The sequence below is a fragment of the Phocoena sinus genome, chromosome 15, assembly GCF_008692025.1.
Source record: "Phocoena sinus isolate mPhoSin1 chromosome 15, mPhoSin1.pri, whole genome shotgun sequence".
Taxonomy (NCBI): domain Eukaryota; kingdom Metazoa; phylum Chordata; class Mammalia; order Artiodactyla; family Phocoenidae; genus Phocoena; species Phocoena sinus.
This window is the reverse complement of record NC_045777.1, coordinates 84,628,643-84,688,353: the sequence shown is the minus strand read 5'-3', so window position 1 is coordinate 84,688,353 and position 59,711 is coordinate 84,628,643. Positions and strand designations below refer to the sequence as shown.

Genomic DNA, 59,711 nt, shown 5'->3' with positions numbered 1-59,711 from the left:
CGAGCTGCATCCCTGGCCAGCCTCCGAGAGGAACACCACTGGGAAGCAGGGGGCAGTGGTGTGCAGGGCCTGGCTTGTACGCATTTCTTCCCGATGCATCTTCAGGAATGTACTCCGGTAGGGTGAAACGGGCCATTGTGGAGGAAGGGGGGTTGGTATTTACACCATGGAAATTGGCTGCAGGCCAGGGTGTGGGGTTTTTTTGTTTGTTTTTAATTATTGTTAAAAATTTTGAACGTGGCTTTCCTCCCTGGAGGAAAGACTTGGGGATAGTGGGTTTCCTTGGAAGCAGGAGATCTGCTCAAGGGACGTGACGGTTGGGGGTTAGAGAGTCCTGGCTTCAAAGCTTCGCTCTGCCGGTTCGAAGCTGGGTGCCCTTGGGAAAGTCGCCAAACCTCCCTGTGCTTTGGTTTCCTGCTTTGTAAAACCAGCCAGTAATCCTCGCTTCACGGGGTGGGAGTGAGGGTGCATGTCCGTCAGTGGAGAGAGCATCTCTAAAGCCACTGGCACAGAGACCAGTCCCCGGGAGGAGCGCCCTGCAGGTAAGCCCCCGCCTCCCTCAGCTTCCTGCTCCTCCTGTGAGTACACCTGAGCAGGTGTGCACATGTGGAAGTGGCTGCTGGGGTTTCCACGGGCACCTTCCGGACCCCACAGACCCCGCGATGCTATTCCCAGAGCCTACATCTCAGCATCTGGTTACACAATACACAGCAGCAAATTTGACAGGTGCCTTTCTGACCAGGTCACTAGACCCATCTCCCAGCCTCTGAGCTCCACCTGCCCCTCGGAGCACCCGTGGTGCCTGAAGCCAGTGTGGGTCTGTGGGCTGCCTGAGCAGCCCCTCCCCGTGTTCCCCATGGAGGCCCGGGCCCCAATGCCGGGGCTCAGGCAGAGCTGCAGGAAAACATTAAGAGCACTTTGGCTTTGGCAGACAGGTATGGAAAAGAGCTGGGTGAGCTGAAGCCCAGGACTGCCGCCTTCTAAGTCATCCCTGCCAGGGCTTTCCTAGGATCCTTTCCCAGCCTGAGCCCGAGGCTGATGGAAAGGAGGATGCTCAGCCCTGTTCCCAGCATACGTTCAATTTCCAATCAAGACAGAAAGGCAGCTCTGGTCTATGATATTGATTTCAATCCCTCCCTGGCCTGAGGGGCTGGTGGCCCTAGGGACAGCCCTGAGCAAGTCCTGCTCTGGGCCTTTCAGGGAAACCCTGCCGGCTGGGGACCAGGCCTCCACCAGCAAGCGTGCCTGCTCTGGTTTGTCCCGACCATGGCCAACGGATTAACTAAGCAGGTGGTCAACTGCAGGCCTGGCCGCCAGCACGGGGTGCCATGGGACGTGTGCTGTTGAAAGGTGAGCCTCTGCCCTACCCGCTTCACCTCCAGCCTCCGCATCAGCTCCCACCCCTCACTGCGCCCCGGCAGTGCTCAGGTCAGGAGCACTTGCCAAAGTGCCCGGAATGTCAAACAGGCCAGTCCGCTGCCAACTGCTCCCCTGGCTCCTTGGGGCAAAACAGCCACCATGCTGGGTCGTCCTGGCACATGACAGCTTCAAGGAAGAGGGAGCTGGCGGGCATCTGAATTTCCAGTGTCGTGACCTCTCCACTCCACATGCCCAGGGCACAGCCTAGAATGCTCCTGGGACAGGGCCTTACCTAAGAAGAGACCGGCCTAAGGAACGTCTTTTCCTTTCCTGCAATGTTCGTGATGTATTTGGAGGAGGTCCAGGGTCTAGGCTTGGATTAAATGGAATCCTGGGAAATTCACCCTCAGAATGATGCTGGGGAAGAGAGACAGTTCATGGGAAGCAGGTCCTGAATTGGAATGGGGGTGGGGGACGTGGTCAAGCCTGCACAGAATACCCAGAATACCCTCCAGTGTCCTCACCAGCCTGTCCACAGTCAGAAATTCCACCATTAGTGATTCATTCCTTTGGGCAGCACAGGCTCTGTCCCCTCATTATCATTATCAGGGGTTGCTTTCCAACCAAGGGAGCTAATTAGGACACCAGGCCTGATGTTTTACAGTCATTAACTTGCTGGATCTTCAAGCAACCCTGCAAGGTGTAGCCTTATCACACCCATCTTACAGCAGAGGACACTGAGGCCCAGAGAGGTTAAGGAATTGGCCCAAGCCCTCAGCAAGGGGGCGATGCCGCAATTGGTCCCAAGTCTAGCAAGACGCAGTCCCTCCCTCCAGGAGCTCCTGGGTTGGGTGGCAGGTGCAAGTACCAGGGTGACAAAGGACAGGGCTCCGAGTGTGGGCAGGTGAGCCCAGGGGCTTTGGGGAAGCAGAGGAGGGAGCCCCTAAGTCAGAGGAAGGTCGGAAGTTCTTCAGTGCTGATGCCCGAGTAGGGCTTTGAAGGAGGTGTAGGAGTGAGTTGGGTGAATGATGGGTGAACAGAGTCCCCATCAGAGGAACCGGCACCCCAAAAGGTGTGGGAGATAACAGGGCAGGCTGTCTAGGGGAAAATGTAAGACCCAACACCCAGGAGGAGGAACAATGAGACGCAGGTATCAGAGGAGTTCAGCGGGGGCTGGGGGGCCAGCAAAGAGAGCCCGGGTCAGTGTCCCAAGCACCCAGCATTGGCCCTGTCACAGGGCTTTGGTCCCCATCAACCCCTTGATGACGGGACTGTCATCTCGGCCTGCCATGGTGCCATGCTTTGGGAGCTTTCCTAAACAGCATCCCAGAACCCTCGTGACCCCTCCCCACCTCAGGCTCAGGCAGAGGTCAGGTCACAGTGTCCCTGCCCCAACCAGGGGCAAGCCTTGCCCTCCAGCCTGCCCTTCTCCTGCAAAGCTTCCCCTCCCCCACCAACTCCAACCCTGACCCCAACTGATAGGAAGTACTTGGTGGGCTCCACAGGGCAGGTGTGCAGAACAGAGGCAGCTTCCAGGGTCTGGGAGTGTCAGTGTAGACACACACACACACACACACACACACACACACACACACACACAGAGGCAAGAGGACAGAACATCCCCAAGGCATCTCCCAGCTCAGAACCTGCCTGCCTGAGGAATGTGTTGGACGATTTAATACAGGCTTGGATATGGGATTCCAGACGCTGGAGTCCTGAAATACCCTGGAATGTACGAGAACTAAGCATAAGGCATCTTGTCTTTGCCCACTTGACTCTGGTTGGGAGTCGTAGAATGAAGCCTGTAGAATGAGACAGATCTTGACCCAGAGAGTCTGAGATTCCAGGTCAGACCCTGGATCTAGGCCTGGATCCCTCCCAGTAAATGTCCCTGTACCGGGTACAGATCACTGGCCCAGCCCTGGGAGGGGGCCGAGGATAGGCTTCCAAGCCTTTTCTTTGGGCTACCGGGGGATTCAGAGGCTGGGGTAACCCAGTCACTCTGCCCAGATCCCAATCAAATCAGCCGAGGCCTTCTCTCTAGGGCTCATCAGAGGAGACTCCAAGGGCCGCTGATTAGCACCCGGTAAGAATCTGAACCACAAACCCTAAACCGGAAGCAAGTACACAAGTTCTTGGGGTCTGCCTGCCCCTCCCCATTCCCACCCCACCCCCAGTGAATGGCTCTCATAATTTCTCTGGATTTTTCGGCATGAGAAGAATGGCCAAGTGACAGCTTTCCCATCCCCAACCACCCATTCCTCTGCACTGAGAACCAGCTACGGTGCGGTAGAACGACAGGGGCTGCTCTGGGTACACTCGGTCTCCCCCCACGGGCCCAAACCGCCCCCTCTAGGGGATAAGCCTGCTCCCTGACATGGAGACACTGAACTGGTCTGGCCATGACCCCAGGGCAGAGCACACGGGGCAAGCAAGGCAAAGAGGTGCCATCATGAGTGCCAAGTCGATTGGTAGTGGCTTCCCAGAGCAGTCTTGGGAAGGATCCTGATACCACGCCACGCTGCAGTTGATTGGTGATGTCTGCCACAGTCGTGGATATTCACCATCCCTGATCTACAAGCCGGGTGACTTTCCCTGAGCAGGGGACAATTCCCCAGCCAGGACTTTGGTAGCAGAGAAGGAGGCCCTGGCCACCCAGGTATAACTAACCCACTAGACTCCCTGATAGATTTCTCAGGACCTTATAGGAAGCTCATATTGGCCCATCATTCCTCAATTGGCCAGGACCACGTCTGCCCCCTTTTCTGACGATGTTGTATTAGGAAACATTTGTCTAGAACAGAAACACATTACAGGGTTAATTTCTCCTCCGTAAAAATGACTAAATGCTTTCTTTCTCACCTAGGACCCAAGGGGTGGTCTGGCTGTCACCAGAAGTAACCTTGGACCCATCAAAAAGCTCTACCCATAGGAGGGAAGACGGGGGGCCTGGGCGCTGGGCGCTGGGCTCAAGTTCACAGAAGCACTCCCTGTGATGCTCTGCTCCAAAAGCCTAAATGTCCTGTGCAGGCTGAGCCACCTCATTTGGACACCTTGGCCTGCAGGGTGCTGGGCAGATACAGGTACCTCCAGATGGCATAGTAGTGGGTACCAGCACCAAATGCCACAAAGAGATGCCAGATGGCGTGGGCAAAGGGGATCCTCCCGTCACTCTTGAAGAACACCGTGCCCAAGCAGTAGAAGACCCCTCCGGTCACCAGCTCCCAGATGCCCTCGGTGTTGGGCTGTCGGCAAGGACAAGGGTGAGCACAGGTCAGATGAGCAGCCAGCAAGACCAGGATCACCCAGCCATTCCCCCACCACCCAAGGCGAGAAGACGTGTGGACGGTGAGGCAGCCCAGAGCCCCAGGCGGGGCATGTCAACACAGTGACGTCATCAGTTCTCCCCAGATTCATTCTCCAGTGTAACACATTTCTATCAAAATCTCAAAGAATGTTTTTTTTGTTTGTTTGTTTTTTGTTTTTTTTTTTTTTGCCGTACGCGGGCCTCTCACTGCTGTGGCCTCTCCTGTTGCAGAGCACAGGTTCTGTGGCCATGGCTCACGGGCCCAGCCACTCTGCGGCATGTGGGATCTTCCCAGACCAGGGCACAAACCCGTGTCCCCTGCATCGGCAGGCAGACTCTCAACCACTGCGCCACCAGGGAAGCCCTCAAAGAATGTTTTCTAGCTTTGTTATCTTCTTCTAAAAAGCAATCTATCTGGGTGTATCCCCAAAGAAGTGAAAGCAGAGACTCAAACAGGTACTTGTACATCCAAGTTCACAGCGGCATTATTCACAGTAGCCAAAAGGTGGAAGTAACCCAAGTGTCCATCAAGAGAAGAATGGATAAACAAAGTGTTATTCACGTTACGTTATACGATGGAATGTTATTCAGCCTTAAAAAGGAAGGAAACTCTGACACATGATACAACACGGATGGACCTCAAGGATGTTATGCAAAGTGCAGTCAGCCGGTCACAAAAGGACAGATACTGTAGGATTCCATTTACGGGAGGTCCCCGGAGGAGTCAAAATCATAGTCAAAAAGTAGAAGGGTGGCTCCTGGGGGCTGAGGGTGGGGGAGGGGAGTTAGCGTGTAACGGGGACAGAGTTTCAGTTTGGGACGATGAGAAAGTTCTGTGGATGGATCGTGGTGATGGATGCACAGCAAGGTGAAGGTACTTCATGCCCCTGAATTGTACACTTAAAAATGGTTAAAATCATAAATCCTATGCATATTTTATCACACTTTTTTAAAGTAATACATACTCATGGCGAAAAATTTGAGAGAAAAATGAAGTGCAGCAAGAAAAAGGCAGCAGTCCCAGCCCTCTGAGGTGTGCACTATTAACACCTGGGTTTTTGTTGGTTATGGGGGCTCAAAGAACAGGAGGGACGGAGGGAACGGGGAGTAAGAAGAGCCCACTGCCCCCTCTCCCTGAGCCCACTTCCCGCAGGTATCACTGCTTACCACCAGTAACGGTGTCTGCCGGTATCCTTCCAGAATTGTCTAGACACACACGATATACCTACGGTCTGCACTTCATATACATGTACGTGTGCAGAAGAACTAATCATTTTAGAAAAGGGAGCTCGCACCATCCCTGCCGTCCTGAGACATCAGTTCCACGACAGAGTCTTGTGGAGATCAGACTACATCCCCACGTGGAGATCCACGCCAGTCTTTGGAACAGCTGCGTAGTATTTCATTGGACATATGTATAGTCACGCACCCAGTTCTCAAGAGGTGATACCTGAGTATTAAGGACATATTACAGTAACACTTCCCAGCGCTTACTATGTGCCAGGCCTTGTACACAGTGCAGGGGGCCTTCCGTGAGGTAACTAATGCCATCTTCACAGCAATCTCACGAGGCAGGGTGACTATGTGACAGGCATGGACACACGCCCACGACAACATGCCACGTGAGAAAAGCATGGTGTAGAACAGTGTGATCCCATTTTTGTAAAAGAAAAACAAACAAGTCAATACGTCCGCGTATCCACATAGACTTGCCTATAGATAAAAAATGGAGGGAATTCTCTGGCGGTCCAGTGGTTAGGACTCAGCGCTTTCACTGCCAGGGTTCAGTCTCCGGTCAGGGAACTAACATCCCGCAAGCCAAGTGGTGCAGCCAAAAAAAAAAAAAAATGTAACAGATACACAACAAACCATTAATGGTGGTTGCAGCTGGGGCATCACGTTGGGGAGGGGGTGAGAGGGGGATTTCAGCTCTTTTATACATTTTCAGACAGGACTTATTTTTTGCAGTGAGTATGTATTTAAATATACACTTACAATATATGTATATATGTATTTAAATTATGTAATACATAATTTGATGGATATTATATAATTAATAGATACAACTTAAACATACATATTTAAACAAGTAAACTTGGTGGGGGGAAGGTAATCTGTAAAAATAAATACAAATCCCAGGGAAAATGTTGAGTAGGAAAACGAATGGGGAGAGATTTCACTGCCAAGTATTAAGTTGCAACAAAAGCTAAAATAAGTAACATGGTTTGGTACTAGTATAAGAATAGGCCAACTTGTGAAACAGACCCACGTATACGTATATGAAGCTAACATATGATGAAAGGAACATTTTTAAATGGTAGATAAATAACTGCGTAATCATTTGGGGAGGAATCACCATATACATAAGAAACGGCGGTGGGAATACAGAGTTTAAAAAAGTTAAACCGTAAAAGAAACAGGAGAAAATATAGGTAAAAACTTATATAAACTTGGGAAAGGGAAGACCTTCCTAACCATAACACTTAAGGTAAAGCCATAAAATTAAAAAAAAAAAAAGAAAAAAAAAACGTGCTAGATTTGACTACATACATTTTCTTTAAGAGCTATGTATGGATACTAACACACTCAGAAAATTTTCACTTCAAAATATTTTCAACTTTAAAATAAACTGCTACTCATAGATAAGAGATTAATTTAGACAAAGATCAATGCCTCAAATATATATAATATAATGTCATTTAAATTTATAGGAGAAGTTATTTATTGGTCATTTCAAACAGGTAACAGTCAATTTTAATTTGGGGGGAAAAAAAGAAATATCTATTTAAACACAAATTCCTCCAGCAAGATCTATAGGACATACGTCCTTTCTTCTTTTGAAATAATTTTATTAGCTATAATTGACACACCATAAAATTCACCCTTTTAAAGTTCACAATCTAGTGGCTTCTCGACTACATACATTTTTAACACCTGCCAACAATAATCATTTAAAAGTAAGGAACTGTTACCTGGCCTAGGGAGGTACCAGCAGGCTGAGTTGACTGTGCCCATTTGACAGAAGGGACAACTGAGGCTCAGAGAGGAAAGGGGATCCACCCACGGCCACACAAGCTGCTGCTCTTCCATGGCTGGGGCCCTGAGGCCTCTCCCTGCAAGGCTCTCCTGCTCACAGGGCGAGGTGGTGCAGCCCAAAGATCCCGATACTCGGGGTTGGAGGTTATGGGGCCACATCCCAGCTCAGCCCCTTGAGGGCTGCATGTCCTTGGATCAGTCACCTGCTCTCTCAGAACCTGAGCATCCTTGTTCATAAAACGGAGGTGGTCACATCCATCTCCAAGGACGCCTGGGGCGGGGAAGTAAGGTCCTGTGAGCAAGCTTCCTGCACGTCACAAGGGCTCAGGACGCACAGTAAAGAGGTCAACCTTCACGTGTCAAGAAGCAGTTTAGGGTGTGGAAGCATCAGAGGGGGTGTCAGAAGTCTGAGACTTGGCTCTGCCTCCATGGCCACCTATGTTATTATTATAGATTTAGTTTAGCGATCGGGTACTTACTCTGCTCCGGGCACCATTCTAATCACTGTCCATGGGTTTTTCTTACTTGATCCCTAAATAGGCGGAAACTGGAGCCCCTAGGGACTAACGAACTCATTGGAGGTGAAGCAGAGAGAGGAGGTGCCGTAGAACCGGGGAGCCGAGCCCTGGGGTGACCTGCACGTTCTCCTGCCTCAGCCCACAAGTCACGCTGACCCCGGGCCTCAGTTCCCTCGTCTGCCAGATGAGAAGGTTCAACCTGACAATCTCCAGAGTCACTGTGAGTCCCCTCCAGCCAGACAGGAGGCCCCACGCCGGGTGGGGGCAACTTACCATGGAAAGGATGACCAGGGCGGGGAAGAAGCCCATGACGACGTAGCAGAGCAGCTCCACGAGCTTGTACCTGCCAGGAAGACAAGCCATCTTGGCCTCAGGACAGCCTCCCCACAAGGGATAGCTCCCCGCTCAGGTTAGGAGGGGACACCCTGGCCGGAAGCATGAGAGAAAGGGACTCCGCCCTCTGCCCAGCACTCCTGGGCCCAGATTTCATCCAGCTACACCCAGCAGGTGCTGGCAGAGTTGGGTGGCCATGGGAGGGTCTCTTTCCCTCTCGAGACTTGGTTTCCACATCCATGAAATGACATTTGAGGATTGCAAATGCTGGGTGTAGCATGCCTATGGGTGCTTCCCATGCTCAGCCCAGGGCAGACATTACTATTCGATCCCCGCACCTTTCCGCACAAGGCCCAAGCAGCCACTCTCCATCCGAGTGGCTGCACCAGCTGACACCTGTTTGCTGTCCCTGGAGATCCCGGGAGTCTGTTATTCCCTTTGGCTTCTCTAGCTCTGCTTCTTTCCCACACTTAATCACTCCCAGCTTGTCACTCAGCAGGATGGAAGGAAGTGGGCAGCCCTGAGAGCCTCTCCCCCTTATCCGCTAACACAGCTTCAGGAAGGCAGGTAATACCTGACATCATTCAGTGGGTCTAGGAACCTACAATGCCTTTTTTTTTTTTTTTTAACTCTTCAGATTGACCCTATGGGCTGTGGACCTGGTGGCCATCAATGGACCTGAACACAGGGATGCCAGGCACAGCTGAGCCCTCATGCTTCTGGGGTTATCCTGGGGTCTTGTCTCACTGGGGGCAGGGAGGAGGCCCTGATGGAGGCACCCCCCCACCTGAGGCCGCTCCCCCAAGCCCTGGCTTACCGCTCATGGAAGAAGAAGACATAGATGGTGCCCACAGAGGCCATGATCCAGACCAGCCATCGCATGTGCGAGGCCCAGGGGCCCAGCTCGCGAAGGTTCAGCCTGGGAGGGAGAGCCAAGGGCACAGCCTGAGGCGGGCACTGGGATCTAGCCCTCCACAGCCAGCCCGTCACAGGAACACCGACCCCAGAGAACCCCTGTCCCCATGGCTCCATGTGTGGGATGTGGCCTCTCATGGGAGGACACGTGGAGAGACAGAAAGGGAAACTGAAACAATAGGCAATTATTCGAGCAAAATTAGCACAACTGATAATGTCCAAGCACTGAAAGAAAAGGGCATCTCAAGCCAGTGGGCATATAAACAAGTAAAGCCTGTTTGGAGAATGTATCGGACTCTGAAGGGCACGTAGCCCGTGGCCCAGGCACTCCAAGTTCAGGGGCTGGCCAGAGGAACGCTGTTTTGCGAGCAGAGGCACAGAAAAGGACATTCATCCCAGCATCAGTCCCTGTAGGAAACGCCTGAAAACCACTCAAACTGGCCACCAAAAGGGGACAGGAATATAAGGTGAGTATCCCTCCAGGCTGGTTACTAATGTATTGACTCTCAGCTCTACATTCACCCTTTTTGCTGGCTGGGTTTTTAACTGAGCTGGGCCTCATGAATTTCTTCCTTTGCAACTGGCACAGCATCAAGTCTGTCAGTAGAGGGTGATGGAGAGACTTTGCAGAAGGAATTCCTTCTTTCCTTCTGGATTCCTGTGACTCTCTCCCCAGGCTCCCAGAAAGTGGGCTTTTCTCTCCACTGCTTGGCACAGGTGGTGTCTCCAGGGCCAGGCATCTGTGGGTCCCAGCGTCCTCCAGCCTTTGGCCTCTGTGTGTTTTCTCCAGCTGTTGGCTTAGGCACACAGCCGGGGGCCCCGGACAGTGCAGGCCTGTGCCCCGCCCCACACACATGCATTCCTGTCCAGCACGCCGACTGTCTTCAGCCTGTGCAGCCGTCTGCACAACTAAACTGCATGGAAACGCTCCAGATTCCTGCAGAGAGGGCCTCTGGTTCCAGAATGGTGATTTTTCTTTTGCCCACCTCAATATTTATAACTCTACTGTGTTTGTTTTCCGAAGCACTGGGGAAGGACGATTCTGTGTCACACTTGATCCTGCCAGTTTTTTCCATCCTTCGTGACATGGTCCTGCTGGCCTCGTGAATCACGTGAATGACGTCTGTGTCTTCTGATTCTCTCTCTCTCAACCCCACATCCAAGCAACCGCCAAGTTCTGCCGACTCTTCCTCCTACAAAGCCCGCAAGCCAGGGCACATCTCCCCACCTCGGCACCTGTACCCCTCCTTCACGGCACAGTGTGGTTCACTCCTTGTGTCAGTATCCTTGGGACAGTCAACGTCTGCATCCTCCGTGAGACTGTAAATCCCATAAGGAGAGAGAGTCTGTGTCTTTGCTCACAGCCGTATCTTCAGACACCAGCACGGGATGGGCACAGAGCCGGTGCCCAAGTGGTCACAGCCAAGGATAAAGAGTAGAAATCCAGGCACTGAATCAGCCAAGCGGGGGACAGTCAGAGGGCTATTCTAGAAATCTACATCAAGGATAGTTACGGCAGCTGAGCACAAAACCTAGCTTTACTCTAATTGGCAACATCCAATAAGAAACCTGAGATCACCTGGCTCCCAACAACTACAGGTGGTGCCTGGGGGTGACATGGGGCCATCAGGAGGCGGCCTTGTGGACTGAGTGCCCAGCCACGGCTTCTGGCTTCTCCCCCCTGCTCTCAGCTTCTCCCATGGCTCCCACCTACCCACTCCAGCAGCAGCCCCTCACCCAGGACCAACACTGCTTCTCGGAGCCTCCATACGCCTGCCCACCTGGCATCCGACAACCAGAAGCATCCTGGTCGGCAGGACAGAAGCACGTCCCCTCCTCCCGCAAAGCCCAGCTGGGCACGGGGCTGCCTCTGATGATGTCTCCAGGCTGACGGCAGCAGGGCTGATTTCCTAACACTCCCGAGAGTCGCTGATTTCCTGGGGAAAGCTGATGCCAGAAACCCTGGCATCTGCCACTCTACATCCCCTCTCCCCCACCTTCAGTCACTCAGTCCACTCAGTTTCCTGTAAATGTCTTTTCCATCCATCCATCCACCCACCCATCCATCTATCCGTCTTCTTGACTCCAAGGCCGCTACCAGGGCCCCAGCCATCACAATCTCTCTCCCAGTTCCTTGCACCAGCCTCCTCACACCTCCCTGCTCCCAAGGCATCACCTTTAAGTCCAAAAAATAAAACTACATCAATATCCTGTTTCAAACCCCCAACCGCTCCTCAGTGTAGACCAGCAGCTCCCGTCTGTACCCTGTTCACCACCACACCCGCACTACAATGACCAGAGGACCGTGGAGCAATAATCGCCCTCAAACGCCGGTCACAGGAGGTGGAGACCTGTGATTTATTCGCCCAGAGCACTGTCCAGCAAGCAGACTGGACGGTGACTCCTGCAATCACGACTCCACGACTCTCACCACGTAATGTTGCCCGAAAGAAGCAAGATCCGAAGGAACGATGATCCCATTAACATGAGGTAAGAAATCAGGCAAAACTACCCTATGATGGTAGATGTCAGGACTGTGGTTACCCCTGGGGGGCAGCGGACTGGAGAGGGGCTGGAGATGTTTTGTTTCTCCACCTGGGTGCTGGCTGCAGCGTGTGGGAACTCACTGTGCATATCCCCCGGGCACGTTTCAAAAGCAGTTGTCGGGCTTCCCTGGTGGCGCAGTGGTTGAGAGCCCGCCTGCCGATGCAGGGGACACGGGTTCGTGCCCTGGTCCGGGAAGATCCCACATGCCGTGGAGTGGCTGGGCCCGTGAGCCATGGCCACTGAGCCTGCGCGTCCGGAGCCTGTGCTCCGCAACGGGAGAGGTCACAACAGTGAGAGGCCCGCGTACCACCAAAAAAAAAAAAAAAGCAGTCGTTTTTGTGCACACCGACAAAACCCGTTTATTAGTTGAGATGATAAAAAAGAACGCCCCGTTTACGACAGCCAAAAATGGGAATTCCCCAGGCAAAAATGGAACAAACCTCTGTGGCTCCCCCTCCTCAGAGGCCAACATGCAGATTCTCAGAGCAGCACACCTCCTTCAGGAAGCCCTCCTGAGGCCGCCTCTGCAGGGCGGTGCCTCCTCTGAGCTCCACGGCTGCATGCGCACAAGCCCGTGTCACTGTGTTGTCACTGTCCTGTCACAGAGCCCCTCTGCCAGCCAGAACCTTAGCGTCCTGACCCCCAGCACTGCCCGGTCACCCAGACACATTCAACAAGTGTGACTGGAACGGCCCTTCTCCCCTCACAGGGGCTCTGCAGGCTTCCCGGCTTTTCGCGTGTGACCTGTTTCTTTATTCCAGAACTTTCGAAAACCCTGAGGCACTTGCTGGGGGAGTTTATTTTTTTGTTTTTCTTTTTTAATTAATTAATTTATTTTTGGCTGCGTTGGGTCTTTGCTGCTGTGCGCGGGCTTTCTCTAGTTGCAGCAAGCAGGGGCTATTCCTCGTTGCAGTGCACGGGCTTCTCATTGCGGTGGCTTCTCTTTGTTGCGGAGCACGGGCTCTAGGTGAGGGGGCTTCAGTAGTTGTGGCACATAGGATCAGTAGTTGTGGCTCGCAGGCTCTAGAGCGCAGGTTCAGTAGTTGTGGCTCACATACTTAGTGGCTCTGCAGCATGTGGGATCTTCCCGGACCAGGGCTGGAGCCCGTGTCCCCTGCATTGGCAGGCGGATTCTTAACCACTGCGCCACCAGGGAAGTCCCTTGCTGGGGGAGTTTAAACTGGTACAATCTGTGCAGGGTGACTTGGCAACAGTTAGCCAAATGAGTAAGGCCCACTCCTGCCCCCCAGCCGTCCAATCCTCAAATTTACCCCGCAAAGATCAGGCTTGGCCATATGAACCTGCTGTTTCTGTAGATCAGAAAAGGTTGCCTCGACAATTTCACCTGATTCGAGCCCACAGAACCAAGCACCTATGCTGAGTGGTACAACAGCAAGGACTTTCACTGCAGCCCTGTTTGTTATAGCAAAGGAAGCGGGAGTGCCTACGTCATAAATATTCATCAATAGGGGTGGCCAGGGAACATTATACTGCTGTAAAAAAAAAAAAAAAAAAAAGAAAGAAAGAAAGAAAAAGGAGTGGGGAGATCTTCAAGGTACAAATACAGAAAGATGTCCCCAAGTCCACAACTAAGAGAATGAAAGCAAACTGCAGTTTGTACAGTATCCTTCCTTTTGTATTAAAGTAGGAAAGTATAAGTATAAATATAAGCATATAAAATATAGGCATGTGTGTATTTGCATATATACATATGCATATACGCAAATGTGTGTCTGTACATGTACTCATACATACACGTTTGCTCTTTCCTACACAAAAGCAGTCCGGAAGGATACACAGGAAACTGGTACTAAGTAGTTGCTTCTAGGAAGGAGAATGGGTGGTGGGTGTCTTTTTACCTACACGCTTTTGTGCCAACACATCACCCAGCCAAACACGAAGAAATTCAAACAAAGGAAAGAGAGGACGCCAGCCCTCCCAGGGACCCGCAGAGACACTCACCAGGGCGCGTAGGAGGCCGCGATGAAGAAATAGATGACCATGCGGTCGGACATGTGCAGACAATGCTCCACCGTCCTGTGGCAGAGAAGGCGGGTTACGGGCCCTGCCCTGGACCAACGGGCTTTGGGGGAGCCTGGGCTCGGGGCTGACGCACCTCCGTCCACCATGACCCCTTGGGCCTCGGTGTCCCCATCTGTGAGTGACCAGAGCAGTGGTTTTCCAACCAGGCTCCCTGTCACCCTAGGAGTTGAATGGAGACACCTCGGGGGTACCACCGAGGACCCTCCTCCCCCTGACAGCCTCCTCCCATATTTTAATCAGAGAAAGTCTGCATTCTGTTTTATATACTGGGCTTTTTGAAAGATTTCAAATGATAAAGAATTCAGCAGCTTAAAAAAAAAAGTGTGAGACACAGACTCACAGATACAGAGGACAAACTAGTGGTTACCAGTGTGGAGAGGGAAAGGGGGAGGGGCAACACGGGGGAGGGGATGAAGAGGCACAAACCATTACATATAAAATAGGCTACAAGGGGGATTCCCTGGCGGTCCAGTGGTTAGGACTCAGCACTTTCATTGTGGTGGCCTGGGTTCGATCCCTGGTCGGGGAACTAAGATTCCACAAGCCGGGAAGCATGGCCAAAACACTAAATGAATAAATAATAAAATAAAATAAGCTACAAGGATGTATCGTACAATCCAGGGAATATAGCCAGTATTTTGTAGTAACTATAAATGGAATATAACCCTTAAAAAAATTGTGGATCACCACGTTGTATACCTGTAACTTATATAATACTGTACATCAACTATACTTCAATTAAACAATGAAAGAAATTCAAGGACCTACTGTATAGCACAGGGAACTATACTCAATACTTTGTAATAACCTATATTGGAAAAGAATCTGGAAAAGAATATATATATACAAACACATATACATATATATGTATGTATAACTGAATCATTTTGCTGTGTACCTGTTAACTAACACAACATTGTAAATTAACTATACTTCAATTAAAAAATAAAATAAAAATAAAAATGAACTTAAAAATGCATACTCAGGGCTTCCCTGGTGGCACAGTGGTTGAGAGTCCGCCTGCTGATGCAGGGGACACGGGTTCGTGCCCCGGTCCGGGAGGATCCCACGTGCCGCGGAGCGGCTGGGCCCGTGAGCCATGGCCGCTGAGCCTGTGCGTCCGGAGCCTGTGCTCCGCAACGGGAGAGGCCACAGCAGTGAAAGGCCCGCGTACCGCAAAAAACAAAACACTCAACAGAAGTCTAGCAAGCAGAAGAAAATATGGAAAATTAAATGTTTATTAATTCTATTCTATTCTCCTTTCATTAAAGAAAAATAAGTGCAAAACCAACAAACCTAGGTGCCCCCTGAAGACCCTCTGGGTTCTGGCATTCTGGTTCAGGTCCAGGCTCTGAAGCCATAAGACCTGGGTTCGAATCCCAACCCTACCACAGAGGGACTAGGGCCTTGAGCAAGTTACTTACCCTCCCTGGTCTCAGCTCCCTCAGCTGTAAAACAGGGAGGACACTGGCCACCTATCGGGGTCGCTGTGAGGACGAAGAGGGTCAGGACTCAGCACAGCGCATAACAGGAAGTGCTCATAAACGTTCCTGTTTCCCTTATGACCTCCCCTTGAAGAGCAAATTACAGTCATCAATCCCTCTGACCAGCGTGGTAGCCAGCCTCCAAAATGGTACCTGAGGAGCCCCACTTTCTGGTCCTCACACCTATGTGCGGCCCCTCCCACAACAAATATGGCAAACATATGGAACCAACGGGAGGTTGCAGAAATGATGCTGTGTGGTTTCTAAGGCTAGATCATAAAAGATATCACAGCCTCTGCCTTGTTCTCTTGAATCACTAACTTTGGGAGGGGACGAGCCATGTGGCCGAGGGGAGGTCCACGTGGGAAGGACTGAGCACCCCCAAGCATCCAGCACCGACACGTCAGGCCTGGGAGGGAGACACCTTGGAAGTGACTTCTCCAGCCCAGGTCCAGCCTTCAGGTGACGGCAGCCCCGGGCAGCATCACGACGACATCAGCAACCTTGAACCAGAAACACACATCTAAGCTCCCAAATTCCTGCCTCTCTGAAGCTTTGAGAAAGAATCAGGGTTTACTGTTATTTGAAGCCTCCACTATGATTCGGGGTAATTTGTTACGCAGCAGTGGATAACTAGTACAAACTGTGATTCTTTCTAGTGACTGCAGCCTTCATTAAATTTGGCCGTGTTTCTATCTGATGCTGGGCTAACTGCAAGTCTTCCTAGAAATAAAAAGAATAACAGCAGCTGATACATACAGAGCACATTCTATAATCAGAGCACCGTTCCAAGCTCTTTACGAGCATTAACTCTTTAATCCCACCTAGGAGGTAGGGACCATACTTTTCATCCACCACGTCACAGATGAGGACACTAAAGGGCAGCACCGTCACACCACTGGTAAGTGGGCCCCAAACCCAATGACCGCTGTCTTTAGAAGAAAAAGGAGAGGGAGAGTTGGACACAGAGGCACACGGGGAGGAAGGCCTGTGAAGACAGAGGCAGAGATTGGAGTGATGCTGCCACAAGCCAAGGAACCATGGGAACCACCAGAAGCTGGAAGAGGCAGGGAAGGGTCCTCTCGTAGAGACATGGCCCTCCTGATACACTGATCTCGGGTTTCTGGCCTCCTAACTATGAGAGGCTAAGTTCCTGTTGTTTCAAGCCCCCCAGTGTGTTGTAATTCATTACAGCAACCAGGAGCCACAGAGAGGAAAGAATGGGGACAGGAGGGGCTGGGATACAGCAGAGTCACAGGGCTTCTGGGGGCAAGAGGGGGCATTGGACATGGGGACCAGTGGTCACTGCAGCTGCTACAATGGACCAGAGCGTCCCCTCACTTTATGGGGGCCCTGGAAACCCAGAATCAACACTGGCTTGGACACAACTATGTGACCTTGCGCAAGTCACGTCCCAGGTTCAGTGTCATCATCCACAAGACAGGGATTCTACAAGCTGCAACGTGGATGAGCCCCGGGACATCACGGTCAGTGAAAGAAGCCAGTCACAAAAGGCAGAAGCGTCTCAAGGGTCCATCAACAGATGAAGCGATAAACAATGTGTGGTGCATCCATACAGTGGAATATGAGTCAGCCTTGAAAAGGAAGGTGATTCTGACACCTGCTACAACACGGATGAACCCTGAGGACACTGGGCTCATGAAAGGATAAATATTATACGATTCCACTTACATGGGGTACACAGAGCAGTCAAATTCATAGAGGCAGAAAGTAGAAGGGTGGGTGCCAGGGGCGGGGGAAGGCGGAATGGGGAGTTAGCGTTTAGTGGGGACGGAGCTTCAATTTTCGAAGATGGAAAAGTTCTGGAGATGATGCTGGTGATGGCTGCACAGCAATGTGGGTGCAGTTAACACCACTGAACTGTACACTTAAAATGGTTAGGATGGTAAATTTTATGTCCTGCGTATTTATCACAATTTTTAAAAAATTAAAAACAAATCAAAATTAAAATCCAGGATTCTAATGCCTACATCGCAGAATTATTGGAAAGATGCAGAGGGACATCTGCAGAATGCCTGGAACCTAGGGGACGCCCAGAAGGGGGCAATTATCATGACGATTATGAGGGTCCCTCACAATGACCCTGGGAGCGAGGGGCTTGTTCTTCCGGACTCACAGAAGTGAGCAAACGAGGCAAATGAGGGTGAGGTGGTCCGCCCACGTGGGAGTCAACCCCACTGGCCCGAGGCAAAGACGGCACAAGGCCTCCCATCCAGGGCCCCTCCTGGCTCAGCCAAGCGTGGCCCGAGGCATCCTGCCTCACCCCTCAGCCCACCGTGGGTCCCAGCCCTGGTCACCCCTCCAGGAACTCGCCCCCTCCCATGGGCTAGGCGGCAGGCACCTGAGGTGGCTCTTCTTCCAGGAGATCGTGTGGAACACGGTGGACACCACGAAGAGCCCACAGAGGCCGAGGCCGTAGATCCAGGCAGAGATGGTCTCCCAGTCATCGTCCGACAGGAAGTAGAGGTTGGAGCTGCCGAGGATGCTGGGAATGATCCAGAGCTGGAAGCAGGATGGAGAGAGGTGCTGCAGGGCCAGCCTTTGGAGTGGGGTCCAGGCAAATCCAGAGCCCCTGAGCAATCCGAGCCTTTTCTCCAGACCTGCACTGTCCAACGGGACTTCCCATGATGGTGGGAAGGTTCCAGACCTTCACTGTCCAACAGAAATTCTATGATGGAGGGAAGCCTCCATCATAGACTCTGGACTGCCCAACAGAACTTCCTACAATGGTGGAAACATTCTAGATTTGCACTGTCCAGTATGGGAGCCACTAGGCACACGCAACTACTGAGCACTTGAAATGTGACTTGTACCACTGAGGACTTGAAGTTTTCATTTTAATGGGTTTCAATTTCAATTCCAACAGCTACATGAGACCAGAGGCTACCATACTGGACAGCATAACTCTACAGAATATCGTGGTAAAACAGGAAGCCAAGATCTCCTCTCTTCAAGAAGCATCTCTGGCCACTGCCCCCCACCCCCTGGGTCCACGGATACCCCAGCCTCCTGGTCAGGGCACACCGCTTCATGCACCTGTGGTTCTCTGTGAAGAAGGCATCCCTCCCTATCACGTCTACTCTTCGAATCCTGGTTTATCCATCGTTCCCTCTGAGAAGTCTCAGAACTCGCCGAAGCACTGGGGGTACAGGGTCCCTGCAAGGGTTTGCCCAATTTCGTGTGTTAGGAGCACTTTTTCTGGAGAGAGATTCTACAGCAGCCCCAGCCAACAGAACTATAACGTGGGTGGCGCAGGTAATTTTAGATTTTGTAGTCACCACATTTTGAAAAGGAAATTATTTATAGGTGAAATTAATTTTAATATTTTGCTTGGTCCAATACATCCAAAATTTCATTTCAATGTGTAATTAATATGAAAAGTATTAAGAAGATACCTTACATTCTTTTCTTGCCAGGCTAAGTCTTTAAAAGCTGGTGTGTATTTTATACTCACAGCACATGTCAATTCAGACAAGCTGCATTTCAGTTGTATGAGGCCAGTGGCTACCAAGCTGGACAGAGTAGGTCTAGAGCTTCATTAAATCCTCAAAGGGGCCCATGCACCAAAGGGTTAAGGACCACTGCCCAGAGAAGGATTTCTTACACAAGGCTGGGGTGGGGGGAGACGGCAAGTATTCCAGTCAGAGGGAAGAGCGTGTGCAAAGGCACGGGGTCATGCCTTCTATTTCGGAAACAGCAGGGCGCTGGAGCCTGGGGACAAGATCGTGGCAGTGGAAGGTGGGCCAACATAACACAAAGGCTAAGACCTATCTGGGAGCTTGCTACCGAGCCTGGATGCTGTACAAGGTACTAGGGAGCCACTGAAGGTTCTTAAAGTAAAAGAGAGGCACGCTCAGCGCCTCCAATTTCCCCAAATGACCTTCCCTGGAGATCCCACACGCTCTTCCAAGGGCCACGGAAGACTTGAGAACAGGGACATTGCCATGGAACGGAAACACAATCTCTCCAAGGGCAAAGAGGCTGCGTCCCCAGCCCCCCTCTTCGGCTCTCAGCCCCCCAAGACTCACAGCATGGGTGGCGCAGTTGGCGGCATGTTCACACTCCGTGGGCTGGTACCTCCTGTGGGCAGGGACTCGGTGGTTCATGAACCTGGAGAGAGACACACAATTCCTGGAAGCTTGTTTGGGAAGCCGGGAGCGGCCCGGGTCACAGAATTCCCAGGAGGCCTTAGGACCTCGGCCCCTGCTGGTGGGAAGAGGGTCCCCCTCCCCTCCCGTCCCATCCCCTTTCCCTCCTCCTCTCCCCTCCCCCTCACGCTCCCCTCCCTCCCTCCCTCTCTCTTTCCATTACACTTTTTTTGCACTGCCAACATTTTGTGCTTAATCCCCAAAGTGGTGTTTGCTGAATATCGGGTTGCAGGGAATTCCCTGGCGGCCCAGCGGTTAAGACTCGGTGCTTTCACTGCAGTGGTCTGGGTTCGATCCCTGGTCGGGGAACTAAGATCCCGCGAGCTGCGTGCCGCCACAGCCAAAATAAATAAATACATATTGGGTTGCAGCATCCTCTTTTTCTTACTTGTAATTTTCTTTAAGCATAACAGACACACAATAGAGCTCCCCAAGGTACGGCTGGATGGACTTCGACGTACACACATGCCCACGTGACCACCAGAGCCTCTTTTGCACACCCTAGAAAGCGCCTTTGTTACTGAACCCAGGTCCGACCGCTCGCCGCTCGAAAGTCAGTTCTCGAGAGAAAAGCATTGGTAGGAAAGGAAAGCTTGCTTTATTATGGAGGCCGGCAATCGGCGGGGACGGCGGACGCCTGTCCAAAGGCCGACTCCACCCCCCGCCGACAATCAGGGGGCAAGAGCTTTTACAGACAGAGGGAGGGGGCTGCATGCAGGAACAGTGCAGTCAGCTCTGACAGTCGTCTTGAAACTGGTCCTCAGTGGTCTGACCAGCGTCATCTCGATTGTACTAGGTACAGTTAATCTTCGGTTCCAGGGTCGGTTTGTTTCCATTCCTTTGGGCCAATTCTTGGAATTGCGGGAGCTTATGTCATGGCTACAGCCTGGTCATCACGTAGTTAACGTCTTCCACCTGGTGGGGTTTCAGTACCTATAAGACAGCTCACAGGATATGGCTCAGAATATTATCTCTAGCCCTTGAGGAGGAACTAAAGGTCCTTGACTTTGCTTAATGACTGAACTATTATTATTTGGTCTCCTTTGACTGTCTTCCTCTGTTACTGCATTTTCTCACTTCTCTGATTAAACTTATTCTTTGGCCAAATTTTTTCCACAGACAAAAGGCAGGCGGAGGACATGGGGCGGGGGGGCGGCAAGGACCATAGCGTCCTGCTCCATTTCACCTTTATACCCCTTCCCAGGGGTACTGCCCCCCAAGGACACCCCCCTCTGACACTGCCACCATAGACTAGTTTTGCCTATTCTTGAACTTCCCATCAGTGGGATCACACAGCCCACACCCTCTGGGTCCAGCTCCTTGGGCTCAGCGTGGCTTTCGCCAGCCTCAGTAATTGGCTGTTTTCGTTGCAGTAGAGTATGCCACCCGGTGAGTGAACCACAAGTTATTTATCCCATCTACTGGAGGCAGACGTTCCAGCTTGGAGATGTTATGGTAACTCTGCTACGAGCGTTCACTGTAGTGAACATATGCATTCATTCCCGCTGGGCGTAGATCCACACGTGGAATGGACAGGTGACTCTATCTTGACAATGAACGTTCCTTTTTTTCTTAACTTTTTTTTTTCTTTTTTGGTTGCACCATGCAGCCTGAGGGATCTTTGTTCCCGGACCAGGGATCGAACCCATGCCCCTTGCAGTGGAAGCATGGAGTCCTAACCACTGGACCACCAGGGAAGTCCCAACAATAAGCATTCCTGATGCTCTGGTGTCTTGGAATCTTCCAAGCCCCCTCCACTGCCTCCGCCCCATTCTCTCACCTGATCCTCACGGGAGCTCCTGGTACCCGCAGGCTACCATGGAGCCACAGAGCCACCACCATGCCGGGTTTACGGAGGGGAAGCTCCAGGGCAGAGTTAGGAAGTGACATCACCCAGGTGGGATGGCACATGGCCACACCTGGCTGACCAAACTCTCTGCAGGGGTCTTCAGGTCAGGCTGGCGGTGGGGGAGATGAGATCTGCAAACACCTGGCTCTCGGGCAGCAGGCAGGACCACGCTGGCTCAGAGTCAGGTAAGTGGACGGTTCACCTTGGACTTTGCCAAGAATCGTCCACCAGGTGGGGTTAAACTCCACTGAAACACAAAAAAACTTCCCCCACACCCCAGGAACCCGATTATTACTATAAAGACCCACACAAATGAGAAATGGGTGTATGGTTCAGAACAAAGGGCACAATGCAGCACAGTGCACAGAGCATTTATTAAGTGCCCACTGTATGCTGTGTCCGTGCTAGGGGCCGTCCACGTAGCATTTCTTGAGTACCTTCTGTTGCTGGATCTATGCCAATAAAGCAAATACAGTAACAACAAACATAGGGTTATGGGTTGAATTGTGTCCTCCCAAAATTCCTATGCTGAAGTCCTAACCCCGAAGACCTGAGAATGTGGGACTTATTTGAAAAGAGTCGTTGCAGATGTAATTAGTTAAGATGAGGTCATACTGGAGGCGGGGGGGTGAGCCCCTAATCCAATATGACAGGTGTCCTTATAAGAAGAGGAGAGACACAGAATGAAAACAAAAGGCAGAGACTGGAGTGATGCAGCTTCACGCCACGGATGCTGGCAGCCACCAGGAGCTGGGAGGGAGGCCTGGAGCAGACTCTCCCTCAAGTCTCCAGAAGGAACCAACCCCGCAGACATCTTGACTTCGGACTTCCGGCCTCCAGAATGGAGAGAGACCAGATTTCCGTTATTTTAAGCCGCTAAGTGTGTGTTCGTTTGTTACCACAACCCCGGAGACACTGACACAGGTACACACAGTGTTAGCTTTGATAGATTCTGCCCAAAAGCCCCCCAAAGAGGCGGTGCTAATTTACGCTCCCTCCACTAGGGCTGGGGGGGTGGGGGTCTGAGGCCAACCGTGAAGGGGGTGCAATGGACGCCTTTCTTCCCAGCGGGAAACCAAGTCTCCTCCACCTGTTACTGGGCTGCCCTCTCCCCTGCTCCTTTAACAAACAGCAACAAGCCACCCGTGGTGCCAGCCCCTCGGATCTGAGGGTGATGTCATGGTTGCCGTGGTGACCTGGATGGGCAGTTATTTATTTATTTCTGGGTTCCACAAAACTTTCCTTGTCTCTCACCCAGCACTGCAGCTATTGAATGAGAGAGAGAGAGAGAGAGAGAGAGAGAGAGGCAGGGGTCGGGGGCCAGGGCCCCAGGGCCAGGGGCAAACGCCCAAGAAACAGAGTTCCCACAGCCCTCAAGAAAGGAGAACTTTTTCTTTCACTCCTTGCAGCCTAATTTCTTTCTTCCTAAACCTCTAGGCAGGCGTTTGAAGAGGACAATTAATTCACTGTTCATGTTTTAAATTTTCCTTTTAATTTATATTCAGTAAAATTTCCCCTTTTGCTACACATTTTTATGAGTTTTGACAAATGGAGAGAGTTGTATAATTGCCACCACAATCAAGATAAATAAAAGGTTCATCACTGCCCCCCCCATTTGCCCTCCTGCCCCCTGGTACCCTAACCCTCCCCGCAGCCCAGTAACCACTGCTCTGTTCTCTGTCCCCATAGCTTTGCCCTTTTCCAGAACATCATATAAACGGGATCACATAGAAGCTCTACAGACCTTTTTTTTAATGTCTAAAGAGAACGGATTGCATAAAATCAAGTGTATTCTTAGGTGAAAAGAAACTGTGCTTTGAATGCCGAACAGGGACTTAGTTATTAGCTCTTGTTTTCTGTGAGAAGAAAATGATAATGAACCCGCCTAACATTACTATTCTTGGCTGTCATCTCAACCCTTCCAGGCTTCCCCCCCCCCCCCGCCCCCAGCACAGCCTTTTGAGTTTGGCTTTTCTCGCTCAGCTTAAGGCAGGTGAGATTCATCCATGCTGTTGCCTGGGTCAATGGTTCCTTCCTTTTTATCGTTGAGAACTATTCCATCGTAAGAATGTGTAACGACTTGTTTATCCATTGCCCAGCAGAGGGACAAGGGAGTCATTTTGAACAGCTGAAATTCAGAGATAACGTTTAGACTGTCTGGAACAGCGCTGGCAGTCAGCTAGGCAGCCTTCAAGATTGTGGGAAATTTCAAAGAGTCGACATTTCTAGCAAGCTGCCACTGGTTCAACGAAAAGAGGGAAGTGGGCCTTTGGCCCGCTTTCTGGAGAACAGAATCCCCATTCTGTGGCCAACCCTTGCCACTTAGATAACCACGTGGCCACTGCATTTGATGGGGGTGGGGAGGGCAACTCCACGTGGAGGGCTCCCAAACTGAGCTGGCAGGGAGACAAGGACAGGAGGTTGCCTTCCACCCTGAACTGGAGAGGGCAGGGCTTCGGAGCCAGGCACAGCTGGGTGGAAAGTCCCTGTATGATCACTTAGCTGCTATGTGACATAGGGGAAATGTCTTAACGTCTCTGGGCTGCAATTTCCTTGTGTGTTAAAGGAGATAATAGTACCTAGCCTGCAGGTACCATGAAATGATGCGGTTCAAGAGCCCATATGGGGATGTCTGACATACAGCAGTGCTGGGAGAATAAATGTTCTTTCCCCCTCTCCCTGGGGAGCTCCCCTACGGAGCCCAAGCACCGTTTCCTTACTGGACCCATCCTGGTACTTCACAAAGAGCGCCCCATTAAAGCCCACAACATCCTCGCAAAGTAGTTACTATTATTCCAATCTGAAGAGAAGAGGTCAGACCAGCGTTTCTCAGTCTTGGCCACACATTAAGAATCATCCGGGAAATGGATGGGTGGATACACGAAACGCAGTCCAGCCACACAACAGAATACTATTCAGCCATCATACCTGCTACAATGAGGGTAAACCTCAAACACACGACGCTCAGTGGAAGAAGCCAGACACAGAAGGTTCCACATTGCGTGGCCCCATTTATATGAAATATCCAGCTAGGCAAATCCATAGAGACAGACGGCAGGTCAGTGGTTACCAAGGGCTGGGGGTAGGGGGAGAAACTGTTTAATGGGTACGGGGGTTCCTTTTGGGGTGATGGAGATGTTGGTTGTACAGCACTGTGAATGCACTGCATGCCACTGAATTGTCCACTTTTAAACGGTTCATTTTATGTCGTGTCAATTTTACCTCGATGTTTTTAAAAGCTAAGAAAACGAATCACCTGGGAAGCTTTTAAATATGCCAATGCCCAGGCTGTACCCCAGACCAGAGAGGCTGCAATCTCTGGGGCTGGAACCCAGGCATGGATATTTCTAAAGCTTCCAGGGTGGGACTTCCCTGGTGGTCCAGTGGCTAAGGCTCCAAGCTCCCAATGCAGGGGGCCCAGGTTCCATCCCTGGTCAGGGAACTAGATCCCGCATGCGGCAGCTGAGAGTCTGCATGCCACAACAGAGATCCCATGTGCCGAAACTAAGACCCGGAGCGGCCAAATAAATAAATATATATTTAAAAATAAATAAAATTCCCAGGCTGAGAAGCGCTGAGGTAGGTTCATTAAAAACCCAAGATGCTAAACTGGCCTGTGACTAAAAGTTACACAGACCTGGACAGAAACTAGTAACAGGAATTAAACTGAATGTTTAACAGGTGAGAGGTAAATGCAGAAAAAGAGGCCTGAAAGATAAAGGAGAGATGGGTGGATTTGGGGGTGCTGGTCACAGAGGACTTCCCTCATATTTTAATTTCCAGGATGAGGTAGAAGATAATTTGACCTGTATTGCTTGACTTTTTATGAGATTATATTCAAATTTCCCTTGCATAACTGAAAATAAGTCTTTAAAACTGTATCATGAAGAAAAATGGGAAAAAAAGAAAACTGAAAGAAAAAAGAAGAAAAACTGTATAATGACATGGGAAATGTTTGCCGTATAATACGAAGTGAGAAAGAGAGAATCTGTAATTCGTTATGATTATAATAAGGTCAAACCATGTTGTGGATGGAAGAAAACACACATAAATGAAATACAGATTTGTGGTGAGGCAGTAGGATTTTTTTTTTTTTTAGTAGAATTCATTTTTGATGACATTCTTCTTAAAAATTCTTTTAAGGGAGTTGACGGGAGATAAAGGTGGACTGCCTATCAGATCACAGTACCGTATCAAGGGCTGAATTTCTGGGAGAAGTAAGCATACTGCGGTTACACGGGAGAGCGTCTTTGCTTTAGGAAATACCCACTGCCGTGTTTAAGGATGAAGTGTCCAGATGTCCGCAACTTATCCTCAAAAGGTTCAAAAAGAAGAGAAAGCAGCAAAGCCAACACTGCAAAATGTTAACATCTGGTGACTCAGTGAATGACTGGCACCTAGATGTTCACTGAACTTTTCTCGCAACCTTTCTATGCTAGTTTGAAATTTTTCAAAATAAAATGTTGGGGGTGGAATTCTTTTCCCGTCATTATGCTAATGCTTTTACAATATAAAGGTTTAATCGCACATGACTGTCGCCAGAAAAGGCAAGAAGGAAGGGGTGCGGGGCGTCCCAGAGACGTGATGGTCAGAGGCACTGAAGACCGCAGAGGAAACTTCTGGAAGCCGGAAGGGCATCAGGAAAAGCTTGGTGGCTGGAAGGAGGAGGCGTGTTTCGAGCCTGGGAGGGAACCCACGAGGCTGGAGTGTGAGCTGCGGAAGGGGCAGGGGGTCACAAAGCAACACCAGTTCCTATATCCCAAGGTTCCAGCTTTCCAGAAGGGGCAGGAGGACAGTCATCTCCCAGCACCCATTCTCCCCTCCTTCCCTGGGAACGCTGACCTTTAACTTGGCACACGGATGCCCAGAATAAAGGAAGTCGCCGGAGGAAAACACCTGGAGGTAGGCTGTCTTCCTACCATCACCCAAGTACAGTAGGACTGTCGAGCTTTCTGGCAGCAGGGGAACTTCAAACTTATGCCCATAACTCCCTGAAGACATCATTGATGTACCTCGGTTTTACAGATCCCACAATTTGAACTTTCTTAACGGATCATGAAAAGCAGAAAATAATATGACTTTATTTTCTACTTTTCATGATAAATTAAGCTTTTTCATCGGCTCTCCCATTGGCCACAGGACAACAGCCATACTTTCCAATATGCTTCCAATTTATTGATGACGCCACTAGATGGATGGGTAGGTGGGGTAGGTAAGAAGAGAGAAGGCAGGCAAATAGCTTTCTAGACAAATAAGTGGATAGTTGGATAGATGTCTGGATGTCTGGATGGATGGATAGAAGGAAGCAAGGAAGGATGGATGGATGGATGGATCGGGGTGGGGGATGTTGGGGTGGATGGAAGGATGGGTGGAGGATGGAAGATTGGTGAGATGAGTGGAGGTGTCAGTCATTTAGGGTGCTATAACAAAATACCATAGATTGGGTGGCTTAAATAAGATACATTTATTTCTAAGAGTTCTGGAGGCTCAGAAGTCCAAGATCAAGGTACCAGCAGATTCAGTGTCTGGTGCAGACGGCAGCCTTGTTGCTGTGTCCTCACAAAGTGGAAAGATAGCTCTGATGTCTATTCCTCTTCCTGTAAGGGCACTAATCCCATCATGAGGGTCCCACCCTCATGACCTGATCTAACCCTAATTACTTCCCAAAGGTCCCACTTCCAAATACCACCACATTGGGGGTTGGGACTTCAACATACGGATTTTAGGGAAACACAAACATTCTGTCCATAGCATGCCACCACTGGTCCCTCAAACTTATGTACTTCTTGAATGTAAAATGCATTCATTCCATCCCAACAAGCCCCAAAGTCTCAGCTCAACCCAGTATTACCTCTGAAGTCCAAAATTCAAAGTCCCATCTAAACATCATCTAAATCAGACATGCGTGAGACTCAAGGTACAATTTATTCTGAGGCAAAATTCCTCTCCAGCTGTGAGCCTGGGAAACCAAATAAATTATGTGCTTCCAAAATACAATGGTGGGACAGGCACAGGACAGACATACAGACATTCCCATTCCAAAAAAAAAAAAAGAAAATATACCAAAAAGACGGAAGGGGTGATGGGTCCCAATGAAGTCCAAAACGTAGCAAGGCAAGTTCCTTGAGATCTTAAGGCTCAAGAATAGTCCTCTTTGATTCGATGCCCTGCCCTCCAGGCCCCCCTGGGGTGACAGCATAACCTCCACAGCTCGGCAGGTCACCCCACCTCTGAGACACTGGGCAGGGCCCCACCCTTTGAACCAGGAGCAGCCAGCCCCGCCCTGAGATCTAGAAACTGCGTTCATCATCATCCTTCCCTTTTCCAGGGAAACAGCACATGTGTGCAGCCCTCCTCCATCCCTTTGGTTCCGGCTTCAGAGGGAGGCTGACTCGGCCCATGGTCCGCATCAGCGCTAATCTCCTTATGAATGGTCTGTGGGCCACACCCGTGATGTTCCCTTCTGAACACGTGCTCATTTTTACACTATAGATAGGCTGAGAATTCTCCAAATTTTTACATTCCAGTTCCTTTTTGCTTAATAATTCCTTCTTCAATTCATTTCTCTCCTCCCGCATCTCACTATAAGCAGCTGGGAGGACCAAGCCGCTGCATCAACACCGGGCTTAGGCAACCTTCTCAGCACATCATCCAATCCCACCACGTGCAAGTCTTACCTTCCCCGGAACACGAACACAACTCGGGCAAGTTCTCAGCTGCTCTATACCAGGGATATTCTCTCCATTGTCCAGTAACATGCTCCTCACTTCCACGTGAGATCACACCACACTGGCCTTTACGGTCCATATTTCTGCTAACATTCTGTTACCGATTGTTACGAATTCTCCAAGAAGATGAAAGCTTTCTCTACCACTCTCCTCTTTTGCCGAGTCCACACCAGAATCACCTTTAAAAGTCCCTTCTTGGCTTTTTCTGGCACGAACTTCAAGACCCTCCCAGTCTACACTCCTTCAATCCCAGCTCCACTCCTTACCAGCCTCGTGTCCAGGGACAAGTTACTCAAGCTTTTCGGGCCTCAGTTTTCTTATCTGAGCAATGGGGATGTTATCAGCCTCCACCCAGGGGGATTCTAAAAGGATGGAATGGGTTAATCTGTGCACAGCGCTCAGCACATGTTGATACATGACCGAAATTGATGATTCTGTTACTATAAATCCTCCATCTTATTATTGAACCCATTTGACAGCTGAAAAAACTGAGGCCCTGCCTAACACATGACAGCTAGGAAAGGATGGAGCCAGGATTTCAGCCCGGGATTGTCCAAGCTTGAGACCTGGGCTCCAGGGAGGTAATAACACCTGCCTCGCAGAGGAGAAGACGTGACGTGCCAAGTGCCCCACGCACAGTAGGCACTTGTACATGTTGATCATTCTCTGCCTCCTCCATCACCGCTGGAAAAGATGCTATGACGTGTCTAAGTAAGGAAAGAAGAAGCTTTGCTTTAAAAATCAGGCCTCATCACTTCACACCCATTACGGTGGCTATTATTTAAAAAGAAACAAACAGGGTTTCCCTGGTGGCGCAGTGATTGAGAGTCCACCTGCCGATGCAGGGGACGCGGGTTCGTGCCCCGGTCCGGGAAGATCCCACATGCCGCGGAGCGGCTGGGCCCGTGAGCCGTGGCCGCTGAGCCTGCGCATCCGGAGCCTGTGCTCCGCAGCGGGAGAGGCCACAGCGGTGAGAGGCCCGCGTCCTGCAAAAAAAAGAACTGAGAGCAGAGGTTTGAAGAGATACTTGCACACCCATTTTCAGAGCAGCAGCCAAAAGGTGGAAGTCACCCAAGTGTCCGTTGACAGCTGAGCAGATAAGCACAATGTGGTGCGTCCACACAATGGAATATGACTCAGCCTTAAAAAGAGATGCAGTTCTGACACATACTGTGACATGGATGAACCCTGAGGACATGATACTGAGTGAAATAAGCCAGCCACAGAAAGACGAACACTGTAGGATTCCACTTGTACGAGGTCCTTGGAGGAGTCAGATTCATAGAGACAGGAAGTAGCAGGGCAGCTGCCAGGGGCTGGGGGAGGGGGAGGGCGTGTTAGTGTTTGATGGGGAAAAAGAAAAAGTTCCGGAGATGATAGTGGTGATGGTCACAGAACAATGTGAATGTGCTTGATCCCACTGATTTGTACACTTCAAAACGGCTCAAAGAGTAAGCTTTATGTTATGTAGAGTTTACAAAAAAAAAAGAAAAGAAAAATTCAGGCCACAGGCAAAGCTATGTGCATACGAAGACCCTCTGTTAACATGTCAGCAAAAAGTGACACGAGCTGAGTCTCAGGTTGTGCCGTCGTTACGCCCGCCCCAGAATCCTGCACTGCCCAGGACAACGGCGACATCAGCACCTAGCAGGGTGGAGAAAGGGGCCAGAGCAAACGTTACTGCACATAATCACCGGGGACGGACTTCCCTGGTGGCGCGGTGGTTAACAAGCCGCCTGCCAATGCGGGGGACACGGGTTCGAGCCCTGGTTGGGGAAGATCTCACATGCCGCGGAGAAACTAAGCCCGTGCGCCACAGCTATGGAGCCTGAGCTCTAGAGCCCACGAGCCACAACTACTGAAGCCAGTGCACCTAGAGCCCGTGCTCCACGACAAGAGGAGCCACCGCGATGAGAAGCCCGTGCACTGCAACGAAGAGTAGCCCCCACGCACTGCAACTAGAGAAAACCCGCATGCAGCAGCGAAGACCCAACGCAGCCAAAAATGAATAAATAAATAAATTTATAAAATTAAAAAAAAAAAAAGAATCACCGGGGAGATCTGAAAAATCCCAATGCCCAGGCCACATCCCTGACAATTAAAACAGAATCACGGTGTGGGGAGTGGTGTCCAGGAATTGGTATTTTTTAAATTTCCCACGCGATTCCAGCGAACAGGCAAGCCTGAGGGGGAAGAGCCCAGCAGGGAGGGGATGATGGGCCCCCCCAGATGGTGCCAGGTGCTACACAACGGGAACGTTCCTGGACCCCAGGACTGCAAGATGAACACCGGGCTCAGCAAGGGCAGCAAATGGGCTTCAACTCACATGGGAATTCTGGTCCACTGATAAGAGGCTGCCTGGAGTGCTGTGCTAAAAGGATTCTGCGAACGAATCTAGATGATGAATTAGCAATGTCTGCCACGGGTACCAGGCAGGCGAGAGGCAGCCACCCCTGGTGTAAGAGTTACCCAGGTGCTTTCACTCCCTCCTCCTCTGGGAGCCTCACAAGGACGCTGTAAACTGAGCAGAGCCGAGATGATGCTTGTCGTTTTATACAGGGATTCAGAGAAGTGAAGCCACAAGTTGGAAGTGGTGCAGCTAAGATGGCAACCCAGACCTTCTGACTCCTTGTCGAGACCGTCCACTCACCTCCCCTTTCAGCCCTGTCCATGGTTCTGATGGGAAAGGCTCTGCCATCAGTCTTTCACGTTACAGTGTAAAGTATCTGACCATCCTCTCCAAGATGGGGGACTGGCTGTGGAGCTGGAGGCGAAGGAAGAGAAGGGACAGAGCCCTTTCCCAGCTCCTGAAACCCACACCTCATTGGCTAGTGGTCAGAGCAGCCCTGGCCACAAGTTATCCGTGACCCCAGTCCCCCTGAACCCTGGCTTTGTCAATCCCTCCCATGCTGGACAGTCCACACCAAGCCTTCCAGATCCCAATGACCAAGGCAAAGCCCTGGCAGACCCAGAGCATAAACGCCTGTGCCAAGGCCAAGAACAGAAATGCCAGGCAGCTTCTGCATGGGCTAAAAGACCCTGTGTTCCAGGGGGATCTGCTTCCTTTGTTTCCTATCCCTGACTCACTCCCTCAGTTTCTCCTCACCCCAGGAAAGCTCTCCCTGTGGCCCACAGTCATCATGCCTCTGGGCCTTCCACACATTGTTCCTTCTACTTAAAAGCCCCTTTCCCTCTTCTCCAGGTGGTAAACTCCTATTCAGCCTTCAGAGTCCAGGTCAAAAGGCCCTTCCCCTGAAAATTCTTCCTTGATCCCTACCTTCACACCCCATCCGGACTGGGTTGTAAACTGCTTTCTCTCACCTCAACGCCACAGCTTAAGTTGCCCGTTTGGAATCTCCTTCCCTCTTTTCTCTTCCTGGAGCATTCCTAGGCAGAGAGAGTGGCTCTCCCCTTTGGACTCCCACAGCTGCCTGTGCAACCCCTACTGTAGCACAATTATACATATTTGGGTGCTCTGGGTCTGCCTCGGCCCCGACACTGAAAACCAGGGGACTGGCCCTGATTCCACTTCATCTTCCTGGACCCAATGCAGAGCCTGCACACAACAGGTGATGCCCGGCAAACAACCTTATAATCAATCATCTCCGAGCATTTACTAAGTTGTTTAGACTCGAGGTAACAAGTTGGGAACAGTTCCAGTCTTTTCAAACCTTCAGAATTTTTGGAATAGACAGACTCCAGAGACATGGGTTAATCTAGCCAGGACCTTGGCCACTCAAGGTCACACGGTTCCAGGGGCAGGGCCAGTTTGCTGCTTTAGAAAAGCAGGAGGTATGAATGGAAACCCCACTGGGGAGCCTGGGGAGAAGGGGGGAAATATTATTTCTTTTCTTTGTATTTCTGTGCTGCTTGATTGGCTACAATGTTCATTTACTACTTCAATAATTTTGTTAAACTCTAATAAAACAAAATGTTTTAAATATGCAGGTCTATGTCTGAAATCAATATTCAAGACCAAATGTTTGCCAACCTACAGCATTCGAGTTGCGAGAGGGGAGAGGCTGTTCCCGAAGGGAGTTCCGGTAACCACCCAACTGCCCATCCAGGGCAGGATGGAAACACACTGCAGAGGGTCCCACATGGAACCAGACTGCAGAGAGAAGGAGCGAACGCCCTGCACTCAGAGACAAGGGTGCATCGCAGTCATGGTGCCAAACAGGACAGGCTCTCTGACTCCATTTATATAAACTTCAAGAACCGGCACCAGGAGTCTTTGAGGATAAGAGCCAGGAGAGCGGCTACCCTTGGAAGCGGGGAGGCAGTGACCAGGGGGTGTGACGGGGTTCCTGGCAACTTGCAACACTGAGTGATTTACTGTGGGTGCTGGTGCCAGGGGCGTGTTCAGTTTTCCAGCTGTAATGGAAAGGCACACACTTTCCTGTAATTACACTTTGATAAAAGGTTAAAAGATGCAGTAGCCCCAGGCCCCTACCAGCCAGGTCTGGGAGGGGTCTGTAAAAGGTGTGCTTCCTATACCACCCCCTGGGGCCTCTATGGGCAGCCCCGGGCAGGGCCTAAGCTTGCTGACCACCTGCCCTGTCCCCACCACCTGGGCCTCCCTCCAAGCCGAGCGCACCCAAGATGCTCCCCTGCCGTCCTGCTCCCCGGCTTGCAGTCTGGAGCAGTCAGGCCCAGGCTCAGAGCTTCTGCAATTTCTCCCTCCCCTTCTGGCCTGGGCCGGGCTGGGGTGCACAGTCCCCAGAGAGAAGCAGGCCCGCTCTCCCAAATGAGCCCAGGCTCAGGAAAACCGCTGCGGCCGCCCCTTCCGGGCTGGGCCAGTGCCTGGTAGTGGCAGCCCTGAATCCCCAGGACAGAGGACTAAAGAGATTTGTCCAGGAGACAAAGCGGGGGTCTGTCTGTCCCACAGAAGCAAGGGCAGCCCAGGGCAGAGCTGGCCCCGGGCCCTCTGAGCCTCTCCCTTTCTCCAGCTTGGTCCCGGGCTACTCCTTTGTGTCCATTCACGAATTCACAGCTCCTCCTGGACGGCAGACAGCATCTTGGCTCCATCTTTGGGAAACAGAGTCGGGGAGAAACAGTCCATGGGCTGGGGCCAGCTCAGAATTGTGGTGAGATCAAAATCCCAGTGGGGAGACAGGAGGGGAAGCCGAGGAAGGAGGGGAAATGGCCAGGGTCTCTGGCAGGTCGGGAGCAGAAAACACGTGGCATTCCACGTGAATGGCGCCCCCTGGGGGTGCGTGCCTGGTAGTACTGACCCAACACAGCTGGGGCCAGACACCCCTAGCCCTGCACCCTCCCCAGGGCTCCCTGGGGAATCTCTTCCCCTCTGGCATAATGAGGGTTCATGCCTCTGAAGCAGGGGCCACCCCATCCTGCCTGCCTCACCGGAAGCTCCCAGAAGATAACAAGATGAGGAGATGCCATGGGAACCCAGACCTTCCGAACCAGAAGCCCAGGGTGGGCCTCCATCTCCACAGTCCTTGTAACCAGGGGCTGATGCAAGCCTGGTGGTCGACCCACTGCCTCAATGCTGTGAATGCCCATCCCCCTCCCTGGCATGCAGACCCCAAGCCCGAGAGCTCTGACCGGGGGGGATTTGTGCTACAGCTGCAGGAGCCTGGGAGCTAGCGCTCCGAGAAATCAGCCTCCACCTGTGACTCAGGGGGGAGCTGACGGATGCCCCCGCTCCCCTGCCCTCAGCGGAGACGACTCCAAGCCACGTCCCCCCGCGTCTCCCAAGCAGAACTAATTAAGCTCCGAGTGCCCACAGTGCAATCCGCTTCTTACAAACCCTTTAGTGGCTGCGTGCCCTGCCCTGTGCTCGCTTCCGCACTCCCCTATTGCCGTATCTTGGGGTCAGCTCCCAGATACACCCCTTGTCCCTGCATCCTCGTTCACGGGTCTGATTCTGGGGAAACCCACACGAAGGCAGATTCTCGGCAGCTAAAAGTAAAACCCCGCAGGTACCAGCCACAAGTGCTCTGGGCAAGAAACAATATTGCTTCTGAACGATCCCAGTCCCAGCTGAGGCCGCTGCTGACCCCAGGAGGCTTATGTGCACAGCACTTCACACTTTGCAAGGCTCACTCACACCTGCCGGCTTCCACCGCCTCTGAAAGGGACAGGCCACTGCCCTGTCCACCCACGACCCCCTAAAGCAGGGGGATTTAGGGGATCTGCAGCTTTCCCCTCCCTGAGGCCAGGATGGGGTTACAACCACCTTCCTCATCCCGCAGGGGCCACACCCAGAACATGGCTTCTAGGAGACACGCCCCGAACCCAAATCCACCGGGAGGAACTTTAAGAAACTCAGCAAATACCTCCCCCTACCCACCCCCACCACTCCCAAGGGACCTTCAGCCCTTGGCTCGCTGTACGGAGCCCAAAGCAGCTCTAACTCCAGAGACGAGGGCGACCACCTGCCAACAGATGAGCCGTTCCCTCCGCCCGCCGGCACGACAGGGCACTCTGGGATGGCGGATCCTCTCACGGGAAATCATTCTCTCCACGCCAGTACTATTCCCCGTGAAAGGAGGGGCCACTCGAGGGCTCGTGGAACGTCCCATCCCCGCCGACACAGCGCCACACACAGCCTGGCACAGCCCAGCCCTGCCCGTGGCCAAGCATCCAGGGTGCCATCACAGGAGCCTGGGATTCCAAAGCTGGTTCCCAGCCCAACTCCATCTCCCGTGACCAAGGGTAACCAACAGATGCGGAGAAGGCTGGTGAGAGGCTGCTGAGCGACAGGGTGGTCAAATCCGGGGAATCCAGCATTGCTTTCTTGGCCCCAAGATCAACCTCAGCATCACCAGAAATGGGACAGTCAGATGTCTCCTGCCTCCTGGGGAGATGCAGTGCGAAGTTTCTTGCCTCTCTCTTGCCAAGGTCGTCATCCTGGGTGTGATAAAGGCTCTGCAGCTGTGCAGGGTACCCTGGCAGTCACCGGCCATACGCGGCTAAGTCAATGGAAACTCACTAAAACTAAATAAAATGTACAATTCAGCTCCTCAGCCACGCCAGCCCCATAGCAAGTGCTCGACAGCGCTAGGAAGTTTTGCCCGTGTCGTCAGGTGTGATGGGGTCTGGTGGTTACGGAAGAATTAATCCTCACCAGTTAGAGACGTGGACTGACACATCATCTGGGATTTGTCTTCAACTGTCGGCAGAGAAAAAGCAAAGAGATGAAGCAAGTGTGGCAAAACGGTCATAAATGTTAATTAGAAATTGTTAGTCATTGTTAGGCTATGGGGTTATTACATTATACTAGTCTCTCTACTTTTTGAATGGAAGTTTTCATAATAGGAGGAATGCAATATTTGCATGATCTCAAAACACTCCCCTTCCCGCAATGCTTTTCATCACCAAAAGGAATGGTAACTTTACAGAGAGCAACGTGGTGGATACCAACTGAACCAAGGGTCAAGGTTAAAACACCACAGTGACAGGACGGTCATCCTGCTGCCGGCAAGCGGCCACTGAAACAGTGATACGGCAACCGGTAAAGTCTGCAGGACACTTATTAAATAAGACTGCATCAATGCTAATGTTCCTTTATATTTTTGTTTCCTCTTACACTTAATAAATGACCTGCTTGTGTCACCGTTTTCTTTTTTTTTTAATTAATTAATTTATTTATTTATCTATTTCTGGCCGCTTGGGTCTTCGCTGCTGTGCGCGGGCTTTCTCTAGCTGCCGAGAGCAGGGGCCACTCTTTGTTGCGGTGCGCAGGCCTCTCATTGCTGTGGCTTCTCTTGTTGCAGAGCACGGGCTCTAGGCGCATGGGCTTCAGTAGTTGTGGCACGCGGGCTCAGTAGTTGTGGCTCGCAGGCTCTAGAGCGCAGGCTCAGTAGTTGTGGCGCACGGGCTTAGTTGCTCTGTGGCATGTGGGATCTTCCCGGACCAGGGCTCAAACCCATGTCTCCTGCATTGGCAGGCAGATTCTTAACCACTGCGCCACCAGGGAAGTCCCAAGTCCACCATTTTCAACTAGCTTTTATTTTTCATACATTTTCTAATTGTGGTAAAATACTCATAACATAAAATTTACCATTTTAACCATTTTTAAGGGTGTCCTTTCGTGGCATTAAGCACATTCATACTGCTATGCAAACATCACCACATTCCATCTCCAGAACCTTTCCATCTTCCCCAACTGAGGCTCTGTCCCCATTAAACTCTGACTCCCCAGCCCCCTCCCCCAGCCCCTGCCACCCAGCCTTCTACTTTCCGTCTCCATGAAATTGACTCCAGGGACCTCATGTAAATGGAATCACACAAGATTTGCCTTTTTGTTTGTTAGCTTATTAGCAGAAGGCAGTAACAGCATTTTGTTATGCTCACCAGCATAATGTCCTCAAGGTTCATCCATGTCACAGCCTGTATCAGAATGCCCTTCCTGGGACCTCCCTGGTGGCGCAGCGGTTAAGAATCCGCCTGCCCATGCAGGGGACACGGGTTCGAGCCCTGGTCCGGGAAGATCCCACGTGCCGCGGAGCAACTAAGCCCGTGCGCCACGGTTACTGAGCTGGCGTGCCACAACTACTGAGCCCACGTGCCACAACTACTGAAGCCCGTGCGCCTAGAGCCCGTGCTCCGCAACAAGCCACCGCAATGAGAAGCCCGCGCACTGCAACGAAGAGTAGCCCCCGCTCACCACTAGAGAAAGCCCGTGCACAGCAACAAAGACCCGATGCAGCCAAAAATAAAATAAATAAATAAATGTTAAAAGGAAAGAATGCCCTTCCTTTTTAAGGTTAGATTTCATTTTTTAACCTCATTCCAAAAGAGAGTAGCCTGGGACTGAGGAAATACGCACTCAAGGCTTTGGGGTAAAGGGGCATATGGGCGAGCAACCCGCCCGTAGCCAGGAAATGAGATGAGCAGCCCTCCCCAGTAAGCTCTGGCAGCCCAGTCCCTTGGGAATCCCAGGAAGCTCCCCACTTTCATCGCCACAGCAGTCTCTGAAGTAGCCTCCCTCCCTTGAATTCTTCCCCTTCCGGAACCCAAGTCGTGACACTCTCAGCATAAATCAGCCTCAACGGTGCCACGGAGCCCGCTGGAGAAAGGCCAGCTGCTGGGCGCACCCCAGGGCCCTTGGGGACCAGAGCTGGCAACCTCCCCACCACATGGCCTGAGGGCCAGCCTCACCAACTCTCCCCTGGTGCCCCCTGAACCTCCCCCTCCATGCTCTGCCCTCTTCCAGGAATGGCCTCCCCCTCCATCACCTCCTCTGCCTCCCTGGAGAACTCCTATTCATTCTGAAGGGTCCACCCAAATGCCCCAACATCTCTGCAGCCTCTCCTGCCCTACGGTGGGTACGGGTGGCTTCTGCCTGTCTAGCATCTATCCCTCACGCAGTCGATGGCTCCACTTTCGTCTGGGGCCGTCCCTTCTCCACTCTCACTCCATCAGGCTCAGGTGGGGCTACACCCCACCTCGACCCCAAGTCGTGCCTGACTCCTCGTCTCCAAGCTCCAAAAGAGAGGTTGTGACCTAGATCTGGCACAGTCTTTCCCCCGACCTCAGCAACAGGTCCGAGAATGGGCCTGAGATCCAAGCCAGGACAAGAACACTCAACTCCAGGGCGACGGTGATCCCGAAGGATTCCGCAGGAAACTCTCCATTCGTAAGCACTGTGGGCGGTCCAGAGAACGGAGCCACCAGAGGAAACAGAGCCCAGAGATGGAGAGAGGCAGCCTGGTCGTCTTTGAGACCCTGGATCCAGCTGTACCTGAACCCACATACTTTTCACTTCTGAGTACCGACCTTTTTTCCCTTCTTTTCACTCCCCCACTGCCCCTTCCTCCTCTTTCTCCTTCTCTCTCTTTGCCTTAAGCCAGTTCAAACTGAGGCTTTGTTACTTATAACTGAAAGTCTCAATGTCACCCTCAAGCCCTTTCTTACCCAGGCATTCAAGCAGAAACCATACCGACATTTCCAGCATATTTATCAATATCTCAATTATGCACTTGTTCACATATTATTAGCAGACCGAGTCCTCCCCTAAACTATGAGCTTCTGGAGGGGAGGGGGCAAGCTTTGCATAGGACTCATTTTGGTGCCCCAGCCCTGGCTCTCAACAAGGTTGTTGTTGGTTTTTTAATTTATTAATTAATTTATTTATTCATTTTTGGCTGCATTGGGTCTTCCGTTGCTGCACACGGGCCTTCTCTAGCTGCGGTGAGCGGGGGCTACTCTTCGTTGCAGTGTGCAGCCTTCTCATTGCGGTGGCTTCTCTTGTTGCAAAGCACGGGCTCTAGGCACGCGGGCTTCAGTAGTTGTGGCACGCGGGCTTCAGTAGTTGTGGCACGCGGGCTCAGTAGTTGTGGCACGCGGGCTCAGTAGTTGTGGCACGCAGGCTCAGTAGTTGTGTCACACGGGCTTAGTTGCTCCACAGCAAGTGGGATATTCCCGGACCAGGGCTCGAACCTGTTTCCCCTGTATTTGCAGGTGGATTCTTAACCACTGCACCACCAGGGAAGTCCCTCACCAAGGTTTCTGAATGAATCAGTGAACCACCTAACCAACCGTGGGTGCCCAACCAGTGGACAAGTCAGGCATGCCCACCACATGCCAGACCACGCTGGCCCCTCAGGGGACACAGGGTGTCTGAACAGCCCCCAGCCCACGCCTGCTCCAAGCAGCTTGCGGTCTGGCTGGGGAAGGGCGATCAATGACACGGGGCCTGCCAGACTCTCCCCTGCTTGAGACGGGGACTTAGGACAAACCTGGAGGGGTGCGCTGTGTCTGGATGAATCTGAAGGTGCGTGCCTGCACTGCTGCTGGCGTGGGGTCTCTGGACAATTGTCACTTCCTAAGTCTCCCTGCACATCTGTCAGCTTAGGTTTGCAGTCCAGGCATAGGGCAATAAACTGAGAGCCGCTGGTGCTGAAAGGACAGCTCCCCTGGGAGCCCAGCACAGCTGCTAGCACCCCAATCCCGCTGCACCAACCTGTCATTTAATCGGCACCCACTGTGTGCCAGTTTACATGCATTTCCTCCAAACCATCCTATGAGGGAAGCATCATTATCCCCGTGTCACCCGACCCTGCCCCTCACACCCTCTCCTGGCCACGTCACCACCTGAAATTCTATCATACAGTTATCTGTCTGTTGTCTGTTTCTCACACCAGAATGTGAGCTCCACGAGGACAGGGTCAGCCCTGTATCCCCAGCACCCGGGACAGCGCCCAGCACACCACAGCACGCAGCCATTACTGCTTAATCAACGAACAAATGAAACAGATTTCCATGCGGTGCAGCCAGGTGTCCACGGCAAGGGCGGGGAACGTGTTCCTGGCTGGCCTCACCGTGGCCCAACACCACACTACAGACCCAAGCTCCCTCCCCTCCCTCTCCTGCCCCACCTCCAACTACAGACCTCCACCCAAGCGGTAATTATTAAAATCGGGGCCACACAACCCCCAGGGCTCCTGCTCCCTTCAAGCCCCCTCTTGGCCTCCAGTACTTCCGCCTTCTGGTTGGTGAGATCCGCCCACATGGCAGGGTCGCGGCAACTTCCAGACAACCCCAGCCCAGATGCCCTTGTGCCCTTGGTGACTCCTTCAGCTGGACATTTGGGGAGGAGGGGGAACTTCATCATCGGGTGGACGATGGGAGCTCAAGGGCAGACCACACCCCGCAGGTCTGACCTTCACCATCTTGCAGCTCCTGCTTCCCTGAAAAGCAGGACTGAAGGTGCAGGGACCTGGTCCCAAGACGAGTCTTTCTCTTAGTGTAACCCTAATGACTCTGCTTCATTCAGAGTTATTCACTGTCCATTCTGCGGCCAGAGGGACACACCCCACACCCTGACACGTGTATGCACCTGGGCCGCCCCTCCTGCAGCAATGGAGGACCTGAGTCCCAGGGAAGCTAAGTGACCAGCTCAAGGGTGCCCAGTGGGTGAGCGATGGGACCAAGACGAACGGTACACCGTCAGAACACCCAGTCCATGCTGGGCTCCGGGCCAAGCACTTGCCATGCTCGGCATTTAGTTCTCCAACTCTCTAATGAGGGTCAATTATTTTGTCCCTTTTACAGATGAGGAAACGGAAGCTCAGAGACTCAATCAACCCTGTGAGATTAGTACTACTATTATTTCCCGTCTTTCAGAAGAGGAAGCCAAGGCACAGAGAGGCCATGTAACGTGCCCGAGATCATGCAGCCATTAAGGGGAGGGGCCCCGAGGCAGAGCCAGGTGGTCCGACAACAGAAGTCACCCGTGGTGAAATTCTACTTTCCAGTTCTCAAGTACATAAGTCCCCTACATACGAACCTTCAAGTTGCAAACTTCCAAAGATGCGAATGTGCTACTACCCGGACATCACTGGATCGTTTTTTCAAGGGGGTAGATAGAATTGAATCCAGCAAGGAACCAGAACCTGTGCCATCAACGTCAGGCGAGAGTGACACTGCAGCTTGCCCTCCGTCTCCCGTTGCTGACGACCCTTCAGCTCTGCCATCTCCCACTCCAGTCAGTAACTCTTCTTCCCTGTTCCCTCGATGCCAGCCCCTGTGTGCCAGCTGTTGTGCTGTACTATTGTACTTTTCAAGGTTCTGTACTGTAAGATTTAAAATGTTCTCTTGGGACTTTCCTGGTGGCGCAGTGGATAAGACTCCGTGCTCCCAATGCAGCGGGCCTGGGTTCGATCCCTGCTCAGGAAACTAGGTCCCACACGCATGCCGCAACTAAGAGTCTCCATGCCACAAGTAAGGAGCCCGCCTGCTGCAACTAAGACCCAGCACAACCAAATAAATAAATATTTTTAAAAGTTTTCTTTATTTTTTGTGTTTATTTTTTATGTACTATTTGTGTGAAAAGTATTATAAACCTATTACAGTACGGTACTGTGTAGCCGATTGTTAGTTGGGTACCTAAGCTAACTCTGTTGGACTTATGAACAAATTGGACTTACAAACACACTCTCGGGACGGGACTCATTCTTCTGTAGGGGACTTACTGTATTTACCATGTGCCATCCACTCCCAGGTAACATGGAGAGGACATACCTGCTCTCTCCACTGCCCCAGGTTCGTGGGGAGACAGCCAAGGGAGCAATTCAAATGTGGGGCAGGATGGAGACAGCAAGCAACAGAGGTGAAGGAACTGAGGTTATGAGAAGGCAGAAACTAGGAGGCAAAGAAAACCAACAGAGACAAGGGTGAGGAAAGGAGATGGTGAACGCGGAGAATGGGGTAAAAACCCAGAGAGTCACTGAGGCATCTATGGGGGCACCTGGCCTCCGGCTCCGGCTCCCTTGGATCCCTAAACGCACTAAACCCTGTAACAAGCTCAGGTGCCCTGCTGTTTAAGAAACGACTTCACTTAGTCACGGTGAGCACTGTCCACACTCACACTTTCTATGAGCTGAGCCAGCACTCCGTGGTCAACTCCAGGGGCCCTTCCACTCATCTGGCTACGGATCCCCGGGGCTGCCAGGGAGGGGTGTGAAGAGGTCTGGACCTCAGCCTGGGAGCTCTGACAGCACAGGGATCCTTGCAGGGAGGGCTGGGTTCCCTGCAGGGAGGAATCGGCAAAAACTCAGACTGGAGGTCAGACAGATCTGAGTTTAGAGCTGGCTGTCCCTCTCACCTGCCATCAGACCAGCCTCCCTGTCAGCCTCATCTGTACCATGGGGCCAATAACACTTATCTGGCAGGGTACAGAATGGATTAGAATCACTGCACACGGCATCTAGAGCAAAGCCTGGAACATACAAAATGCTCAGGAAATGGTGGATGTCATTGTGGTGGCAGTTAACAAGAAAAAATTAGTGGCAGAGAAGCAGTCTGAGACACTGGGAATTAGTCCGCCCAAATCTCGATCCACACTTCTTATTGCACCTACCTGGCCGTGTTCTTGATTTGCTTCTCTGTTGGCCAGGAGTCCCGGGTTGAGGCATCAGAGGCTCCCTCTGCTCAATGGGAAGAATGATTTTGAATCCCGTGATCGATTAGTGATGTCTGCCCTGGGTACAAAGGAAGGCTGACAGTAGGTGTGCTATGTATCCTACCCTAATAATCCTATTAATGTTCAGGCAGTACTACCCTTAAACAAGAGGGACTCTGTCCCTAAGCCTGTCCCTTTAGATCCATTACTTCTCCAACTTTCATGCACACATGAATCACTGAAGGATGTTATGAAAATAAAGATTCTGATTCCATAGGTCTGGGGTGGAGCCCAAGTTTCTGCATTTCTAACAAGCGCTAGCTGATGCCAATGCTATGGATCTGTGGAGTATGTGTGGATCAGGGTTTAGAGGTCCTGCTCTCACAAACTCAGACTAATTTTTTAGGGAGACTTTGAGCACCTTGGTCACGGGGGATCCAGCACTCATCGCTGGCAGGGTGAGCTGTCACCCTGGACGTTCACTTTGTGAATAACACGGGCAGGACCAGAAAAGTACTGCTTCACATCTCCTGTCCTGTGTCCTTGGAACAAAAGGTGGGTGCAAATCCATACAATGGAACATCATTCAGCCTTAAAAAGGAAGGTACTACAATGAGGTATCACCTCACACCGGTCAGAATGGCCACCATTAAAAAGTCTACAAATAACAGACGCTGGAGAGGACACGGAAAAAAGAGAACCCTCCTACACTGTGGATGGGAATTTAAGTTGGTGCAGCCACCGTGGAAAACAGTATGGAGGTTCCTCAAAAAAAGTAAAAATACAGTTACCATATGATCCAGCAGTCCCACCCCTTGGCATATCTGGACAAAACTATAATTCAAAGAGATACATGCACCCCTATGTTCACAGCAGCACTATTTACAATAGCCAAGACATGGAAACAACATAAATGTCCATCGACAGATGAATGGATAAAGATATGGCACATATATACAATGGAATATTACTCAGCCATTAAAAAGAATGAAATAACGCCATTTGCAGCAACATGGATGGACCTACAGATTATCATACTAAGTGAAGTAAGAGAAAAGAAAGAGAAAGACCCTATCACTTACCATATGATATCACTCATATGTGGAATCTAAAATATGACAGAAGTGAACGTATCTACAAAACAGAAACAGACTCACAGACATAAAGAACAGACTTGTGGTTGCCCAGGGGGAGAGTGGGTGGGGGAGGGATGGATTGGGAGTTTGAGATTAGCAGATGCAAACTATTACATATAGAATGGATAAACAACAAAGTCCTACTGTATAGCACATGGAACTGTATTCAATGTCCTGTGATAAACTATAACGGAAAAGAATATGAAAAAGAATGTATATATATATATATATATATATATGTGTGTGTGTATAACTGAATCACTTTGCTGTATAGCAGAAATTAACACATTGTAAATCAACAATACTTCAATAAAATTAATTTTTTTTAAAGAGGAAGAAAATTCTGACACTTGCTCCAACATGGATGAACCTTATGCTGAGTGAAAGGAGCCAGACGTAAAAAGGACAAGTACTATAGGATTCCACTCATACAGGGTCCCTAGAGTAATCATATCCATAGGGACAGAAAGTAGAAGGGTGTGGGTCAAGGGCTGGAGGAGGGGGACGGGGGAGTTAGTGTTTAACGGGGACAGAGTCTCGGTTTGTGAAGATGAAAAACTCCTGGAGATGGATGGTGGTGATGGCTGCACAGCAAGGTGAACGTACTTAATGCCGCCGAAGTGTACACTGAAAACTGGTCAAAATTGTAAATTTTACATTAGGTATATTTTACCATAATTTTTAAAAAACTGACTGCATCCAAATGCTGTGAAGGTTTGTGGGTGATGCCACTGCTGGCATTGGCAGCCAGAAAGATGTGAGCAGCAGGCAGGCTTGGGTAAGAGAGAAGACAAACCACAGTCACGCTCCCCATCCGTGGGTTACACATCCCAGGGATTCAACCAGCCGGGGATGGAAACTGCTACGTGATCCGCGGCTGATTGAATCCGTGGATGGTTGAATCCACGGATGCAGAACCCGCGAATACGGAGGAACACCCGCAAGAGATCTGAGCATCCGCAGACATGCCAGCATTCGCGGGAGTCCTGGAACTAAATCGGCTCCCTGATCCCCGCTCCCCGCCCCCGCAGGTACGGAGAGACGACTGCCATTCATCCGCGAAAGCCTTACTCTGAAGACAGCATGAACGCCATAGGCTGATGCCCAAGAAAGAGTCACAGCCCAGTAACCTCAAGCATCCATTTGTTTCTCTTCCTGTTTCATTTCCAGGTTTCAAAGACACTCATGAATTGCCTTGGAATTCCCAGTACGGGCACATGGCAGCTGGGAAACATGTGAAATATTAATGAATTCATATCACTCCTGAACTTGTATATGTACAGGACTAGAAGTAACTTGCATTAGACATAACTCCTATTCTTTTCTTTTGAATTGAAGTACAGTATAGTTGACTTAGAACGTGCGCCAGTCTCTGCTGTACAGCAAAGTGACTCAGTTTTACACATACAGACATTCTTTTTTTAATATCCGTTTCCATTATCGTTTAGCCCAGGACACTGGATATAGCTCCCTGTGCTATACATACAGTAGGACCTTGCTGTTCACCCATTCTAAATGTTGATAGTTTGCATCTACCAACCCCGAACTCTCAGTCCACCCCTCTCCCTCCCCCCAACCCCTTGGCAGTCATAAGCCTGCTCTCTACCTATTCTTTCTTTTTTTTCCTACCTATTCTTTATGTTGGCAACGAGGTGGACACTGAACTCCAGATGTGAGCAGTTTCATTTCCATATGATAGGTTTCAATCACATTTTCAAAAAAAATCAAATAAAATATTTCAGCTTTACTTAAATACTGTTTGACTTTAAAATGTTACTTATCTTAATTTGTATTTTGCCTTTTCAACTTCATAGAAGTTTCGAATATTTTAGAATTAAACATCATTTAACTTTTTTCAGTTTCTGACATTTAATTTACATATGTGGGGTTTTTTTAATTACATTTTTCATTTGAATCCTTTAGACGAGTGCTCTTCCAGAGAAACTTCTGCAATGATGGAAACGTTAAGTGCCTGTGTTGTCCCATACAGCAGCGCTGGCCACACGTGACTATAGAGAACTTGAAATGTGGCTGGTGTGACTGAGGAACTAGCTTTTTAATTTTATTTTAATAAATTTAGATTTACCTTTTCTTTTTTTGGCCGCATGGCATATGGGCCCTTAGTTCCCCGTCCAGGGATCAAACCCATGCCCTCTGCATTGGGAGCACAGAGTCTTAACCACTGGACCTCCAGGGAAGGTCCAAGATTTACTTTTAAATTGTCACAGGTGGCAAGGGCTATAGTCCCAGACAGAACACCTTTAGATTATTACTGTTAACAGAACCCAAATATAAGTGAAAATCTTGACTATAAATAATGATTTTGCTGTAATGAAATCAATCAAATAAATCATATGACATACATAATAATTAATAAACTATGTCTTTATTACTCATCCAAGCAAGGCTGCCCAGCAACGAATGCCAAAGACGCGTGTAAAAATTAACTACACTCAGCTACCTTTCTATTTATTTATTTTTTTTTTTTGGCCTCGCCACTCGGCATGTGGGATCTTAGCTCCCCGACCAGGAATCGAACCCGTGCCCCCTGCAGCAGAAGCGTGGAGGCTTAACCACTGGACCGCCAGGGAAGCCCCTTCAGCTGTCTCTGATGCCAGCCAGTCTTCAATCAGATGACGGCCACCGTTTTACAGAGGGCTCAATGTTGTCACCGTAGAAGTATAGTTGTCGGAAGGAGGACAGAACCCATTTTGTTGAGAAGCTCGTTAGCTTGGTTTTTTACTTGAAATAACCAGACATACGGCAGGTGGGCTTCCGCAGGGACATTGCTCTGGCCCGACTGCGTTTGGGGCGGGGCCGTCAGCGAAAGAACAAAGGAGGCCGGCACACAATGTGTTCTCAGAGCCCTTCCAGTCCCGGCAAGGGTGCAGGCAGCAGGGAGGGCTCGGAATTCTAATCCCCGCGTCCAGTGGGGAGTAGAGACTCGGCGTGTGAGACACGTACCCTGCAGCTGCGGGTGATGACGATAATTATTCCCCAGGGTCGTGGGGTGGGCGGGGGGGTGGGGGGGATGCAGAAAAGCAGGGCCCAGACAAACCCAGGTGTGAATCCTGCCAACTGCTCTACGGCCTCGGGCGAACCAAACAGGACTAGAAACTGCAGCTACTCCCAGGACGGCCAAGGATCAGAGGAGATGATGTACAGGAAGTGTGGGTCATCTATCTCCCCCTCCTCCATGAAGCCCCGGGCCGGCCATGCCCCAGGTAGCCCAGCAAGGCAGAAGCACCTCCCACCCCTTCTCCAGCCATGCAGACACCTGCTGACGTCGGAGAAAGCTCTGCCAAGACGGAAGGGTTTCTCCGACAGCCCCATGGATCTTGAGAAACTTGCTTGTTACAAACCGCCTCGAGTCCTCTCTGGAAAGAGACAGACTGGATAACAATAACAACGACATAAACAGCCACGGCTCTGGAGCACCAGCTGTAGACCAAGGACCTCGCCAGATGCTTCACACACCTCATCTTAATCACCTCGAGAAGCACAAACGTTTACCCAACCCGCGACCTTCAGAATTTCAGAGTCCCGGCTGGTGCAGGACTGGTCCTAAGTGACTGTGAAGGGACCTCAGATAGAAGGACGGGGACTAAACCTACAGAAGGCCTCCCAGGGCCACTGCCACCACCCCACCTGTTAACCTCACTTACAAGGAGGAAAGCAAGGCTCAGGGGAAAAGTCCCCTGCACAAGAGAAGACGACAAAGAGGAGGGTGGAATCACAGCACAGGCTCCTGGCTCCTTCTATGTTTCCCAAGGACCCCGCCATGGAAGGAGTGGGACCCGATCTTTTTTTTTTTTTTGCGGTACGTGAGCCTCTCACTGTTGTGGCCTCTCCCGTTGCGGAGCACAGGCTCCGGACGCGCAGGCTCAGCGGCCATGGCCCACGGGCCCAGACACTCCGCGGCATGTGGGATCCTCCCGGACCGGGGCACGAACCCGCGCCCCCTGCATCGGCAGGCGGACTCTCAACCACTTGCGCCAACAGAGGAGCCCAAGGGACCCGATCTTTGGCCTTAGGAGCAACTCCCAACACCATGGCAGGAACTGCGCTGTGTGTGGGGTGGGGGGGCAGGTCCCCAACCAAGTCATTATAGTCTGGGCCGTCGGTGAGCCTCGGCACCAGGCCAACACCCAGAACTGACAATGGACCAGGTGTGTGCTGCAGAGGTGCTCCTGCAGCGTTGTGCACAGAAGCGGAATCCAGAAAGCAACCTGAATGTCCGAAAGTGAGAAATAATAAAATAAAGCAGGGTGTGATGACGAGACGGAATGTTAAGCAAAAGCCCCCCTTAAGCTGAGGTTGCAAAGCAATTATGGAAGAAAAAGGAGACGGGATTACGGCAGGTCAACTTTCAAAAATTAGAATACAACGCTAGCTATAGAGTATCTACAGAAAAAGCCTGGAAGAAAAGTCAACACATTTAACAGTGATGCTCTCTAGACCATGGGATCAAAGGTCTGCTGCTTTCATCTTTATACCTACTTCCCATAATTTAAAAACTTTTCTCCAAGGAGCATGTGTTACATTTATAACCATAATGTTATTTGACAGTGGCCCACGTTTAAGGTCACATTGCATTAAGCGAAAGAGGGTACCTATGTCTTCAGAGATTAATTCGCTCATCCTAAGTCACACAGCCAGTATTATGCAACGGATTTTGATTGGTAACTGCTCAGGTGCCCTTCTGGACATGGAAGCAGCAGGGGGCACAGACAGACAGGTGGACTACACTTCCCAGCTTCCTTGCAGTGAGGTGGCGCCACGTGGGGCTCAACCAGGAAACGTGAGACCTCGCTGCCTTCTAGGACACGCAGAACCCAGTTTATTTTTCTTCTCAAGTTAAGAATTACAAGGACCCACAAGCCCCCTGTGTATCTTTCCCTCCCTCCCTTACAGGTAGCCACTAACCTGATTTTGGAATCATCGTCATCTCACTTTTCACGTACTTTTCTCTGCATTCCTAAACAACACAGTTTCCTGGGATTTGAGTGTTACGTGATTGGAGTCATGCTTTCTTCTGTGTTTTGCTACTGTTCAAACACGTCTGTGAGATTCATCCATACGTTGCCTGGGACTGGACTTGTTTTCCTTGCAGCATTACTGCTCCATTGCATGGATACATACTGTTCCATCAACGTGGACCTCTGAGCTGATTCCAGCTCTTGCTTACCTTGAAGAGTGCTGCTGAGAAGATCCTGGGCCACCTCCCCTGGCACACATGTGCAGAATTTCTCTAGCGCAGACACCCAGAAGAGAGTGGCCGTTCTGGAGTGGCCGTGTCCAAGTATACATGGTAATTTCTGTTTTCCGAAGTAGTTATAATAGTATTGTCAGACTTCTTATATATTGAATACAAGAATGGCGTCCCATGGACTCTTATTTCGCATTTCCTCGATCACCAACGCCAGCGAGCAGCTGTTCACATGCTTATGGCTCATTTGTGTCCTTCCTTCCTGCAATGACTCTCTTTTTACATTTTCTATGGGGCTGTCTTTTCCTTATCGTGGTTCTTTATAGATTCTGGATATTATTATTTACTTAATTTTTTTTTTGGCTGTGCCGTGCAGCTTTTGGGATCTTAGCCCCCCGACTAGGGACTGAACCCGTGCCCCCTGCAGTCAAAGCGCTGAGTCCTAACCACTGGACCTCCAGGGAGTTCCCGATTCTGGATATTAATTACTTGTTGGTTAAATATGTTGCAAATGCAAATATGTCCTTCAAGTTCGTGGCTTGTCTTCTCCTGTCTTCCTGGCATTGTTTGGTAAATAAAAATTCATAATTTTTAATGTAGTTGAGTTTATCAATCTTTCATAGTTTGAACTTGTTGTGCCTTCAGAAATCTTTACCTAGCATGATAGCGAAAAGATATTGTTTCAAATTTTCAAAAAGTTTTCAATTTTTTTTTAAATTTCACTTGCAAATATTTAATCCATCTAGAAATGCTTTTTCTGTATGGTGTGAGGTAGGACTCTAGTTTCATTGTTTCCATCTAGATTATTGTCTCAGTACCATTTATTCAATAGACCATCCTTAACTGGGTTCATCAGCAAGGCAACCTTTGTCAAAAGTCAAATGCCTTTATATACATGAATCTGTTTCTGGCCTCTCTGTTCTGTTCCATTGGTCAATTTGCCTAGCCCTGAACCAACACTACAGTCTTTAATTCCTAGAGCTTGATGATAAGTATGTTTCTGGATGTAGATAAACCATTCAAGGACTCGAGATTAGAACCTTAAGGATCAGTTGGTACAACCACCCACTGAGAAACAGGCTCAGAGACCGAAAGCATCTTTTGCAACGTCACACAGGAGCAGTGTTAACAGCGGAATGTTTGTGTCCCCCCTCCAAAAAAAAAATTCGTATGTTGAAATCTAACCCTCAGTGTGATGACATTTGGAGGTAGAACCCTTGGGCATAATTAGGTCATAAGGGTGAAGCCCTCATGAATGGAATTACTGCCCTTATACAAAGAAGCCAAAGAGCTAGCTCCGTCTCTTTCTGACCTATGAGGATACAAGAAGTTGGCAGTCTGTAACCTGGAAGAGGGCCCTCACCAGAACCCAACCTTGCTGGCACCCTGATCTCAGACCTCCAGCCTCTAGAACGGTGAGAAATACTTTTCTGCTGTTTGTAAGGCACCCAGGCTACGGTACTTTGTTATGGCAGCCTGAAAGAACTAAGACAAACACCCATCTCTCACCCTGGAGGACATTCCTGTCCTGTTCAATATGACAACCACTGACCACATGTGTTTATTGAGCACTTAAAACATAGCTAGTTCAAACTGGGATGGGCTGTAAGTATAAAACACACCAGATTTTGAAGACTTGTGGTTGAAAATAAACTGTAAAATATCTTATGAATAATTTGTTTATATTGATTACATATTGAATATCTTTGGGATATAAAGTGTTAACTAAAATATATTCTCACAATTAATTTCACCTGTTTCTTTTCACCTTCTTATGACGGTGAGATGGGAAATTAGCCACACATTAAACTGAACGGCTATGAGAAAATTTAAAACTACCTCTGTGGCTTGTATGCTATTTCTATCGGACAGGTCTGGGCCATACTATTAAATTCACTCAATCACAAAGCCTTGATTAAGGACCTAATATGTGGACTGAACAGTAGTAAGGGCCGCACAAGGAGGAAGGGAACAGAAATAGTTCTAATCAATGCATTCCATTTCCTCACTGGACCCATCACCTGTGGAAGCGTCATCAGCCCAAGCATGAAAGAAATAGTTCATGGTCCAGCCCTCAGCCCAGCTGGAGAGCTCTATTCCAGTTACAGCGGGAGCAGCACCAGTGTCAAAATCTAGAAATCATTTAGACCAACCTTCCTGTCTAACGGATTAACCAGTAGAAGTCCAGAGAGGTTGAGACGCCTACCCAAGGTCACACAGCAGGTGTGGGAAAGAGCTCCTTCCCCGCATCTGAAGCCTCCAGCCCCAGGTTTCTCCCTTCCCTTCGAGTGAACACTCCACCAACTTACATCTCACACCAGCACACAGGACCCTCGAGAACAATCCTCTGAAAGCCCAAGTTCCCACACCAGACGGGACCTCCTCGCAGATTTGCGCAGCCAGCCCCTCCCACCTTCCCGCCAAGAGAAACACCACAGGAGTTCCTCCGGGCCTTCCCACCAGCAACCCCTCTGCAGCGGGACTCCCCAACTTCATGAAGGAGACACAATGCCCCACCCCCCACCAGAGGAAACAGAGATGAGACTGAGAGGGAAAGGACACAGTCCTGCCTCCCCACTTTCCCGCCCTGAAGCCGAGCTCAGCCCGGCCTCTGGGGTCAAGCTGTGCTCCATCTGACAGCAACTTGTGGAGACTTCATGGGACCAGGGACCCTCAACAATTGCCAGGAGACAATGAACTGTGTAGGTGTGACAGCAAAAAGGATGCCAACCCAGCTCAACTCACCACCTGCCCACTCCACCCACAGAGGCAGGAGGCCTGGCAGAAGGGTAAGAGCAGGTGAAGGCGGGCTCCCCGGGGCAGGAGGCCGACGCCTAGGGCTGCACACCCAGAGCAGTGGGTCCTCCCGCAAGACTCCTAGGGGCGAAGGGGCAATCCTAGAAAAGGGTTTTCATCCAGGTTTCAGGCAAGCCCACCCCGCCAAAATCTTAGAGGAACTTAATATTCCCTCCCCTCCCCACCAGCCCCTTAATTGGGAATCAAAGCGACAAGACCTTGGCTTCCACTCGGCAATCTGAAATCACTTTAGAAGAAGAAACTGAGGTTCAGGTGGGACCACAGACTTCCCACTATGGAAAAGCCAAGATGTATAGGTCCTGGTCCTGTGCCTCAGTTTCCTTACCCATTCCTCCTGCTTGCTATGAGGGCGGTCAGGGGTGGTGCGGGGGACAGGGGTGGTCGGGGTTTCGCTGGGGTGGTGCGGGCCAACGCCTTTTATCATTAACAAAAGCGCCGAATAGCGATTGAGCCCGTGCAAAATGCTTTCAAGGGATCGTCTCACTTAAATCCTCGCGGGGACCCCAGGGGTGGGGACTCTCATTATCCCCGCCTTTGAGACCTGGAAATTGAGGTTCAGAGAGGTGAAGCGACTCGCCCCAGGGCACCACGCTAAGTCGGAGGCGCGGGGAACCCGCGCTCCTCCCGGGTCCAGGGCGCAGAGCTGCGCGCGGAGACTCACAAAGACCACGACGTCTCGTGTCCGGTTTCTTCCGGCCGGGGACAGGGTCCATTTATCACCCTGAATTCTCGGGGCGGCGAGGGGAGCGCGCTGGCGGCGCAGGAAGCCGGACCCGCCGCCCGCGCTCCCCACCCCCGCTCACCTCGCGTACTTCGTCTTCTGGAAATCCAGGAGCCGCGGAGCGAACATCGCGGCGGTTCCATCAGCCTCCAGCCCGGGGCTCCGACCGCGGCAACTTGAAGAGGCCGCGGCGCCGGAGCAGCAGGTCGGCGGCCGCGGGGCGGGGGCGTCCGGGGGCGCGCGGAGCCGAGCTGGAGCCGAGCCCGGAGCCGCCGACGCCAAATCCCGAGCAGCTGGTGGCGGGCGGGGCGGGGGGGCTCCGGGCCAATCGCCTGAGTCCCCGCAGCCCCGGCCCCCTCCCCGCGCGGGGCCGACCCCTCCCAGCCTGGCTGCGGGAAGGGAACCCTGGGGGAGGGGTGGAGGCCTAAGGGGAGCTTCCGAAAGCAGCCCCTTCTTCCTTGCTCCCCGGGCCCCCTCGTCCCGTAGTTTTTCCTGCGAGAAGACTGCCTGTTAGACGGAGCCCCGCTGTCCCCCGCGGCGGGGGCTGGGACGCCAGGGGGGGCGGACCCTGCCCGCGTGGCCGGCCCCAGAGCGTACCTGTAGCTCACACTCCCCCCTCCGCCCCCGCCTTGCATCCCTGCGAGGTGCGACGGCCCCAAGAGGATGGCGCAGTCTCTGGGGAACCCCCTAATTCCCAGAGGCTGTGACTCTAGGGACCCTCACGACCCTGAGACAGGAGCACACGCATTTGGGCATTTGGTCGCCAGGTACCCAGGATGTGCCCACCACCACCCCAGCCCCCAAACCCTGCCCCGCATCTGTACAAAATTCAGCTTTCTCCTTTAGGGGACCTTGGCCTGGGCTATGGGGTATGTGACACCACCTACTGGAAGAGGTGACACCCTGGGGGCTGCTGGAAGGCAGGACAGCCTTTGATGTGGAAAGACAGGTCCCCAAGTAGAAGGTCAGGTCCCTCCTTCCCACGCACACACCTCCCCCTCCTTCCCTCTCCTCCCTTCCCTTCCCAAGCCCCAGCTCCCTGCTACTTTTTATAACAAGCTTTATTTGAGATCCTACTACACAGTTAGAAAATAATCCCACCCACATCCTCTGCCCCAAGGTAGCTAGAACAAGATGAAGGAGAAAGACAAAAGGACTCCATCAAATTCATTTCTGCACTCCAGATGCCCACACGGTGGGCACACACACCTGGAATTGGTGAGGACCAGAAGGGTTGCAGGTAGATGCGTTCAGAGGCCACTGCAGGGCCGGGGGTGGGATGGTCAAGAGAAGCGATCCAGGGATGCTTAAGAGGTAAAAATCCACCGGACCCTGTTGATCGAGGACTAGAAGTGGGGAGTGACCCCTGGGTTTCTGGCCGGCCATGCTGGGTGGGTACTGGTGCCACCTAGGGAGGGGGGTGGTGACAGGAGTAGAGGAGATCATGAGTCGGGTTTTGGCCAGGTGGGCTTGAGGTCAAGGTTGGCATGAGTGGAAGGCCAAGGGATGGACATGTGGGCCAGAGGGTCTGGCAGGGTCCCAGCCCAGCCAGTGAGGAGGGGGTGGGAGGGTCAAGCTGGAAAGATCCCTTAGCGCCGTGGGTTTCGAATTGCTCTCTGGACTTGCTAGGGCTGTGACTTCCAACACAATAACCACCAGCCTCGTGCAACTACTTACGTCTATGTTGAGTTAATCGAAATAAAATTGAAAATTCAGTGCCCTGGTTACTAGCCGTATTTCAAGGGGCTACCTTATCGGACCATTGCCAGCATCATGGAAAGTTCCACGGGACAGCACAACACCAGAAGATCGTGGAGTCAACCTAGGGCATGGTGAGCAGCATTTAAAAACAAAGTGAAGTAGAAAAGATGCAAAGAGAACACGTCACGTTCAAGAAACTTCTGTTTGTATACATCTGGGTCCTGGTTGCGATGGAAGATCTATTTCTTACTAGGAGTCATGGTTAAGAAGGACGAGGAGGGCTTCCCTGGTGGCGCAGTGGTTGAGAGTCCGCCTGCCGATGCAGGGGACGCGGGTTCGTGACCTGGTCTGGGAAGATCCCACATGCCACGGAGCGGCTGGGCCCGTGAGCCGTGGCCGCTGAGCCTGCGCGTCCAGAGCCTGTGCTCCGCAACGGGAGAGGCCACAGCAGTGAGAGGCCCACGTACCGCAAAAAAAAAAAAAAGAAGGGTGAGGCTCACAGCTGTGGTGGCTATAGCACCTCCTGTCCCCTCATATAGAGGAGGGAGAGGGAGGCTGAGAGGGGCCAGGGCGCCCTCCCAAGGTCGCACAGCCTGAGGAGCAGGACCTGCCCCAGAACCCAGCTCTGCAGGCTCTGAGCTCACTGCCCGCCACAAAACCCCTGTTCTAATGAGTTCTTAGATCTCCAGGAGCCCAAAGTCAAACTTAGTCAGGTAAGGCCAGGCCCTGAATATCATGGCTTCTTTCCTGACCTTGACCTCCATCACCATTGCTCTGACCCCCAAACTCTGCCCCCAACCTCACTGTCAGCCGCACCAGGACACACCTGTCCCCAGGCACAAGCCAGACCTCCTCCAAAGCCCTCAACCCCAACTTCCAGGAAAAGGGCCCTGCTGGCTTTTCAAAGGTGTGAGCCCCCCACTTTCTGGGGTGGCCAGGCCAGGCTCGGGGGGTCCGCCGGTAACCACAGCTCCCCAGAGGCCGAGCAGAGACACACAGAGAGGTGGCCTGGGCCTCCCCAGCTCCTGGGCCTCCCCTGGGTTCCTGGGCCTCCCCAGGTTCCTGGGCCTCCCCCAGCTCCTGGGCCTCCCCCGGGTCCTGGTCCACTGGCTTCCTCCCGGCCCACACCTGCGGTCGACCTTCAAGCAGCTCTTGGCTGTGGGCTCAGCAGGGCCCTGGAGGAGACCCCCGAAAGGAAACACAAGCCTAGAAATGGATTTTCTTTTCCTCCAAGAGCAATAGAAGTTGAATAAAAAACAAGTTACTATTTTTACGGCTGGAATCCAGTTGTTATAGCAACCGAGGGCCTGACTCCTGCACGGGAGTCAGGGTTGGACTGCGTGTGACAGAGAAGACAGGTGGGCTCCGGGGGCAGCAGGGGCTGGAGGACAAGCCTCAGGCCCCCGACCTTGGGGCCTGCCTGGGGTCCAGGTCTGCCCCACCCGCCCCTCCGATCGGAAGTCCGGCCCTGCTTGCTGCTGACCCACCTCACCATGGCAGGTGGTTCTAACATCTTCTCCCTTTGGTGCGAGCCCACCTCCTACTAGCTGTGGTCCCAGACTCGGCCCAGCCTTGTTCCCAGAGCCTTACTTCACCAGTCCTAGGACTGGGTGACATGCCTCATCTCCACCTGCAGCCCTGCCACAGCGGCAACTCTCGGGCAGAGGAGATCAGATCCTCGACCTCACCTGGCCAAAACCCCACTCGCGATTCCCCCCTCCCCCTCTGCTGTTCCTCCTCTGGTCCCCTATCTCCCAGAAGTGGTACCAGCATCACCCCACTGGGCCAGGTTGGACAGGGGTTGGGAAGCTCTGAAGTGGCCTCCCTGGGACTCAAGGCGAGGTGCTAGCACTCAAGCCTCCGTCCCGTCACTTGTAAAATCGGGGTAACAGCGCCCACCTTGCAGAATCGCCGAGGAGCAAAGGTGGCCTGGGGCTGACATGATTATGGAAAGTTTGCTTCCGCTTTAATCCTCTCTGTAACTCTACGTGGCAGGCGTTGGCATTGCTAATATACAGGTGAGGAAACGGGCTCAGCCAGGTTAAGCCACGCAGCAAGCCACACGGCTAGATTGAAAATCAGCCCCTGCACTATTGAACAGATGTTGATTATGCACTTACCGTATTCCTGGCTCTTCGGAGGTGCAGAGCGGGAAGTAGGCGGGGTGAGATAAAGGCTGCCCAACCACCCATGCTTCTGTCCCCTTCCCTGGAGCCCTGAGCACATCACCAGGCTCTCCCTGCCCCGCAGCAAGCCCCGACCTGATCCTCAGCCTCCTCCCGCTTGCTGACGTTGATCTCCAACAGTAGGTGTGAAATGGGCACCTACTATGCGCCTAGCAGGGTGTGGGAGCTAGAGGGAGCCACAGTCCTGGCCGCCTAGAGCTTGGGGTCTGGTGTGACAGAAGGGACGTGGGACAATTGCAAACCATCTATTCATTCGCTCAGTCGGTGAATTTGAGTAAATGGCACGTGCCTGATTCTTCACGTACATCGCCTCGTGAATCCTTTCAACAGCCAGACAAGGACTCCCATTCAGCTGACCGACTAAGGCTTGAAGAGGTGGCTGGTGACAGGTAGGGAGGGTGGAGCCGGGTTTCAAACCCAGGCTGACCTCACAGCAAAGCCCCTGCTTGTTTCCAGAATTTCTCTTTCAGCATCCCAGCCTCCCTGCTTGGGACACACAGGTGAATGGGGGGCAGGCCTGGTGAAAGCAACAACCCAGGGGCAGAGAAAGTCTTGGGGGGTTGGGGACGAAGAAGGGGGAGCAACTTTGCCTGGGGGCTCAGGGCTGGGAGGAAGTTGGGGAAGCTTTCTCAGCTGAGGCTGTACGATGGCTGGAAGGTAGCCAGGAGGACGAGGGGCAGCCAGCGGAGGAAGCGTCTTCCAGGCAGAGGCAACAGCATCTGCAAAGGCTCAGTGGCATGGAGCAGCTTGAGTGAGGGGTCTGGACTCCACCCTCTAGGCATTGGAGAAGCAAAGCGTTTTAAGCAAAGGGGTAGGCGAGCGTCACTCTCCACACTACAGAAGCTCTGATGCTCATGGAAGATGGGCTGCCATTTAGGGCAGGAGCAGAGACACCCAGCTGAGCTGAGGGAGCAGAGACTAGAGATGCTGGGAGACAGGACCTACATGTCTTCAAGTGGAAGTGGGGGGAAGGAAGGCATTGGAGTGGCCCCCCAATTCCAAGCTGAGGCCCAGCTTCTCAATGACAATACCACATTTCATCAAATCTAAGACACCATCCATGGAAGGTGCACTTTTGTGTACCACTCAGAAAGGTAAATCACTAGCAATTAATTCTGCCGACGTGGTATTGTTAACTTTTTCAAGCACACAGAGAAGTCCAGAGAATCGTACGGTGAACACGCATATAAACACCACCCGGAATCTACTGCTAACATTTGGTCCTATCAAGAATCTACGCCTTGATCCATCCATCATTCCACCTTCTTTCTTTTTGAGTGCGTCTCCAAGTACATCATAATAAACACTAGCATACATATCTATTACGTTCCTCTTTTTTTTAGGAGGAAATCAAAGAGTGAAATACAAGTCTTGAGCAAATATTCACTGATATTTCATACTAAGTGAAGGAACTCGAAAGAGAAAGAAAAATACCGTATGTGGAATCTAAAATATGACACAAATGAACCTATCTACCAAACAGAAACAGACTCACAGACATAGAGAACGGACTTGTGGTTGCCAAGGGGGAGAGGGTTGGGAGACAGATGGCATGAGGGGCTGGGGTTAGCAGATGTAAGCTTTTATATACAGAATGGGTAAACAACAAGGCCCTACTGTATAGCACAGGAAACTTATTCGGTATCCTGGGATAAACCATAAGGGAAAAGAGTTCTTTTTCGACTTATTTTTTGGCCACGCTACGCGGCATGCGGGATCTTAGTTCCCCAACCAGATATTAAACCCGTGCCCCATGCAGTAGAAGTGTGGAGTCTTAACCACGTGACCAGCAGGGAAGTTCCCTGGAAAAGAATATTAAAAAAAATGTATATATGTGTATAATTGAGTCACTGCTGTACAGCAAAAATTAACACAACATTGTAAATCAACTATACTTCCAAAAAAAAAAAAAAGAAACACACATTCACTGACATTTGACAAATGCATACACACATGTAAGCAAAATCTTATAAAGATGTAGAACCCCAGAAGGTTCCTTCATGCCCTGTGCCGGTCAACCCCCAGCCCCACTCCCAGAGAATACCACTCTTCTGGTTAGTTTTGCCTGTTCTAGAACTTTCTATAAATGGAATCATACAGTCTGTATTCAGCATAATGCCTTGGATGTCTTTTGATATCCTTTGATCCTCAGCGTAATGCCTTTGAGATTCATCCAAGTGGTTTCGTGGATCAGTAACTCATTCCTTTCATCACTGAGTCGTTCCCCAGCGTGTGGGCGTAGCAGGGTTAGTGCCGCCATTCCACTGTTGATTGACGCCTGGGCTGTTTCCAGTGACGCCTGGGCTGTTACTGCCGCTAAGAGGTCATCAAATGTTAAGACACATCCTGATTTCAGGGCTAAGATGGGAACTACAGTTCGAGCCACTGGGAATTGAGCATTTATTACCTGCAAGGTGTGTGCTTTGCACATATTTGCTCATTTCATCCTTCCAGCATCCCTTGGTAGGTTTCTCCCCCTGTTTTACAAAGGGGGAAACTGAGGCAGAAAGAGGTTAAATCACATGCCTAAAGGCAAACAGAGCTGGAGTCAGGAGTCAAATCCGGGGAGGATGGGTCCAGGGCTCAACTTCTGTGCCAGCCGCCCTGGAGGCGAGAGTGGGGCTGCCTAGTGTGCCTGGGTCCTACCCCAAGAGGGCACCACTGCTGATCACTTGTTTCCTCAGGGCCCTGCAAAGATCTAGGCCTGGTGAGGGCTGCTATAGACCCCCAGGTGGGCCAGGCGGGCCCTAGAGTGGAGGGAAGACTCCGAAGCCTCCTGAGGCAGAATTCACAGGCCCATCCCAGCACCCCAGGAGCAGAGACGGGGTAAGAACAGGGGGCCCGGAACCTGTCCCTCCCCCACCAGGGCTTCAAGGGCCCAGCAAAGTCCCTGCCAGGCCACGACCCCTCCCTCCCGTCCACCCCCTCCCTACCAGAGCAGTCTCTCTAAAATGCAAACCTGATCAAGATACTCTCCCCATTGCCCTCAGGGTGGAATCAGGATAAAAGGGCCTCACCCACCACCACAATGGGTAGATGACTCTAAACTCCCCCAAACACTCGTGCTTTCTCCCACTCTGTGACTATGCAGATGCTGTCCCCGCCTGGAATGCCTTTCCACCTGGCAGGCCTCTATTTGCTTTTCCAGATTTAGACCGAGAGCAAAGGGCTCTGCCAGAGCTTTTGGGAAAATAGCTTCTTCTTCCTTTTGTGCCACCTTGAGCCACGTATATCTTATCTATATATATGTGTGTGTGTATATGTGTATATACATGTATGTGTGTGCATGTGTGTATACACGTATGAGTATATGTATATAAGTGTGTGTACGTGTGTGTATGTATGCGTATATACATGTATGTGTATATATACGTGTGTATGTATATACATGCATATGGATGAAACTATATTAAAATTGTTTATATATACGTATATCTCTCAGATTTTATAATGTATTGCAGATTTTACCATGTACATGTTCCAGATTTTACTTTATACGTGTAGACTAATACTGGAGTATTAGTCTAACCAGGCTCCTCCGTCCTCTGTCATCGCCCACAGCTGGGACCCCGACCATTCATTCCTTGTTCAGGCTACCACGTGCCAGGGCCCCCGAGCCTGATGGAACTGCTGGGCCAGGGAAGCCAGGGGCAGGGGGTGGGGGGGTGAGCGGGGGTGAGTCTTCCTCCTTTACACCCTTGACTCCCTTCCCCCACCAGCCAGCTTCAGGTCTTCACAGAAAGGAAAAGAGCAGCTCCCAGGAGCCAGCCCCACCCTGGTTGG

The 59,711-nt window shown here is 51.3% G+C and overlaps 1 protein-coding gene across 1 annotated transcript; it reads right to left on the bottom strand.

Annotated features, from left to right (window-relative positions):
* Positions 1-4,400: 4,400 nt before the first annotated feature.
* Positions 4,401-52,212, bottom strand: MMD2 (monocyte to macrophage differentiation associated 2). Its single transcript, XM_032606256.1, has 7 exons — positions 52,124-52,212; positions 19,592-19,673; positions 17,905-18,065; positions 13,978-14,052; positions 9,371-9,472; positions 8,494-8,563; positions 4,401-4,604 (listed from the first exon to the last, which is right to left on the bottom strand). Exons 1-7 carry the CDS (start codon positions 52,168-52,170, stop codon positions 4,401-4,403), a joined length of 741 nt encoding a protein of 246 aa, XP_032462147.1. The 5' UTR covers positions 52,171-52,212.
* Between the last annotated feature and the right edge of the window lie 7,499 nt (positions 52,213-59,711).

Excerpts from the sequence above, each read along its gene's own strand:
- MMD2 (XM_032606256.1), bottom strand. The coding sequence starts at position 52,170 with ATGTTCGCTCCGCGGCTCCTGGATTTCCAGAAGACGAAGTACGCGAG. Across the intron at positions 18,066-19,591 it reads CCAACTGCGCCACCCATGCT|CTCTGGATCATTCCCAGCAT; the intron begins GTGAGTCTTGGG and ends TCCTGCTTCCAG. Across the intron at positions 14,053-17,904 it reads TGGAAGAAGAGCCACCTCAG|GACGGTGGAGCATTGTCTGC; the intron begins GTGCCTGCCGCC and ends TCTCTGCCACAG.